The following is a 72,089-nucleotide window of genomic DNA, read 5'->3' as shown; positions in this document are numbered from 1 at the left end:
TGTGGCCCTCTGGGTCCTCAAGTTTGGCCCTTTGACTGAATCCAAACTTCACAGAACAAATCCTTTTATTAAGGGGTTAAATTAACCTTTCAATCACTTGAGAAAAAATATTGGAAAGAAAAGAATGGAATAGAGAGCTAGCCATGCCTCTAGGGATCATTCAGTGTTTGGTGAAGTTTAATAAACCAGAACATTGGGCAGAATCTAATAAGATGATTTAAAGTCTACAAGTCAGTAAGTATTTATTAAGCACTTACTGAGTGTCAGGCACTACAAATACAAGCAAAAAGAAAGACAGGTCCTATCCTCAAGGAGTTTATATTTTAATGGGAGAAGACAACACAAGGAAGCTGAAAATTGGGAGGGGTAAGGGCTGGAAAGAAGTCTGAGGAGTCAGGAATGGAGGCCAGAGAGAGATACAGGAGTAAACATGGCTGGCTTGGGTGCTTTGCTTAAAATGGAAGTTTAGATGACTAATCAAAGGAAGGGGCTGTGGACTGAGGGGAAAAGACTGATGGGTCCTGGTGGAGAAAGAAGTTCAGAGAGCCAGGAGCAGAGCCCAGAGAGGAACGAAGGAGTGAATGTAAAGTCTCGGGTTTAAAAAAACTCAGATTCACAAGTAACATATGGTTTGGTTTGAAGGATTGATTTGAAGAAGCCAAGGGATATACGGGGAACATGAAAACTGCCTTCAAGCATTTGAAGGGCTGTTCCATGGAATGAGAAATCAGACTTATTCCTCACCCCAGTATGCAGAACCAGAAGTAATGAAGTGGAAGTTACGAAGAGACCCATTTGGGCTTAATGGGAGGAGAACTATCCTAATGATGAAAGTTATCCAGAAGCTTATTGAAAGCAGTGGGACTTCACTTCAGATGAAGGCGGGGTGACCCTTTTGTTGAGGATTGTGTAGAAGACCTTCTTGTTCAGGTAGGGATTCAACCAGGGTCCATGAGGTCCCTTTCAACTCTGAAGTTCAGTGATCCCCGAAACTATAGGCAGCATGATGTGATTAATTCAGAGAGCTCTGAAATGGGATTCAGAGTGAATCCCAGCTTTGCCAGGCAAACAATTTATGGACTTGGGTAGGATAGATAACTTCTCTGGACCTCAATTTTCTCATCTGTAAAATGAGGGACATTTGCCTGGATAAGCCCCAGGGTCCCTTCCAGCACTACATCCTATATCCTCTGAATAAACATGAGATAATGAGAAGGGAAGGGGAAGGAAGGTGGAAGGAGGTGCAGAGGAAGATTTGGAGGCGTTCTGCCTCATTGGTGTGGAGAATGTATATTTGGGATAGTGGAAGATGAAGTGGCTGGAGGAGGGTGAAGGTGAAACATATTTTTTCCCTGAATTTTCCAAAGGATTGAATTATTTAACTGCATGTGCCTTTGAGTTTCCTCAAATTAATATTCAGATACTGAATAACTGTTGTGGTTGTGGAGGGAAAAAGAATGAATGATTAAAGCCTTTTAAATTAAAGCCTAGAAGCCTTTTAACTAGACCATTTACTACAGATTGTTTCCTTAGGAGGTCATTTACATTGATTTACTTTTTTGTGCTGGGCCAGTGACATCAACCGAGACCTAAAGATCTAAGAAAATGCCTGCCACCTCTACCCACCAAACCTTTTGGCACCAATTAATCACATAGTTGTTGAGTAAACAAGTTACTCAGAGTACACTAGCCAGCAGCGTTCTGCTAAATAAGTAAGATTTGTTCCCACATTGCATCAGTCTGCCTGCTCAATCCTTGGCTTCAGGATAGTCTCTACGTAGCAGACCTTTGTTTCAGTGCTTAGACACGACTGATGGACTGGATGGGTCAATAAAGGCCCACTTTGAAACAGTGGACTGAGTCTTCCTTGTCTCACATTCAATATGCTCTAGGTCAAGTCAAGTCTACTTACTCTGTACCAGGTGCTGTGTTAAGCCCAGGGACATAAAGAAAGGCAAAAAACCCCCCCAAAAAACAAAACCAAACCCAGTCTCCATTCTATAGGCACTTTCAATCTAGTGAGGGAGACAGCATGAAAACAACTATGTACAGGTAAGTTGTATAGACTAAACTGGGGCTTCGTTGGAGTACAATGCTCTCTGGGTGATGTCTGCTGAGGGCACATTTTAATCAGGGCACAACTTGGTTTCGACTCTAGCCCAGAAGCTCACATTCCACCTCTTTCATGAAGCTTCCTTTGAGTTCCCGTAATAAGGAGTGATTTTTTTTTCTCTCTTTTCTGAACTCCTATAAGTAATTTCAACCACTCATGTGGCACTTACCATGTTCTGCCTTTGCTTTTTCTTCTTGACTGGTTGCCACATTGGACTGTAACCTTTTGGAGGGCAGAGGCAATAGCTTTTTCTTCTTCTTCTATTCCTTACAGTGTCTAGGACATAGTATATATAAATGTTCGATGGATAAATAAGGGGAGGACATGAAGTATTCTCTCACTTTAGGAGCAGAAGACCATAACAAGTTAACCTAAACCTTTAAAATTCCAGTTTCATCAAAACTCTAATTTTTTTCCACAAAAATAGGAGCATGGATTTGTGTGTACCTGTCAGGAGGAACTGGACTTCACTGGGATTGAACATGGGGCAGAGAATCTAGGAGCCACTCTGTAAATGTCCCTTTTGATTTCCTGTTTTCTATTTCCCATAGATCTGTTTGGGTCTCCTATGTAAGTCTACTACTAGTGCACCAGATAGACTGGCCTCTCGCTTTCTGAGCCTATCCAAATCTTATCTATCTTTAAAGGCTGAATTTGAGTTCTGCCTTCTCTATGAAAAAATATTTCCTTTTAAAAATATCTCAATGGTTCTTTGTTCTTAATAGGGAAAAGTTTAACTGTTGCCCTTCTCGCTCTTTTGTAAATAATGCCAAAAGGCAGTGGGAATCACTGCTCAGGGAACCTTTGGGACAGGAGAGCAATGGTGGCTCAGACTGGCTTGATTTTGTTTCTCAGTATCTGGGGGGCAATTTAAATGATGTTTCTGGGCACTCAGGGTGATATATCAATCTCCCAAGGAAAGGTATTTCACTGATGTAGGAAAGCCTTCCACTGACACAGATCACAATCCTATAGTCTTAGGGTTGCCTGAGGCTTGGAGGGGTTAAGGGACTCTCCCAGAGTCATGCAGATAATAAGCATTAGAGAAAATAACATGGGAAGTAGGTTGTGTGCAGGGCCAAGTGTCAGAAGGCCCTGGTGTCACGTTAAATTACCTGTACGTAAGTTTTTTTTTTAAATTGTCAAAATATTGAACCAAATGTTCCAATGAGAACATGTAAGTCTCAGTTAAACTGCTTAAAACCCTCTAAAATCCTTCTGTGGGGGTGTCTTCATGGCTTTTTGACGTCCTGATGAGTTTTGTGGAAGTTTATTTCAGAATGTACGGATCATTCTATGTTGGCTCATTGTGGTCAGCTTTTAATTTTACCTTCAGCCAACTCCAGAGTCTGCTTTGCCACCAATTCCTAACAGAAGGGAAGGGAATACACATTTATATAGTGCTTACTATGTAGTAGGCACTGTGTGAGTAGCCTTGACTTGACCTAGAGTGTATCGAACATGAGACAAGAAAGACTCAGTCCACTGTTTCAAAGTGGGCCTTTATTGACCCACCCAGTCCATCAGTTGTATCTAAGCTCTGGAACAGAGGTCTGCTGTGCAGAGACTGTCTTGGGAGCCAGTTATTATAATTATTACTCATTTGATCCTAGCCTCAGCCTTTGAGGTAGCTGCTATTATTATCTCCTTTGTACAGATGAGGAGAAGTTAAGTGACTTACCCAGGGTCGCACAGCTAGCAAGATTTGAACTCAGGTCTTCCAGACTCCAGGCTCAGCACTCTGGATACTGTTCCACCCAGCAGTCCTCCAGGCCTTAATATTTGCCCTGCCTCTAGGCCTTGCAGGTCTCCAACACAGTCATTTGTCCAACTTATGTTAAGCTTGAGGCTTGTTATCAACCTCACCACTTTACTCATAGAATTTCTGGGCCTTTTATGAGCTAATTTTTACATGTTGTGCCTCCCCCAAGTGAGTTCCTTTAGAGCAGGGACTGTCTTGATTTTTGTACTTAATTATTGATAATTATTAAGTACTTAATTAACAATTAAGTGCTTAATAAGCATTTTTTCATTGACTCACTGATTCACTGATTGACAGATTCATTTATTCGTTCCCTCTTGTGAGTCCAGAGCTGCTTTTCTATGGTCCTCAGTTGCATTTAGAATCTAGACTTGTTTGAGTTCATATGCTTATTTTCTCTAGGTGATAGACGTCTACAGGTTAGAGCAGGCCCCTTCTCCTAGAGGTAGGAAGGAGAACATGCAAACAGGAACACCAGAATGAATGATGAAATCCATGTGTCCAGTCCCTGATCCCAAAGGAATGCTATCGACCCCCTCTATTTAACCTCAACTGGCCTACTCCTAAGACCCCTAGGATCTGCTTACCTTAACTTAGTGCATTTGTAAAATTCTCCAGCTCTCTTCATGTTTGTTGTGGTTGTTCAGTTGTTTCAGTCCTGTCTGACTCTTCATGACCCCATTTGGGGTTTTCTTGGCAAAGAGACTAGAGTGGTTTGCCATTCCCTTCTCTAGCTCATCTGACAGATGAGGAAATGGAGGCAAACAGGGTGAAGTGATTTACCCAGGATCACACAGCTAGGAAGTGTCTGAGGCTGAATTTGAGGACTTGGAGGTGTAAATGCTGGATTTGATGATCTGGCTCCTTGTCAGACCACATACAGAGCATTGTGTTCAGTTCTCGGCGCCAAGGTTTAGGAAGGACTTTTCATAGACTGCTTAGATGCTGGTTCCACCTGTTAGGGCTGTTATCCCTAGCTGCTGCCTTCCTGCCTTCTGCCCTTCCTGGGCACATGCGCTCTTGCTCTCACAGTTCCTGAAGACAGCTAGACTCCGTGATTCCATCAGAGGCAGCAGAATGCAGTGGAAAGAACATTGGAATGGGGGCTGGAGAAGCTGGGTTGGACTCCCAGTTATTTTATGTACTACCTGTGTGACCCTGAGCAAGATACCTAACCTTTTGGACCTCAGTTTCTCCCTCTGTAAAGTGAGGGGAGACTTAGACTGGATGATCTCTAAGGTTCCTTCTAACTCAAAATCTATGATCTTGTGCTTGCCCCTGCCTCATCCTGCCTTCCTGTAATCACCCCTTCGAAGGTGAAGCAGCTCATTGGGTGTAAGCCCTGGCTGTACATGGCCCCCTTGTCCTTTCCTGGCCTCCAGGATACCCTGTGTATTTTTGAGGATGATTTCTCCATTGGACCGTTGGATGCCAGCTGCCCTGTACCGTGTGGAGTGGTTTGTCTGCTTGATTTAGTTGTATCTGATGACTCCCTGGTTGTACATCAAACAATAGAAGTACAAACATGGCACGTTTAGGGTGATTTCTGTGCATTCCTTTTGGAATAAGCACCCACTTCGTTGTTCCAAGCCTTGCTTTAAAAACCAAACCAAACCAAATTGAAGCCGTATACTTTAAGCACCAGCCACTGGCAGGGAGATACATCTCATGTGAGCTGCGGTAGGTGGAGGACTGGGGCCATGATGGAAAGGTGAAGCTTCCACCCACAGGGTCTTTGAAGTGGAGGCTGAACATGAGGACTTACCAAGTGCCGTGTCCCAGGGCAAGTAGGAAGTAGCTGTACCGTTTTCACTTTCCTCTCTCCCCCTTTTACCATCTTTCTCCCTCTGTTCTATTCTCCTTTTCTCATCCTTTCCCCTTCTTCCTTCTCCTTCCTCCTTCCTTTTTCTCTCTATTGTTCCTTTCCTTCTCCCATTTTCTTTCCATTGCCCTCTTCCCTTTCTTTCCCCTTCTTCTAACCTTTCTTGTTTCTCTTTTCTTTTCTCTCTCTTCCTTCCATCTTTCCTTTTCTCCCTCCATCTCCATCTTTCCTTTCTTCCTTTCCCTCTGATCTCTCTCTAATCTCTCCTTTCTCTTCCTCTCCCCATCATCCCTTCTCTCCTCTTCCATATCTCTCATCCTCTTATCTTTCTTGTTCTTTCCCTTCCCTATTCACTTTTCTCCTTCCCCTACACTGGTATTTTTGAAATCTGATCCCTTTAGAGTTATGTAAATAAATATCCTCCATTGATAATTGAGATCAACAAAGATGTTTGAGTGAGACAATTTTTGCTCCCTGTACAGAAGATACAAAAACTAATTTCTTAATGGCATTTAACATATTTAACATTTCTCTTGGGAAATTGGGGTGGGAGTGGGGGGTGTGTGTGACAGAAACAACCCTGCAAGTAAAGTTATGGTTCAGAGAATGGCAAGCATCTCCAAGGAGGTTTTAATTAAAACTGATGAGTGAATAATTTACAGCGGGAGCCTTGGACAGCAGTAATATCAGCTAAATTTAACTCAAGGCACCAAATTCATCACCAAATTGAATTACCCAGGAACAAAATGTCCCACTCAACTTTGCTCCTGTGAAAGAGCTAGAACAAAGAAACTGACACAATTTCGGGTGAGCAATTTACAGTCCATGTCTCAGCCTCTCATCTAGACTGAGTTGCTGCATTATGCTGAGGCATAAATGAACAAGGCTTGTCACAAGCAGAGACGCATTACGATGCAAAGATTTTGTTCTCTGCAGCCAGGTAGCAACGAGTAGTTTTCTTCTACTTTTTCTTGGCAGGTGAAGCAATCTCCCCATTTTGCCTTTTTATAGAACTTCTTCAGGACTTCTTATATGCTCCAGAAGCAGCCCAGAGCTCACATTTCTGAAGGGGCTGTAGAATTTCTGAAGCTTTCTCCCCAACAGCCCTGAGGCATAGTCAGGCAAAGCAAGGATTTGTATTTCAGTTTTACAGATAAAGAAACTGAGGCTCAAGGATCAGCACCTAGTAAGTAGCAATGTTTTCTATTAAAGTCCAGCAGCTCTCTTTCAACCACACAATGGCTGCCTCTTAATATGGAGACATGAAGCCATATAGTGGAAAGGGCAGTGGGCTGTAAGACATGATAAGGGGGCTGTGGATTCAGTGAAATCTAGGAAGACTTGTATGAACAGATGCAGAGTGCAGTGAGAGGAGCCAGGAGGCTAACTTATACAATCAACAACATTGCAAAAACAAACAGCTATGAAAGACCTGGGAACTCTGATCAATGTAGGGACCCACTAAAATTTCAGAGAAGTCGTGATGAAACATACTACCCATCTCCATATGCAGAGGTGAAGAACTCAGTGCAGATTAAGCCACATTTTTTAATCTGGTTATGATCAACATGGGGATTTGTTTTGCTTGACTATTACATGCTTGTTTCTAAGTGGCTGCCAAGGAGAGAAGGTAGGTTTTAATTGATTGAAAAAAAACGTTTAAAAAAGAAGAGAGCAGAGGGCAGCTGGGTGGGTGCAGTGGATAGAGTGCTGGCCCTGGAGTCATGAGGACCTGAGTTCACATCCACTCTCAGACAAGACACTTGACACTTACTAGCTATGAGACTCTGGGCAAGTCACTTAACCCCAGTTGCCTCGCAAAGAAAAAACCAAACAAACAAAAAAAAGAAGAGAGCAGTGGATAAGCAACAGTCAAGGGACCTGTGCACTAACTCCACCTTTTTCACTGAGTCCTTTCTGTGTGACTTGAGGCACATCACAATGGCCTTTAAGGACCTTTCCAGATGTAGCTTGTTTGTGATTCTATGATAAAGTAGTAAGAAAAGTAATTGGTGTTCCTAGGTTGACTTGAGAAAGCACTATCTTAAGTTCTTCCACCTTCAACTAACCAAGTGCCTGCCTACCTGCTTAAAGCCCTGTCCTAGGTGCTGAGGGTGATAGCAAAGTTAAAGAACACAGCTCCTGCCTTCATGGAACTTAGTCTAGCAAGAAAATATGACACACATAGAAAAAAAAAGTTGGGGGGAGAAGGATCTGTGATTTCAAAAGTATAAGAAAACTGACAGAAATTCTGTCCTCTGATAGCAACTGTATGCAACTTATAATCTTAGACCAGGGGTTCTTAACTTTTTTGGGGGGGGCACAGACCCCTTGGGCAGTCTAGTAAAGCCTGTGAACCTCTTCTCAGCATGATGTTTTAAAATAATTTATGGAAATGCTAAATTTTAATTAGGGATTAGTAAAAGTAAAGATGTAATATTTTACCCCATCTGAGTTCCCAAATCCCCTGAAATCTACTGGGTTAAGAACACCTGTCTTAGAGAGTTACTGGGCCACTAAGAACTTAAATGATTTGTCCAAGTGATTTGCTCAGTATAAGCTATTGGCCTCTTACGTTAAGTGACCTGCCCATGACTAGCATGTCCCAGAGGCAAGACTTGGACCTGACCCCAAAGGTGGCTTTCTTTCCACTATGGTGCCTCTCATAGAAATCATTGCAACATGAAATAATACATGATAAGTTCACTAGAGAGGGAGTAAAGAAATTGTTATATAAATTTCAAGGAAGGAAAAGTAGTTGACTGGGGGATTAGGGAAGACTGCCTAGAGAGGGCCCTTATAATAATCCAGCACCTCACAAAGTACCCAGAACACAGGAGGCACTTGGTGACTAGCTAATTGACTGGTAATGAGGGCCTGTACTGAGGTGGTAGAATTTAATTAAATGAAGAGAAAGAACTGGATGAAAGAAATAGTGTGAAGGTAGAATCAGTAGGATTTATTACCTAGTAAGATGTGGCAAGTGAGGAAGAAGGAAGAATCAAAGGTGATTGAGATTGTGCATGTGGCTACCTAGGTGAATGGTGGTGTCACAAATAGAATAATCCAAATGGGAAGTAAGAAGAAGAAATGGATTTGTGGGAATGGAAACCCAGTTTGGGGCATGTTGGTTTTGAGGTACCAGCAAGAATACCCAGTGGAGAGTACCCGATTGTAGGTAATTGGATGCAGGGGTCTGGCACTTAGAAGAAGGGTAGAGGGATTGGGGCATGGAGACAGATCTGGAAGTCATCTGTATGGAAGAGATCACTGAAGCCATGGGAGTTAATGAGATTCCTCAGAGGAGTGTAGAGAGGGAAGACAAAAGAGCTGATGAAGTCCTGTTGGGGGACAATCACGCTATGGACTGGGAAGAGGGTGAAGGAGAAAGACAAGGAACAGTTAGAGAGAGCTGCGAGGAAAACCAGGGGCCAGTGGTGACTCAGAAGGCCAGGGAAGAGAGAAGGATTCATATGCCATTTTACTTGGCTAGTTTGACTTGATAAATGGTGTACCAAATTTCTAGAGAAGTGGACTCAATTGAATAAAGGCCACGTACATGCTATGATTCACATAAAGCCTTAAATAAAAGGTTTTCTTGTTTTTTTTAATATCTAAGTAATATTTTATTTCTCCTCCCATTACATGTAAAAACAATTTTTAACATTTGTTATTTAAGTTTTGAGTTCCAAATTCTATCCCTCCCTCTCTTTCCTACATCTCCAGGTTTTCTTCTTGAATATGGAAGCAATTTGCCCTTGTCTAGAATTTTTCTACAGTTGTCCTTAGCAATAGTACTTAACCCATAGGATATAAATTTATGCACAAGTACATACATATGCACAAATTGTGTATTTATGTGCCCACACACATCTCACTAACTGGGGATCACATGGCCTTGCATTGGCCAATTATAATGAAGAAAAGTATTTCACAGGAATGATGACAATGGAATAGCTTATAAAATTCTCTTGGGAAGTTACTATAATGAAAAAAAATAGACAATTTAATTAAGCTGTGTTTGGACGACTGAGTCTAGTTTTCTACTCAAAATTAGCAGAGAGCTTCAATTTGTTTTTATGCTAAGACATTAGGTGTATTGAAATTGAACTGAATTAAATTGAGATTTAATTAAGAGTTTTTGCTAGTATATACAGTGCAATTGGGGGTTTTATTGTTTTTAAGGGTTTCTAATAGCAAATATATTTTTAAAACTCAACTTTTTTGGAGAAGAACATTTAGGGAGGCAGTATAATGAGATGAAATAAGAATTGGGCTTGGAATTTAGAGAGCATAAGGCCTGGTACTGGCCTTGTCACTAAGTTGTGAAATCAGGCAAATAATTTTCCTTGTCTGGGCCTCAGTTTCCTCATTTGTAAAATGAAGGGGCTGGATCAGGGTATAAAGATTTGCTCACTAAACTTGGCAGGGAGGGTAATACAGGGGAAAGAGATGTGGTTACAGACCTAGAAGATCTGAGTTCAAATCCTGAGTGACCTGGGGGTGGGGCACAGAAATGGGGTTGAGCTCAGTTTCTTCCTCTTTAAAAGGATGGGGTTGTAGGAGATGACCTCTGAGGTTCCTTCCAGCTCTAGATATGGGATGACTATATAATTCTAGGATTCCGTAATCCCGGATGAAAAATGTGCTAACAATGAGAGCACTGAACTAGGAGTCCAAAGCTCTGGCTTTTATCTCTGGTTCTGCCCCTAACTTGCTGTGTGATGTTGGGTAAACCTCTCTGAACCTCAGTTTCCTTATCTGTCAACTGGGGAATGTAATATTTGCCTTGCCCATTTTGTAGGTTTGTTGCAAGTATCGGATAAGGTAATTAATATACATGAAAATGCTTTGAAAAGCATAAAATGTCTATACATGTAAACTGTTATGCTTATTATGAACAATGACACATAATAAAAATTAATGGAATTTTTCAAGGAACTGCTTGAGACTTCTCAACTAAACTCACAGCAGTCACAGACTTGAGCAGTATGACTCTTTATATGGTGATTATTTACATGTAGTGCAGTCATTAAAAGACTTCATGTGCTTTTATATTAGCCCTCGGTGCCTTTTGGCTATAACTCTCTAATGTGTACAGCTAGCTAGGAAGTAAATCTGGAAGGTCACCCCTTATGAGAAGCATATTGCCTTCTGCACCACGGGATAGCTGATTAACCATGGCTGTGACCGCCTCTCTATTTGTCTGTTGTTAGAGGCTGGAGGACTCCCTTTTGTTTAAGGGAGGGTGCAGAAGTGTTGATAGCTTCAGTGGGGCTGAGGGTGGGTGGGGATAGAGGTGAGTCGGGTAGATAACAGTGTAAAGCGAACCTTCCCTGAGCAACCAGGGAGGCTAGACCGTGGCATCCGGGAAAAGCACCAGTCAGAGGACCTGGATTCAAATCCCAAATGTGCTAATAGCTAGCTAAGTGGCCTTAGACAAGTCACTTCTTTGTTTGTAAAAGGGGAAGAGCTCTCAGGTCCTTTCAGGCTCTGGTTCCTATGAAGCAGCCTGGTTCAGAAGCAGAGAGCCAGAGACAGGGAGGACAATGCCTGCCTCTCAAAGTTTTTCCTGTAGAAGAGCTAATAGTGAGTAATAGTAATTCAGGATGGCTTGGCTGGATGGTATAGATAGAGACACTTATTCCTTAAGTGCCCTGAAGAAGCTGAGTGCCTGCTCAGTAACCTTAGGGAAGAATTCTGATTCCTTAAATAACTATAGTACATTAGCAGAGCATTGTTTCATAAAAGCTAAGAGCCATCAAGATCCTGGGCTGCCTAGGAGCAGCTAACAGGATGCCAAGAGCTACAGAAAGGGTCCCGGGCCTGGGAACCTTTGAAAGTTGAAATCACCAGCATCTGGTTTGTGAATTATCCCAGAGAGGTGGCTGAGGCCCTTGCGTTAGGATTGTGGTAAGCATGCTGGACCTAGAGTCAGGAAGACTCATCTTCCCGAGTTCAAATCTAGCCTCAGACACTAGCTGAGTGACCCTGGGCAAGTCCCTTAACCCTGTTTGCCTCAGTTTTCTCATCTATAAAATGAGCTAGAGAAGGAAATGGCAAACCACTCCAGTATCTTTGCTAAGAACGCCCCAAATAGGGTCACAGAGAGTCAGATGTGACTGAAACGACTGAATAACAAAGGGAAAGAGAGGCTTTAGAATAGGGGTTGGGCAATCTGCAGCCTTGAGGCCACATGTGGCCTTCTACATCCTTAAGGTGGCCTTTTGGCTGAATCCAAATTTTACAGAACAAATCCTGAGGCCACATGTGGCCTTCTACATCCTCAAGTGCAGCCTTTTGACTGAATCCAAATTTCACAATCCAGATTGTTCTGTAAAATTTGGATTCCATCAAAAGGCCACACTTAAGGATCTAAAAGGCCATATCTAGTAGGTTCCCCACCCCTGCTTTAGGAGGATGCTACCTATCTCACGATTGGATGTGGTAGAACCTCTAGAATTCTGGGTGAGAGTGTGAGCCAAAGGAATTGGGGAGTTACCTCACTCTTAGATTCCTACTGGGGTTATGGCTTATGAAGGAAGGTTAAGGAAGCATAGACTCCTGTGGGTCTCCTTTTCTAAGGACTAATGACACCCAGCCCTGTGGGAAGTCCGTGACTGGTTTGGGAATAATAATAATTCATATTTCTATAGCACTTTAAGGGCTACAAAGCATTTTCCCCAAAATAACCCTCTAAGGCAGGTAGCATAGTAGCATTATGCTCAGTTTATAGGTGAGCAAATGTAGACTCGGAAAGGTATGAGAGTCCTAGGAAGTCAAAGGAAAATAAAATGAGCACGATTTAATGCATCAAAGTGTGACCCATTTGTTACATGGAGCAGCGCAGCAGGGGCTCAGGATAGGTGACTAGAGTGAAACAAGTCCATCTTAGTAGGGGGGAGGGGTTTGAGAAGGTCACAGCTCAGAATTAAGCCTCTGGTATTGAGCTTTGGGTGGGCTCTGTGGAACCCTGGAGAGCTACAGCATGTAAACTTCAGCTAATTACAGTTTGCATATAACTGCTGTGAGCTGGGAGGGAAGAGATCTGATTCATCCTGGACCTCTCTGTAGCTCTCTGGATGACCATAGGCAGATCGCATCCCTTTCTGAGGCCCATTTTCACCTGTAAAATGAAAGTGGTTGGACTAGTTAATCTCCATGGCCTTTTCTACCCGGAACTCCCTGTGAATCCGGTTCCTCCCTTTACCCCTTCCATCCGTGAAGGTTTCCTTTCCCCGTCTTTCACAGTCAGAGGTATTTGATAGGCAAGGACGTTCCTTCTCAGAGCAGGTTGTCCGTTTCCTGCAGGACAGGCTCCTTGGGTGGATTGGAGTTTTGCATGCGGCTGAGCCGGGCCTGCAGCCTCTCCTGTTCCTTTTTCAGTTCTAGATAAGAATGAGAGAAAGTGTGAAAGATGGACGTTGCCGGGAACGCCATGATCAATATTCCACTCAGGATGCTGCTGAGGGCAACCACTTGTCCTGGGACGCTCCGGGGCACCATGTCCCCGTAGCCCACGGTGGTCATGGAGATGATAGCCCACCAGTAGGAAGCTGGGATGCTGGTAAACTCGAGGACCCTCCCCGATTCGTTCTCGGCCATGTAGACTAAGGGGGAAAAGAGGGTGACGGCGACGCAGAGGAAGAGCAGGAGAAGGCCAAATTCCCGGGTGCACCGGCGCACGGTGAGACCGAGGGTCTGCAGGCCCAGGGAGTGCCTGGCAAGGCGCATGACGTACAGGATCCGTAAGGCCCTCAGGATCCGTAACACCAGGCCCACCTTCTCCAAGTAGGTGTTGCCGCTGGGCTTCTCCCTCCTTCCTGGGGCATCGTCGGATACAAAGAGTGACACGTAGTAAGGGGAAATAGCCACGATGTCGATGATGTTCAGGGGGCCCTGGAAGAATCGGCACTTGTTCCTGGCCTGGAGAAACCTCAGGCAGAACTCCAGGGAGAACCAGGCAACGCAGATACTCTCTATGATGAAAATGTAATAGCACTTCTGAGAGCATTCACCCTGTGGGGGATGGGGAGGGGAGGAAAAGAACAGACACAGAGAAGAGAGCCGATCAGTGGGCTGGGCCAGAAAGGTCAGGGCCCGCCCCTGGGAGAGTGGGGCGCGAGTCCGCAGACCTGACGCGTGCTCCTGCTGGCCCTGGGAGGAAAGACCTGCGCCGCCCTTCGGCGTCTCGGTTTCCTTTTATGTAAAATGAGCATCTCTAAGGCCCCTCCCCGCTCTGACATTCGCGTTCTAAGGTCCTTTCTGGCTCTGACCTGTGTTCTAAGGTCTCTCTCAGCTCTGACCTTCTGCGTTCTAAGGTCCCTTCCAGCTCTGACCTTCTGCGTTCTAAGGTCCCTCTCAGCTCTGACCTTCTGTGTTCTAAGGTCCCTTCCAGCTCTGACCTTCTGTGTTCTAAGGTCCCTTCCAGTTCTGACCTTCTGTGTTCTAAGGTCCCTTCCAGTTCTGGGCATTCTGTGTTCTAAGGTCCCTCCCAGCTCTGACAGTCTGTGTTCTAAGGTCCCTCCCAGCTCTGATATTCTTCTAAAGCCCCTCCTCGCTCTGATATACTATGTGCTAAGGATCTTTCCAACGATAACATTGTATGAATCTTTAATTCAAAAGCAAAGAAAGTCAAAGGAAGGTCAAATGTCTTCCTTGGGCTGCCTATGGAAAGAGGAATCCTGATTAATTCAGTCAGATAAACCATCCGATATTTTTGTTACCTGAAAACACAGTTCATTGTGGTTGGAAGGCATTCCTGTTATAATAAATGTTTGTTTACTGACTGACAACTGCCTCCCCGAGCTTTTCCTCTTAAATGTCAGAAAGACTTGATGTTGTGGCCAAAGGAATAGGTGAAGACTTCTCCAAACTCACGGTGGTGGAGTTGTAGTTCTCACCATTCCTACCTTATCTGACCTCTCTGAGCCTCGGTTTCCTTACTTGCATACTCTATTTGCCTCGTAAGGGTATTATGAATTAAATACATTATCAAAATGTGAATTGTGACTATTTCTACCTTCAAGTGATGGCATGAGGGAATAAGATACTTCAGGATTAGAGGAGAGGCTAAAGACCGCCCCCTCCAAATATTCATTGATCTGACATTTATTAAACTCTGTGGGCAAAACTCCATGAGGATGGTCAATGAGAACTAGCCCCTGCACTCAGGAAGCTTACATGGGTAAGACACAGACATGGACACGGACATGGACACAGACGCAGACACAGACACAGACGCAGAGAGCTTGGAGCCAGCAGGCATAGATTCAAATTCTGCCTCTGATGTTGACTCTGGATAAACCCCTTCTCCTTTTCTGAGTTCAGTTTCCTTATTTGCGAAGTGAGAGGACTGGGCTAGATATATCCAAGGTCTTATCCCAGTCCTAAAAATCTGTGATGTGACTTATAAATAACAAAGCCAAGGCAGAGGGTAAGCGGCTTGGGACTGGGTTTAAAAAAAGGGTTGTCTTGCTAAGAGCATGAGGTCTTTCCCCTTATCTAGAATTTTTAAAATGTTGGCTGCTACCATGTGACATGCTAGGAAGGTATGCCTGGCCATCTGGGAATCCTGAAGAAGAATGGAATCAGTGGGAGTCATGTAACCCCACCTCAGCCAATGGTAGTAAACATAAGCTTTCTGTAGGAAGGGTGAGATTAAAATAGCTTATACAATTCTCTTGGGACTGAAGAAATATAGCATTACATTCACCAAAATGCATATTCACTTACCTCCCCCCACACCCCCCCACTGCATTATCACTTTTAATGCTTCCAAGGAGCCCACATCACCAATGCTAGGATGAGAGCCAGAGAACGTAGCAGACCCCTTTAGCCTGGTCAGGGCAGCCCAAGTTCCCTGGCTCTCTAGAGGACAAAATAAACTCAGGACTTTTTGAGGCCCTAAGAGAGTTTAGCGGGATGGATCCTGAGGTCTCCACAAAAGACTCACATAATATTTTCTGATCGTAGTAGTACAAAGAACTCATTTATCTAAGGTCACTAAGGGCTTCCCTCACAATGACTGTGAAGTCTGAGGCTTGAGGATTGTTATCTCTATTTTACAGATAAGGAAACTGAGTCTGAGAAAGAGACAGAAACAGAGAGAGAGAGAGCAGAGAGTGGAGCGAGGACCTTCGGGATCACCTCAAATTTCACCAATGAGGGAGGTGAGGCCCTTCGAGTATATATTACTTGATCAGACATCCACGTGTTATGTGGAGGAGCTGGGATTTGAACCCGAGGTGTCTGATTGGTCATTATTTCCGTTATTCTGTTGTTGTTTGTCCTTCATTCTCAAAGAGGACCATGACATCAGGGAGGTAATGCCATGACTTGCAAGGGAACCAGATTTAAGTGAGGCAGGGCTGTGCAGTCACCAGCCTCCCTTTCTCCTCCAGAGCCATCTGGGTCCAGTGGCCAGATATTGATTGGGGTGACTGGAGATGACCCCCTCTCCATTGTGCTACTGAAGTGATTAGACAAAGGCCACATGGTTAGTGAACCTGAGTCTCTTGTCACCAAGTTCAGCATTTGATGGACTGTGTTTCTGTAGGACTTGAAAGTTCACAAGGCACTTTCTTCATGCCGGCTTGCTGATGTAGGCATTGAAAATTGCCTCAGTTTTAGAGTTGGAAGATCTGCTACATTATAGAGGAGCATAGGTGGTAGTGTGATGGATAGAGTGGTGGACCTAGAGTCAGGAAGACCTGAGTTCAAATCCAGCCTTAGAGTCTTACTAGATGTATAAACCTTTCACGTTGTCTTCCTCAGTTTCCTCATCTGTGAAATGGGTATAATAATGGTATCTACCTTGCAGGTTTGTCGTGAGGATCAAGTAAGATGATAATTATAAAGCATGTAGCACAGTTCCTGGCACATAGTAAGCATCATGTAAGTATTAGCTGTTATCATCATCACCATTATTCTTAGAAGTAGATCTGGAAGGGACCTAAGAAGTCATCTAGTTCAGTCCTCTCATTTTGCAGATGAGAAAACTGAAGCAAAGGGAGGTTAGGTAACTTTGTTGGGGTTGGACAGATGAGATGGGATTTGAATTAAGGCCCAGAGAGCTGAGGCCCAGAGAAATAAAGACAGAGGTGGGATCTGAACCCAGGACCTCTCTGTTCTGGCAGAAACTAATGGTCAATTTGTCCTTGGACCCTCCTTATGCACTTGGCTCATGCACTCTCCAAGCCACAAGATCAGAGATTCATCAATAGATTGATAAGGTTTCTAGTATTAAACAAACCAACAATCACTCCAAACAAAGGACAATAACCTTTGAAACCCTCTTATTTTTGTAACATCCCTCCCCTCAAAATCCTGTCGTGGACAAATAAGTAACTATACTATGCTGGAAGTCTGGGGGTGATTTCAGACTGACAGTGAGGCCTGGGGAATCCTTCCCAAGAGAGAAAAGAATAGTGACTTCATACTCAGACTACTGGGCCCATTTCAGTGACCATGTATCAAAGTGACATAAACTGATCAATTTTTAACTGTGGAGGATGATGTGAACATTCCCAGCTACCTCTTGGAAATGCCAGATTCAGAGCTGTTGAGACTCTGGTTCCCATTTTTGGGGTGGTGGGTGCCACAGTATGAGGTTGGCCCATCATTCTGGGGTTCAAACAGATCTAACCATGTTTGGCCATCATTGCTATGCCTCAGACTTTCATCTCTCAACTTTTCCTAAATTGTATTTGCCAGCCAGGTACAGATGTGATTTGAAGTCATGCAGTATATTATGATTAAAAAAGAAAAAAAGAAAGACTCCACATTGCCACCCTGCCCCCGACTCCTGGTCCTCTGAGCCCAGGATCAATGTTCTTTCTCCTGTTACTTCCCTTAAATAGCATCTAGTTTAATTATTGAATTTTGTAGATGGCATCTAGTTTAATTATTGAATTTTGTAGATGGGGACTGAGGCCCAGAGAGAGAGATTAAGTGCTTTGCTGAAGGTCCTAGAGTGGATTAATACCTAGGCCTAGACATAAGCCTAGTACCACAATTTTCTAGTTCCTACGTCAAAGACTCTTCCCGCAAGGCCCTAGCAGCTGACTAAAACACCCTTTTCATATCTTGGCCTAATTAATTGGAATGCAACCCCATATCACCAATACTAGGATGAGAGCTAGAGAACTGAGCAGATTCCTTTAGCCTGGTTGGGACAGTACAAGTTCTGGAGGAAAAAAAACAAACTCAGATGGGACTTTTTGAGGCTTTAAGAGGGAAATTACTTTTTAAAAGTAAAGGATAGCTAGGTGGTGCAGTGGTTAGAGTGCCAGGCCTGGAGTCAGGAAGATTCCTCTTTGTGAGTTCAAATGTGGCCTCAGACATTTACTAGCTGTGTGGTCCTGGGAAAGTCACTTAACCCTGTTGGCCTCAGTTTCCTCATCTGCAAAATGAGCTGGAGAAGGAAATGGCAAACCGCTCCAGTATCTTTGCCAAGAAAATCCCAAAATGGGGTCATGAAGAGTCAGACATGACTGAAAATAACTGAACAGAAACATAGTAAAAGATAAGTACACTGGAAAGAGCACTGACTCTGGAGTCAGAAGATCTGGGTTCAAATACTACCTCTGACTCTTACTACATGAGTTTCCTCATATGTACAGTGAGGGGACTAGATTAGGTGGCCTCTGAGGGCCCTCCCATCCTTGTGGTCCTATGATCTTGTAATATATACCTTGCTCAGAAGAAAAGGAAGAAGGTCATTATGGGTGGCTAATCTGGTCAAAAGTTATAGAGAGGTCTAGAAGGATGAGGACTGAGAAAAGGCCATTAGATTTGGCCACAAGAGATCACTGGTTACTTTTGAGAGAGTAGGTTCAGTGGAGTAATGAGTGGGGAGGCCAGATGGTAGAGAATGAAGAAGAGTGGGAGAGGAAATAATGGTAGACTGCGTTCTCAAGGAGCTTAGCCACAAAGGGAGGAGAGATAAAGGAGAATAACTAGCAGGGGTGGACAGATGGAGTAAGAGATTTTTGTGGACGAGGAAACATGGCTGTGTTTGTTTGGAGGTAGTGAGGAAGAAGCCAGGAGGCAGTGAGAATAGAGGAGGTAATTTGCTGGAGAAATCAGGTTGGGTTGGGATCACTTGTGCATGTATAGGAGCTGGCTTTGGCAAGGAGATGGGCCAGGTCATTATGGGAGACTGGGATGAAGGAGGAGACAGTGAGGGAAGATGTCTGAGTGATGTGAGATGAGGAGGGAAGAAGAAGAAGAAGAAGAAGAAGAAGAAGGAGAAGAAGAAAGAAGAAGAAGAAGAAGAAGAAGGAAGAAGAAGAAGAAGAAGAAGAAGAAGAAGAAGAGAAGAAGAAGAAGAAGAAGAAGAAGAAGAAGAAGAAGAAGAGAAGAAGAAGAAGAAGAAGGAAGAAGAAGATCTTGACAAATGGTTTCATTTGCCTAGGCAAGGTGCTCAGCTGAGAGGGTAGGAGACGGGGAGTCTGGTCATAGAAGGGCTTGAGGAATGATTAGAAGGTTTGGAAAAGTTGCTGTGGTGAGTGGGTGTAGTGAGTTAATTGGGGGTGTGTCTAAAAAGATTGCCTTGCAGCAGTGAGGGCCCAGTTGAGATTATGTAACATAAATTTGTTATGGGTCTAGTCTGGATGGTTTCATTACTTTCTCTAGCTTGAATATGAACACATGAATGGGGCAAAGGAGATAGGTGGTGGGAATAATATAAGATTGGGGTTTGGCAAGGAAGCAAAGGACTTGAATGTAAAGAAAGTCTAGATTTGAACTGATTCACAGAATTTGGGAAGAAAAAAGAATGTAGCCAGTGTAGGGGTGATGGCCTGAGAAAAAAACTGAGAGATAGAGGGACTGGGGGTCATGGTAAGAATGGAGAATAACATTAAAGGCTGTAAGGCATAGAGAAAGGTGGAATGATAAAAGATTATAAAAGGTAAAGGAATTTTAAAATTAATGAATACGGAAGTGAAGTGACTTGTAAATGACAGTAAGATCAAGGGTATGACCATCTCTGTTTGTAGCTGAGGTAGAATGGAACAATGAATGTTGGGAACTGAGTAGATTGAGAAGTTAAGAGTGGTTGGGGGAGTATTAAAATGTGCATTGAAGTCCCCTACTATGAGGGCAGGAGTTGAGATGGAGAAAAATAACTGAACCAGGTATTGAACTCACTAAGAAAGGAAAGAGAATGTCCTGGGGGTCAGTAGTTAATAGCTACTAGAGTCTTGACTGGGTGATACATTTGGATTGAATGAATCTCAAAGGAGGAGAGGATACTGAGTGGTGATTGGGGGTGGGAGAGTCTGGAAGTGATGATGGGGAGTATGACCAGTGCTTTAAAGGGTGATCAGTGATGCAATGTCCTCAGGAGGGACCTAGGTATCAAGGAGAGGCAGAAGGTGGAGGGAGTGGAAAGGAAAAGCTTGAAGGTGAAAGCAAGCGTGTTAATTATGGAGCAGGCATCAAGAGAGCACTGTGGAAAGAGTGAATAGATCTGGAATGGGACATTATGAGGAGAGGTTTGAGGTGGACGGTTGAGGGAGCAAGGCATGGGGGATGAGAATGAGGTACAGTGATGACCAGAGGCTTATCACTGGGAATCATTCTAACTACAGAGGAAGAAGCTGGATCTTGGTAGATGAAAAGAGGTCTGTTGAATGAGAGGCAGGTGGTCAGATTGTTCAAAGTCCTCCCTCAAGGTCCAACCTAGGGGTAGGTGATGAGGCTGTGTCCTGTGAGACCCAGGAGACCCACCTCACATCAGGTAGGAGGAGGCAAAGGCACGGCCTTGAGGAGTGTGGACAGGAGGCAAGATCTGGTAGGTCAAGGTGAGGATGCTTCCTGGCAACTTCCAAAGCCTTGGAGAAGGGCAAAAACAAAGGCCTGGAATTGGGTGGCTGGGATCCAGGTCTGATTCACGGTTCCTTGGGAAGGTCCATAGAAGCTTCCTTTTCCTCTGTATTTCCTCTTTACTATAATCTACTCCAGAAGAAGCAGGGTTGGCTTGGGAATTGTTTGTATTGGCTAAAAGATGAGCATTTGGATCTCATTCTAGGTCCTAGTAGAGAAGGCTGGACTCAAAGCCAGGAAGAGCTGTGTTCAAGCAGGCCTCTGACATATGACGAATAAGGACAAATGAGGAGGAATGTTCTGAAGAACTTCCTGTTTCTGCCATCAAAGAGATTCGCTGCCCTGGCTTGCCTTCTTAACCAAGACTGCTCTGTACTATTTCTGGGAAGGGTTATTGTGTGGGCTGGGTGGAGGAAGGTGTAGGAGCTCTCCCCAAATGGTAGGGAAGGAGCAACATACTCTCTAAGGAAAGGAAACCAGGGATCACGGTCATGAGAGCTGGAAGAGTCCTCAGAGCATACAGTGTCAGACCTGGGAGCTCCCTTATTGTTGTTCAGCAGTTTCAGTCGTGCCTGACTCTTCGTGACCCCATTTGGGGTTTTCTTGGCAAAGATACTGGAGTGGTTTGCCATTTCCTTCTCCAGCTCATTTTACAGATGAAGAAACTGAGGCAGACAAGGTTAACTGACTTGCCCATAGTACACAGCTAGTTAAGTATCTGAGGTCAAATTTGAACTCAGATCTTCCTGACTCCAGGTCCAGTGCACTATCCGCTGTGCCACCTAGCTGCCTGGGAGGGCCCTGAGAACAAAATAATAAAGACTAGCAGTTCTAAAGCACTTTGAAGTTTGTGAAGCACTGTACAAATATTACCTTACTTGATCCTTGCCACAGCCTGGGATGGAATAATTTCCATTTTACAGATGAGACAACTGAGCAGATAGAGGTTGATTTGCTCAGGGTCACGCAACTAACTGAGGCTGGATTTGAACTCGGGTCTTTCCCACTTCAAGAGCACCACTCTATCCACTGTGCCATCCAGATATTTGTAGCACAGAACATAAAATTCACAGCTAGAAAGGACTTTGAACACAGAATCATAGATCTAGAGTCTGCAGGGACCTCAGAGGCTATCTGGGCCAGCTCACTCCTTTCACAGATGAGGAAACGGGGTGGGGAGGAGAACTGACTTGTGCAGACCACTGTACTTAGTGCTGGAGGACATATAAAGTTTAGCTAAGAATGACAAGTCGTCCCAGAGCAGCAAGGTAACAGCTATGGTGTAAGTGGAGGAATTATGTTTTAACTAAAGTGTTGGAGATAAGTGGCTATAAAATTGACTTTTTGCCACAGTATATTTTATGAGAAAAGCATGTCACATTTTAATTAAATTCTTATGTTCTTACTTAATTTTTTTGCATACATAGAAAAGGAGTTTGCAGAGTCACACAATTTTCAAGTTGAAAGGGGTCTCCATGGCTATCTAGCCCAACCTGTACATGAAAGGAATCCTCACTATAACAGTTCAGTAAGTGGTCACTAGCCTCTGCTTACTGACAGCTAAGAAAGGGAATCCAGCATTGGCACCTTGAGGCATCTGCTTTTGGACAGCTCCACCTGGTAGGACACCATGCTTACTATGGCTTTTGTAAATTCTGTTCTTTGCTCCCGATTCTGCTTTTTGAGGCCAGACAGAAGCAATCTAATTCCTCCTTCATGTGATGGCCTCTCAGATATTTGAAGACACCTATCACGTCACCCCTGAGCCTTCTCTTCTCCAGGCTAAAGATTCCTTCAACTATTCCTCAGATGACATCGGCTCATGACCTTCGGCAACCTGGTTGCCCTCCTCTGCACACTCTCCAACTTTTCAATGATCTTCTTGATCTGGGCTCAATGAGCCCAGTGACCATTGATCTTGGTCTGGGCTTAGACGCTGTTCTCTGGATGAAGTCTGATGAAGGCAGAATATAATGAGACTATCACCTCCCTATTCCTGGAAGCCATGGCCCTCTTGATGCGGCCCAAGGTCCCAACAGCTTTTATGGTTGCTTCATCGTTGTTGTGTCCAGTCATTTCAGTCATGTCTGACTTTTTGTGACCCCATTTAGGGTTTTCTTGGCAAAGATATGGGAGTAGTTTGTCATCTCCTTCTCATTTTACAGATGGGGAAACTAAGGCAAACAGGGTGAAGTGACTTGCCCAGGCTCACATAGCTAGTAACTGTCTGAGGCCAGATTTGAACTCAGGTCCTCCTGACTCCAGAGCCAGCTCTCTATCCACTGAGCCACCTAGCTGCCCATGGTTGTTATACCACACTGCTAACATATAAGGGTTAACTTATACTGAGCTTGAAGTTCACTAGCCCAAGATCAGAACAACTGCTCTCTAACCAGGTAGCTTTCATCCTATGTTTGTGAAGCTGACTTTTTTTTTGTTCAAGTGTAAGACTTTACATTTATCTAGGTAAATGAGCTGGTAAATATTTAGTAATTAGCTCTCAAAAATGTATGTACACCATGCTTTTAAGTTTAATGTGCAGTATTAATATTTTCTCCACCACTTTTGTTAAGTCTAGGCAATCAACAAAACAAAAAATTTAGCCCTGATTTGTGGCATTTATGGATTTCTGAGGTATAAGTGGTCACACTGAAAATTCAACAATTGGCTCTCACCAGCCAGTATCAGCTGGCTCCAGCATACCCCTGAATTTATCCCTATTCAGTTTCATCTTATTAGATTCAGACTCATGTTCTAGCCAGTCACCTTTTTGCATCCTGGCTCTATCACTCAGTACGTGATAACTATCCCAGCTCTGCATCATCTGCAGATATAACGAACCTGTGTGCTATCTCTGCCTTTATCAAGTCATTGGTAACAATTACGTTTGGCACAGGACCAACCACAAATCCCTGATGCACTTAGCTGGAAACCTTCTGCCTTGTAGACATGGAACTGTCAACAATTATTCTTCGAGTCTGGCCATCCAATCAGTTCGGAATTCAGCCAATTGTATTGTTGTCTAATCCATACCTCCTTATCTTCTCCAGAAGAACAGTATGGAGCTCTTTATAAAATTTTTTTTCTAAAGGTTAAGTAAACTATATTTACAGAATTCCTTTTATCTGCTAATTTAGTAATCCTGTCCAAAAAGGCAATGAGGTTAGTCCGGCATGACCTGCGCTTGGTTAAGTCAGGTAGGTCTTTGTCATCACGACTTCCCTTTCTAGCTGTTCACCAACCATTTCTCAAATGATATTTTCTGGAGTTCTCCCAGGAATCAAAGTCAGGGACACTGACCTATGGTTTTAGGGCTCTATCCTCTCCTCTTTCATGAAAATCAGGATGGTATTTGCCATTTTCCAATCTTGTACCTCTCTTGGTTACCATGATCTTTCAAGTGTCATGAACAGTGGCTTAGTAATCATATCTGCAGTTCTTTCAGAAGCCAAAGATAGAGTTCATCCAATTTAGATGACTTGAATTTATAGAGGGCAGTGAAGTATTCTCTTGCTATCTCCTTACTTATCTTGGGTAACCAGCTTTCTGGCAGTCGTTTCTAACATAAAGGTCATTTTCCTTTGCTTAGGACAGAGACATAGCATAAGGAGTGAGCGGCCCTGCTTGTCCCTTGTCATCATCACATCCACGCCAGTCCAAAGTCCTGTTCCTTCTTTGATCATCTTTTTTCCTCCCAATATAGCTTAAATAACCCCAAACTACCTTCTTCGGGTTGTCCTTAGCTTCCCTTGGCAGCCTCAGCTCATTCTCAGGTCTAATCTGCCTCTTTGCATAAAAAGAATCAGTTCCTTAAAATTAAGGGGTGAGAGAGGATTATACTGGGAGAAGGGAAAAGGGAGAGGTAGAATGGGGTAAATTATCTCACATAAAACAGACAAGAAAAGGCTTTTATAGTGGAGGGGAGTGGGGGAAGGTGAGAAAGAATGAGTGAACCTTATTCTCATAGGATTTGGCTTAAGGAGGGAATAGCATACACGATGGGGTATGGAAAGCTATCTTACCCTACAGGAAAATAGGGGGGAAGGAGATAAGAGAGAGGGGGAATGATAGAGGGGAGGGCAGATTGAGGGAGGGGGTAATCAGAAGCAAACACTTCTGAGGAGGGACAGGGTCAAAAGAGAAAATAGAATAAATGGGGGGTAGGAAAGGATGAAGGGAAATATACTTAGTTTTTCATAACATGACTACTATGGAAATGTTTTGCATGACTACAAGTGTAACCTATATCAAGTTGCTTGCCTTCTCAATGAGGGTGGGTGGGTAGGGAGGGAGGGAGAAGATTTGGAAGCCAAAGTTTTAAAAATAAGTGTTAAAAAAAATTGTTTTCACATGCAACTGGGAAATAAGATATACAGGCAGTGGGGTATAGAAATCTATCCTGCCCTACAGGAAAATAGAAGAGGAAGGGGATAAAAGGGGGGGAGGGGATAGAAGGGAGGGCAGATTAGGGGAAAGGATATTCAGAATGCACTGTCTTGGGGTCAGGTGAGGGACGAGATGGGGAGAAAATTTGGAACTCAAAATCTTGTGGAAATGAATGTTGAAAACTAAAAATAAATTAATTAATGGACAAAAAAAAATTCAACTCCTCTTTTTTGTTGCCTAAATTTGTGCATTTGCATAGAGACATTGGAGGCTATGGGTTTTGCTTTGGACCATTTTCTTGGATTTTGTCTCCTGTGAATTTCTGATATTTCAGCTGCTATTCTTTTTCGTTTGTCTATTTTTAAATTATTTTTCTTTTTTTAAAAAAAATTCTTTTCTCTTTTTTTTTCAGCTGCTATTCTTCAACTCCTTTCTTCTTTGCTGCTGTTCTCTAATTTGGGGGATATACTTAGGGAGTCTTCTCCTTCCCACATCCTTTTCAGTTTAAAGTCCCTTTGATTAGATTTGTGGGACACTTGACAAGTACATTTTTACCAATCTTTGTTGACATGCGCCATCTCTGGCCAGGAATCTGTCAACCCTATGGTAGAAGGTCATAAGCTATGGTCCAAAATGCATTTTCAGATACCACCTTCTTTTCCAGCTGTTCATTTCCCAGATTAATTTTTTTCTTTTGTATCCCTTTACTGCAGTGAGCAAACAGGGAGGAAAACATAGCCTGTGCCCAAGACTTTGTACATTTTAGCAATATTTTCAGGTTCCTTTTGGAAGTGATGTTTATGCCTACTTAAATCACAGAAATAGGTGGTGATCATCCATTTTGATAACTCTTGGGAGATTCTCTGTGATGTGCTTTTGGAAGGCAACAGAGCTCTAGAGAGCTCTGTCTCTCTTTTTGTTATCAGGTCAATAAACAGCTGCCTTTGCACCCCCACCCCCCAGGAGTGGGAAATGACCAACTACTACTTGGATTCTCTTCCTTCTCTGCCTTTTTATGGACAGTCTTTTCCCAATGGCTTCTGTGGGAGGATAGGCGGCATCCTTTTTTTTTTGAGCATCCAGCTCTCCTTTGAAACAAGAGCCTTAAATCTGGTTTTAAGATCTAATTGCAAAGCTGTCCCTTCCTTCTCTTCCTCCTCTGTGTTACATTTTTCCAATGTCCATCATCCTTACAAGGGTAGACGCTCCCCTCCTCCACCTCAGTTTCCTTTTCTGTCCACTGAAACTTTTGTTTCTGTTTCCCTTAAGAACACGTCATTGTCCCGTACAACCTGGAACATAAAGAGGCGTTCCTGGAGTCCTTTAACCACATGGCTTCTGGTTCTGACATTCTGTGTTCATTTCAGGCCACACCTGGAACATTGGCTAGGTGGCACAGTGGATAAAGTGAACAGACCTGAAGTTGGGAAGACCTGAGTTCAAATTTGGCCTGTGATATTTACTAGTTGTGTGACCCTGGGCAAATCACCTTGTCTGCCTCAGTTTTCTCATCTATAAAGTGAGGAAAATACCTAACTGCCAAGGTTGTTGTGAGGATCAAGTGAGATATTTTGCAAACCTTAAAGTGCTATATAAATGCTATCAATTCCTGGGCTGTGACACATTCCATGGAAGTTACCACCCAATTTCTTCTTTTATTCATAATAGTTGAGATTTTCAGCCTGTTTTCTTTGAACAACTGGTGGGTGTATATCCTGAGCACCTGGATAAGACTTTTATAACCAGTGATCACCTCTTAACTTGACAAGCCCAATCAAATTCCTTTTCTTTTTCTCAACAACTTCATAGGCACAGCCAGACCCACCTCCTTTTCAGCCTGGTGCCAACCTTCTGTTTCACCAATTTCCTTCTGTCTTTAGAGTAAAAGTAAGAAGAGACCAGAGTAGGAATAGTTCACTGTTCCCTAGGACAGAACTGACACTCAATGTTTCGATTCAATACAACCAACAGTCTATTCAACCACGTATCATGTGAAGGGGATTGGGAATGCAAAGAAATAGATGAAGCCACATTTGTCCTCAGGGAGCTATTTTTTTTTTTGGACAAAAAATCAAACATAGAATTAGAATGATCCTCCAACCCACCTTTGCACTCAGCCCCATACTCTGTAGTTATGGCCGCACTGTAGTATAGTAGAACCAACACTGACTTTGGATTCAGAAGCTGTGTTTTTCAGATGCTGTCTCTGACACCTGGTAGCAGTGTAACTTCAGGCCAAGCATGTGATCATGCCAACCTTTGTTTCCTCAGCTGTAAAAATGGAGGGGTTAGACTGACTTCTAAGATCTCTTCAGCTCTGTAGCCTATCCTTCTGTCTCTAGTCTGAAGACCCATGGAGCAGCATTATGGAATTATCGAGACCTTGGCATCTTTCCCTTTAAATGTAGGCTCCTTGCGGTCACGGACTTTTTCACTCTTACTTTTGAATTCCCTAAACCCTAGAAGTATGCTCGACACATGATAAAGACTTAATAAACTTTTGTTGATTGATTGATATCATAGAACAAATTGGATAATGAGTGATAACATGACTTTCAGTCAATCATCAAGCATTTACTGAATACCTAGTATATGCAATATTCTATGAAGGATATATAATATATATAATTGTCAGAGTCCTTAAAATTTTTAAAATCAAGTTGAAAAGACAAGATATACTTAGAAAAACAAAATAATAAACCTAATAATATATGATTCAAATTTTACTGTTGTTACTTTTTACCCATGTGATCTTGGGCAAGTAATTTCCCCTCTCTGGCTCTCAATGTCCTCATCTGAAAGACGGAATTAGATTGGATGACCCCTAAAGTCCCTTCTCCCTCTAAATATATACACTTGTAGAATAAAATGTTAAATAATAAGTGAGGGGTATAGAGAGTGCTACAGGAGATCAGAGGAGGAAAAATGAGGTCATTGTGGGCTGGAATGGTCATGGAAGGCTTCCTAGGGGAAGCTTTTTCTTCCTTCCTTCCTTCCTTCCTTCCTTCCTTCCTTCCTTCCTTCCTTCCTTCCTTCCTTCCTCCCTATCTTCCTTTCTTTCTTTTTCTTTTTCTTTTTTTTTTTTTAGGGATAAGTAGGATCCAGATAACCGGAGAGGAAAAGACTTAATGGAGGTAGGGGTGAGGGAGATTGTGTTAGCAGTGCTACAGAGATGAAAATTCACAAGGTTTGTTCAGGGGTGGGAGAACAGTCCAGTTTAGCTCTATCAGAGGGCATGGGTAGCAAAGTAGTGGGAGATAAAGATAGAAAATCAGTTTGGAACTAAATTGTCGAGAGTCAAATACTAGGCTGAGAAATTGTGACTATTCTGTAGGCAATAAACAGCGATTAAAAGTTATTGAATAGAAGTGTAACATGATAAAAAGTGGGGTATTAGGAAAATTAATCTGACAAATCTTGTACTTGTGACTATGCGTGATCATCGACTGAATAAATGTCAGAGTTAAAATATCTTGTCCTGGGGAAAATGAATATATGAGGAATAAGGAATAGGGCACTAGTTAAGAGAGCTGAATAGAAACAACTGATGAATTCCCCTGGGAAGAATAAATTTAATAATTGAAGCTTTGCAAGTAAATAAGACTTTTTTCTGAACAAAAACAGAGGAATAATGGATTTATTTTGTCTGAGACTTGCTTGCCAGTATGGAATCCTCTAAACATTTTCCCCTTGGATCTACATTTGATCTAGAGCTACTCTTGGAAACTGTGTATATGAAGGCATCAAGGCTTTGCACTAGATATGAGAGAGCACAAAGGTCAAGAGTTTTGTTGCTAGAAGATATACACGGCAAAGGACTGGGTGAGGAGGGTGGGAAGCAATAGACGCCTCATTTGCTTACTTTTGTTCAATTCAACTTGCTTGTTAATTGGAGAGGATCTTAGGCTTGAAGTGGACTTAACAGCCTTGGCCTCCACATAGCTCCGATGGGTGTTTTTGGTCAGAGCTCCCAATTTAAGTTTTATAGGCACATTACAGCCATGAGGATTAAATGGTAGTTGCAAAGAGTTTGTTACTCTAAGTCAGAAGGGTGTTTGGAACCTTGGACTTTTCATAAGAACCAAACACAGACAATAAAAAGAACAGATAGTCTATCTAAGGCGCCCTCCTTTAGCAGCCCTTCATTAAATGTGGTGGCTCACATCCTTAGTTTCAGACTAAAAAGTTGTTATCTTGCCTTTGCCAGGGAGAGGCTTTCTAGTCACTGCACCTTTACAAAGGGGAGCCAAGAGCCTAGCAGATGACCTTAAAGAGCTGGGGCATAGAAGATGCTGATAGAGGGAAATTCGATGACCGTGGCACCAGTGAGAACACCTAGCTAAGACATGCATCCAGCAGAGATAGGGCTTAGCAGAGACAAAATACCCATCAGAAGCAATACACCCATTAAAAATCTACACAGTAGCATGATGATATTATTACAGAACATCGGTAGCCTAGCATTGGTGTTTTGAGTCGTTTTGGCCACATTTGTCCCCTATGCATGTGTCCTAATCATACGTCAGATTGTAAGCTCCTGGAGGGCAGGGACTGTATTTTGCTTGATTTTGTATCCCTAGAGCTTAGCACAGTGCTTGACTTAGAATAGGTACTTAATAAATGCGTATTGATTGACTGCCTAACACAGGTTCCTATGTTTCATATATGTTCCCTGGTCATATGTATTCCTTATGAATTTGTCCTCTATGAGTATTCCTTGGTCATGAGTATTTTATGTATGTTTTACATTGATAATGTGGCACTCTATGGGAGGATTTTTTATTGTCACTTTATTGGCTATTCTGTTTGAGTAAATGTCTGTTGCTCCGAAGATGTCCTCTAACTAGCTGGTAAAAATAAACACATTGGTGTGGGCTCATAAGCTAAGGTTTTAAGTGGGTACTGGTCCACAATGTGCTTTCAATCTGGGGTAATTCTTCAGGAGGTCTGCACGTCAGAGGGGATTTCTTAGATGCTACAAATACACTGGATTGAGTTAAGTGACCTGGGTTCAAGAGCGATAGTGTGGAGATCATAAACTCTGTTAGGGTAGGGAGTTCATAAAATCATAGCTTTAGAGTTAGAAGAGATCTTGGAAGTCATATAGTCCACACACCTCATTTTACAGATGAGGAAAGTGAGGCCCAGAGAGCTTAAAAGATGTGTGACTTTCCCAAGGTCAAACAGGGCTTAAATAGCAGAGGCAGAATTCGAAAACAAGTCCTCTGACTTGAAATCCTGCTGTCATCTCTGTTTATCCTGCAGCGCCTAGGATAGAGCTTTGCATGTGGGAGGTGTTACCAAATGCTCGATGAACTTATTTTAGAAACAACACTAGACTTTGAGTCAGGAGGCCTCGGTTCCAGCTTTGGCTTTATTATTAACTTGCTATGACCTTGGTCCAGTCACTTCCCCTCACTGGGCTTCAGTCTCTTTAGTCCCACTCAGCTTGAATATTCTCCAACTTTATTCCTGGCTTACAATCCACGGATAACTTTCCTGAAGTTCTGGTGTAATAAGAAGTCAAGATGGTGTCTCCTGTGAGGTGCACTAATGCTAGGTCTGGAGCCTTTCCATTTGAATATTCCAGGCATGCAGCAGCCCTCCCCTTTCTGGGCCCCTCCCTGTCCAGGGCCTCCTAATCACACTGCACTGCAGCGAGAGCATGCTGACTCATTCTGACTGCATTGCTGCTCTTATTGGAATCATTAAGTCACCCTCTCCAGCCCAGCTCGACGCACAGAGAATGGAGAGCTGAGTGATGACACATCACCGAGGCTGCTGCCACAATTTATGGGTCGTGAGATGAGAAAGGGAGAGGGAGAGGGACAGGGAGAGGAAGAGAGAAAGAGAAGAAGGAAGGAAAGAAGAGAGGGAGGAAAGAGAGGGGGGAGAAAAAGAGGGGTAGAGAAAGAGAGAAAGAGAAGAAGAAAGGAAAGAAGAGAGGGAGGAAAAGAGGGAGGAGAAAAGAGGGGTGGGGAAAGAGAAAGAAGGGAGAGAAAAGAGGGGAGAGGAAGTGGGGGAGAAAGAGAGAGAAGAGAAAGAGAGAATAGGAGAGAGAGGGGATAAAGACAGACAGAGGAGGGAAGGAGGAGAGAGGGGGGAGAAAAACAGGGGTAAAGAGAGAAAAAGGGGAGAGAGAGAAGGGGAGAGGAAGTGGGGGAGAAAGAAAAGGGGAGAGAGGGAAAGAGAGAGAGGAGAGAGGGAGGGAGAGACAGAGGGGAGAGAGAGAGGGGGAGACAAACAGAGAGACAAACAGAAGGGGGAGAGAGGAGAGAAAGGTCAGAGAGAGAGAGACAGAGAGACAGAGACACAGAGAGAGAGACAGACAGACACAAGAGACACAGAGAGAGACACACAGAGAGACACGGGGGGAAGAGAGAGAGAGAGGAGAATAGATGAGATGGGGGAGAAAGAGGAGGAGACAGAGAGACAGGCGGAGGGGGGAGGGAGAAGGAGAGAAAGAGAGAGACAGAGAGAGGAGAGAGAGAGAGAGACAGGGAGAACCAAGTTTTGCCAAATTCTTAAATGATTTTCTCTGCCAGAGGAAGCTCCAAATGTGATTGTCTCCCAAGCTCATAGAATTTTAAGCTGGAAGGGGTGTTTGAGGTCATCTTGTCCAACACCCTCAGTTTATGGATGAAGAAACTGCAATGCATAGCCCAAATCCACAGGACTAAAAAGCATCATGGCTGAGATTCGAACCCAGAACCTCAGATTCCAAAGCTAGAGCTTTTCCTTCCACTATACTAGACTTTTTCTCCTTTTAGCTAGTAAGAATGGTATATTTTGGACTGCTTTGTTCATATATACATTAACCAAATTGAATTTTGGAAACTTGTTAACATTTTGAACTAGAATTAAAATAAAATTTTGCTTTAGTCCTGGCAATTGTATAATGAGTACCTGGGTTTGAATCCCAGTATTGCTATTTAATACATGTATGAACTTAAGCAAATCCCTTTGCTCCTTTGGGCTTCAGTCTTTCCATCTGCAAAATGGGTAAATTGGACTAACTGCTTCTTAAGGGCCCATCTGGCTCTAAATTCTGTGCTCCTGTGATTTATTACCTGACATAGGAAGCAGTTTGGTAAAGAAAAAGGTCTGGTTGGGAAGTCAGGACAACCAGGTTCTAGTCCTTTATGTGAAGGGTCCTCCTCAAGTTAGTTTTTCTCCTGGTTTGACTCGTTTGATAGACTTCTCCCTTTTCTTAGCCTTCCTATCATCTCATGAGCAGCCCCACCCTTGCTCATTTACCCTACTCTCTCTCAGGACTTTTCCATGTCCTTGATATGAGTTTTCACCCTACACAGGTACCCTCTCCTCCATCTCTCCTTCCACTCTCCAGTGCCCCCTTTATGTGTTGTCTTCCTCCATTGGAATGCAGTCTCCTTGAGGGCAGGAACTTATATTTGCAAGCCACGAACTTATTTAGCACAGTGCTTAGCACACAGTAAATCCTTAATAAATACTCTCTCTGACTTTCTCTGGTCTCTCTGTGGTCTCTCTCTCTCTCTCTCTCTCTCTCTCTCTCTCTCTCTCACACACACACACACACACACACACACACACACACACACATCTAGCTCTCCTAGCTCTCCCACTTCCCTGTGTGACCTTGGGCAAATGACTTGACTTTTCTGAGCCTTGGTTTCCCCATCTGTAAAATGTCGGGGCTGGACTTGATTCCTCAGACCCTGTTACACTGAAATTCCTTTTATGATTTCCTGTGACAGTGAACGCTGCCTCTTTCACAATAGTCCCTTGGGGGAGACAATTGTCACACATTCTAGCGGTGTTTCCTGGTCACCAAACATTTGGAATTCTCTTTTGGGAGTAGATTACAATGCTGATTCACAAACCACACATGAAAACCAGGCTTGTTAGATAGGTTGATAACACTTTGCAGAAATGGTATTCTTGTGTCTCATTTAAAAGTTTTGTAGAGGCCATGAAATGCATATTGCAATGACAGGGACCCAGGGATCTCTGCTTTGCTCTGTACTGTTGAACATCTCCATTAATTACCTGGATGAAAGCTTAGATGCCATTTTTTTGTCACATTAGCAATGGAGGTGAAGCTGGAAAGGATGGCTTTCATTAAGGATGGAAGAATTGAGATCCGGAAAGATCTCAACAAGCTAGAATAATGGGCCAAAGTGAATTACATGGGATGAGTGCAAAGTCCTACACTTGGATTTTAAAAATGAACTATCCAAGGATAGGATGGGGATGCTAAGGTTAGATTGCAATTCATTTGAAGAAAACATAGGGTTTTAATGGACCACAAACTCAACATAAGATAATAGTGTAACCTGGCAGCCCCAAAAGGCAATACTATCCAACCAGCCTTAAGAGAGGCATAGTGTCTCCATAAAAAGGTTCTTAAGCAAGGTCCATGAACTTGATTTTTAAAAAATATATATTTGGATAACTATTATTTCAATATAATAAGTTTGCTTTGTAATTCTGCATGGGTTTTATTTTATGCATTTAAGAACATTAGTCTGAGAAGAGGTCCATAGGCACAAACTAGATTAAGGACCTCTGGCTAATGAGGAAGGTGAGAGACCTGCCCTGGAGAGATCACTCATGGAGAATGGTGCTCAGTTCTGGGCACCCCATTTTAGGAAAGACATTGCCAAGCTGGAGCATGTTCAGAGGCGGAGACCCAGGGAGGTGAAGGATGTTAAGAGAGACCATGCCATAAGAGGATTGGCTGAAGCAACTGGGGGCTTTATGGCCAAAAGAAAAGATTTAGGGATGGACATGCACAAAGGTAGCTAGATGGAGCAGTGGATAGGGTGCTGGACCTAAAATCAGGAAGACCTGAGTTAAAATCTGGCCTCAGACACTGAGCAGCTGTGGGCAAGTCACTTCACCCTGTTTGCCTCAGTTTCCTCATCTGTAAAATGAGCTGGAGAAGGAAATGGCAAGCCACTCCAGTATCTTTGCCAAGAAAAGCCCAAATGGGATCAGGAAGAATCAGACACAACTGAAATGACCGAACAACAGCAAAAATGCCCAAGAGTTGTCTTCAAGGACTCTGTGGACGATTTGTCCACCTTGGTCCCAGAGAGCTGAACTGGGACAAATAGATGGAAGTTTCAGAGAGGCCGACTTCAGCTTAACAAGAGGAAAAGCTTATTATTTTATTTATTATTATTCAATAATAATTTAATTTAATAATAATAATAATTATTATTATTATTCTTTATTACTAGAACTAACCAAAAGTGGAATGGACTGTCTCAGAGGCAAGTCATAGGCTTCCCTTCCTTCTCCAGTCAATGGTTGGATGATACACGTGTAGAATGCTACACAGGGGCCTCACTGCTCTGCAGGCACATACTAGTCTAGAGGAGCCCTAATGAGGGTTCCTATCAGCTCTAAGGTTCTAAGATTTTGGATTTAGTGCAGATAATGGAGAATTGGGAATCAGGTGCCCTGGGTTCCTTAGGAGGTCCTGATGAGGCTTGAATTTTCTTTCTTTCTCCTTCTTCCCTCCTCTACCCTGTTTCCCTCCCCTACGCCTTTCTGTAATAAAGCAGAAAATGCTTATGTGGGCAAAAGTGAGAATCTGTGGTCCTGGGAACTCCTACCTGGGATCATTTTGCTAACTCATATCCTGGAATCCTGCTGATGTCATAGAAAGGATTGTGAGCCTCACCACCCAAATTCTCTGGCAGATGGTAGATGGTAGATGGGGCTGAATTAATGAGGAGTTCACCTAATGCGGTACTATGTCTTTGCTTACCATCTGCAATCGGGGGAAAAGACCAGCTGCCGGGGAAACCTGATGGTGTACTTTTGAGTCTGCCTTGGGCATTGTGTGTGACCGTGGTCCTGGGCCTTTGAAAAATGACCACAGCAGGGGTTCTGAACCCTTCTGGTATCACCGGCCCCTTTGGCAGTCTGGTAAAGCCTTCTCAGAATCATGCTTTTAAATGCATAAAACAAATTACTTAAGATTACAAGGGAAACCAATTATATTGAAAAATAGTTATCAAAATGAAAAAAAAGTTCACAGACTCCAGATTAAGAACCTGGCTTCTAAGCTCCTTCCCAGCTTTTAAATCCTTTGATCCTGCAAACCACTGACATTCTGAACTTCCCTAGAATCTCTGGCTCTGTCTTTTGTCCTCCTATCAGCCGATCTGCTGGGTTCACCAGTTTTACTGATTCCCAAGTGGATTTGTCTTGACTAGCTTGCAGGGGAATGTGGGGCCTGAAATAGGGTTTGCCTTTTTCAAGTACTCAGCTTGAAAGAGAAAAGTCGTTCTTAGAAAAGCCAAGCACAGACAGCCCTCTGATTGATTGATCACTGACATTTTCAGATGACAATCACTGACATCTAAGGGCGATTTCAGGATGCCACAGCACTTGACTTTTTGTGAGTACTGTTTGGCTGTCCTCTGAAATGGTCTGATTATAATGTGAAGCAGGAACTGTGTTCACAGGTTCACAGATTTAGAACTGAAAGAGAACTTTCAATTGAAATTGGATTGCCTAAGCCAGGGCTTCTTAATCTGGAGGTCTATGAACTTGTTTTTTTTTTTTTAAATGTATTTGTTTCCTTTGAAATCTTAATTATTTTATTTTATGTATTTAAAAACATCATTCAAAAGCATTACAAGATTGCCAAATGAGTCCAAGATACAATCCAGAAGGGGTTAAGAGCCCTTGCCTGCTCTAGTCCAACCCCATTATTCCACAGAGGTAACTGAGGACTAGTGGTGGAGGAAGTGACTTGCTCAAGGTCATGTAGCCCCAAAGCAGTTGAGATAGGATTTGACGCTCCCCCACCTCCACCCCTGCCATCCATTTCTTTCTAGGGTACTATCCTTGTGTCCCATTTTGCAGACTTGGCTCATGTGAAACTTCCTTTAGGAAGCTTCCCCTGATTCTCCTCTAGTTGGAAGTCAAATGACTACCGCCATCTTTCCTGTTACCCAGAGCTATAGGATCGGAGAGCTGGAAAAGACCTTCAAGGTCACTTAGATGAGAAAATGTAATGATTTGCCCAAAGTCACAAAACTTAGGAAGTGGTAGAGGCAAGATTCAAACCCAGGCCCTCTATAAATCCAGGGCTGTTTCTGTTATATTTTGCTGCTTCTCTCCATGCTCAGATCACTTAGACCACTCTATTCACACCTCTCTTATGTACTTCTCATTTTCTATTTTATACAATAGTTACTTTCCATTAGATTGTAAGCTCCTTGAGGGCAGGCCTTGGATCTTACTCATCTTTAGAACATAATACTTGTATATAAGAGTTGTTTAATAATTGAATAGTAGAAAATCCACATGATATAGTGGCAAGAGAATTGTATTTGGAGTTAAAATACCTGGGTTCATTCTTACTTACTGGGTACTTACTACCTATGTGACCTTGAGTAAGTCCCCTCACTTCTCTGGGCCTTAGTTTGCTCATCTGTAAAATGAGAGGTTTGGACAAGATGAGCTTTAAAATTCCTTAAAGCTCTAAAATCTGATGATCCTAAATGTTTACTGAATGAATGAACCTTTTCCCATAAAAAGGTTAACCACTTATTGACCAAAATAAAAAAAATGGTGGTGGTAGGGAGGAGGGGAGTAAGGAGGCAACAGAGGGGAGTCAACTTAGTGGAAAGAGTATTTGTCTAGCTAACTGGACTCTCCTCCCGGCTGCCTGATCTTGGCCAAATCATTTCCCCCTCTCTTTTCCTCAATTTCCTTATCTGTGAAATTGGGGGATTGGAATTGATGATCCCGAAGGCTCCCTCCAGATTTAATGGGCTATGACGCTCTAAAATGCTGAGATGATGATCTACTCCAGCAGATCCTTCTGATGTTCCAGGTCAGTGGCTGTCTTCTTTTTTCCTATTGACCTCTATAAAGGGTCAACAAGGCTGGAAGCCCCTGTGGGCACCCCTGAAGGGCAGCCTGCCAAAGCCATTTTTGTCTCCATTTCCACACTGTCTCTGGAAGGAGAGAGCAATGCACCATGGGCCATCCTACTGCTCCTTGTCATCTCCTTATCTCTTCACTCCTGCATGGCATGAAGGTATGTTATGCCAACTCACCCTCTACCAGGGTCCTCTACTAGGAATTCCCAGCTCTTTTAGAGATTGAGAAGAATCATTTTTTCTCTGAAGTCATTTTTTTCCAGCTCTAATATTATTTCTTCTAAGGCCTCTTCCAATTCAGACATTGTGTATTCTAAGGGTGCTTCCAGCCCTTTTCAATATTTTAGACTCTAAGGTCTCATCCAAAACTAACATTCTACTTTGTTCTTTGTTCCAAGATCCCTTCCAGCTGCAACATTCTATGTTTCAAAGTTACTTTCAGGTCTAATATTCTAACGTTCTCTGTTCTAATGTTCTTTCTATTCTAAAATTTTGTGTTCCAACATCCTATGTTCTGTAGTCTCATCTGGCTCCAACATACTGTGTTCTAAAGTTACTTCCATGTCTAATATTCCATATTCTAACATATTATGTTCAAATGTCTCTTATGAGTCTAAAATTTTATGTTCTGTGTTCTATGATTCCAAACAGATTTAACATTCTGTGTTCTAAAGCCCCAGCTCTAAGTTTCTTTGTGTTGAGGATAATATGATTCTAGGAAGAAACCGATGTGAGAGGTAGAGTGAAAACCCGAGATACTGAAAGGCAAAGAAAGAGAAATAAGTAAGTTAAGTCCTGAAGGACTGAGAAGGCCAGCTTAGAAACTTCTCAAGAAGTTAGACTTTGTCATTTCCCCAGGTTCTTGGCCAGAGTAGGCACCCCTAAATATTGGTTGAATTCAATTGAATTGAAGAATGCTGAGTCAAAACCCTTGGTAAATTTCATATTGGTAAAGTAAATGGCATAAGGCTCTAGGAAGACAGAAATAGGGTTTGTAGGATTGTACAAGAAGCAGGAAGAACTGGGTATAATCAAGGGGCAGGAAACCCAAAGGCTGTGTCTAGTTCTAAAAGGTGTATCTGTGAACAGAATTGAAACTAGGGAAGTTGCCTGGAGCTTTGGCTCAGGGTGTTGAATTTTGAGATCCATGACCCCTTCTATATCACCAGCTTGGTAAGCAAGAATAATTCACTAAAATGGGAAGCCATGTGATGGTGGGTTGGAGTGGGCTATTCTTCCATTCCACCTAGTTCCTTATGTACTGGATGGTGACCTGAGATTCTCTGTCTTCTGCATTCTTCCCAGTCCCTTCAGCTGAAGGTGTCTGTCCTTCCTACTGCTTGTCTTGGGGGATGGTTGTGTTACTTTCCTCAGGCCCCCGAGTTCCTAGTTTTGTCTCAGTAAAATTCTTACTGGTCTGTAAGATAGGCCATAGTCGGGGCTTTCCATGGTCATAGCTAGAGGCTTTGTATGAGTCTTAAGAGTGATTGCCTGAATCACTGCTGACATCCAGCTGTCCTTTAAATATGTCCATCAGCTATAAACAATTAATTCCTCATGGAACATAATGGAATTTGGCTTCCAAACTAGCTAACTTCAGCAAATATGATCCCAAAGACAGATCAAATGAAAGAAATATTTCATGGAATTTTAGAAGAGACTTTAGGGGTCCTCTAATCCAATTCCCTGCCTCGTGTTGGTCATCTAACCTTGTTTGAACATCTCCAGTGACAAGGAGCTCACTACCTGCCTCAAGAGATATTCCTTTCCATATTTGGACGGTTTGGTTAATTTTTTTTTACTGAGCCTCTCAATAATTTCCACCCATTGGTCCTAGGCTTGTTTTCTGAGGACAAGATATCTGTCCTTCTTCAGATGAATAATACTAACACGTTTCCATCTCACTTTAAGGTCTACAAAATGCTTCCATCACAACAATCCTGTAAGGTAGGGACAATAGTTATTATTAACCTTACAGTTGGTTAGGCCACAATTTCCTCATCTGTAAAGTGAGGAGGCTGGGCTAGATGGTCTCCTAGAGCCAGGTGAATCGGAGGCACTGAGCAGGTAAACAGCCTGCCTGCCCCTCCTCTGCTGGAGACCAGACATCCCCAGATCCTCCCAGTGTCTTTCTTATGCTGCCCTTCCTCACCATCCTTCCTTTTCTTGTTCCAGCCTGTTAAAATGAAGCTCAGGGTACAGTCAGAGGATGGCTACTTCCTGTGAGGTTGACACTAGACTCTTAAGAATGTAGCTTATGCTTATGGAAGTGATTGTTGATAAATTAAAATAAAATAAAATAAGGAGACTGGAAAAAAAAATAAATGCTTGTTAACCCCCCCCCCCAATGTAGCTTGTGACATTTCTTTTTACTGACTGAAGGTGGTTTGGATTTTTCCTGCAAATCTTTTAAAAGAAGATTATCAGGATTATGTAGAGGTAAGAAGCTTCCCACCTAGTGTTGGTTGCAGCGTAAAACTTTCTTTGCTGCTCTCCTGCCTGCCCAGGATTTTGTGTGGCAAGTGGAGGTGGGGGTGGGGTGGGGAAAGCAGCATTTGATAAGCGCCGAGTGTGTGCCAGGCACTGCGCTGAGAGCTTTTACAAATGTTATCTCCTCTGATCCCTGCAGTAACCCAGGGAGGGAGGCGTAAAGACTGCCAGCAGAACCACGGACACTCTTGTCCCACCTCCTCATTTTATTGATGAGGAAACTGAGGCCCAGGAGACTAAGGTGACTTGTCCAAGGTCACACAGACAGTAAGAGTCAGAGAGGGGAGGAGAGGAGGAAGAGGGGTGAAGGGAACAAGAATTTATTAAGTGCCTGCTGTGTGCCTGGCACTGCGCTAAGCGCCGTACAAACATTATCTCCTTCGCTTTGAACGCCGCTCCTCCTCTGAATGCAAAGCCAGAGCCTTTTCTACCTTACCAGAGGCAGACCATCCTTGGAGGCTTTCCATTTGGGGGGACCCTGGTGAAACTTGTGTTTTGTTGGCTTAACCTTGGAGAAAATCAGGTCATGGGTGAGTGAATGAATGAATAAAAAGGAATTCATTAAGTGCTTACTATGTGCCAGGCACTGGGGGATACAAATACAAGTAAGCAAGATAATCCTTGCCCTCAAGGAGCTTCCATTCTGATGAAGGAAGATCGGAGTAGGGAAGACAAAAAAGAGGGGGTGGGGGGAGGTGGTTCCAAATAAAGTAAAAACTCATCAATCAGAGTTTTGTCGTTGCTTCTCGGTCCTTTCAGTGTCCTGGAGGTTTTCTTGGCAAAGATACTAGAGTGCTTTGCCATTTCCTTCTCTAGCTTATTTTACAGATGAGGAAACTGAGGCAAACAGGGCTCAGTGACTTACTCAGGGTCACACAACTGGTAAGAGTCCAAAGCTGGATTGAAACTCAGGTCGTCCTGACTCCAGGCCTGGTGCTTTACCCACTGTGCCACCTAGCTGCCCAGTCAGAGTTTAGATGCACGGAATAGAATTTTAGTGGATTATGTGTCTGTCGAGGGAGATATAGATATACCCCTGCCCTCTGCTCTAGAGACACACGTTGAGAGAGAACGTTGACCTCAGTTGAGGAACCTCTGGGTCTAAGACCCGCCACAGTATAAATAGAGACAGCTGATGGTGAAGTGGAGAGAGTACCGGGCCTAGAGTTAGGAAGACCAGAGTTCAAATCCTGCGACAGGAATTTACAAATCGCGTGATTCTGGCCAAGTCATTTAATGTCTATGTGGTTCAGTTTCTTCAACCATAAAATGGGGATAATAACGGCACATATCTCCTAAGGTTGTTCAGGTACTTGCTGGCTGTATGATTCTGAGCAAGGCACTTAACTGCCATCTGACTCAGTTTCCTCTACTGTAAAATGGGGGCAATAATAGCACCCACCTCTTAGAGTAGTTGTGAGAATAAAATGAGATATTTGTAAAGTGCTTTATAAATGCTAGATGTTACGATCAGATAAGACTTTCAATAAATACACATATCTGAATGCCAGAGAATTCTGCTGTGAATGGCACAGAGGCCTTTGGTATTTACTTCATGAGTGACGTTACCCGTGTTACAGGGAAGGCTCTATCTGGCAGAGAGCACTTGTCCAAGGAGCACCAATGCCTTGTTTTCGTTTCTTTCATTTTGAACTCATCAAGCGTCAGCGCTTCCATGTGCAAAGGACGGAAACCAAGCACTGTCAGTGAACCCATGGCTCCGTCCCAAATGCCTTCGTTCAGCTCTGTTTTGTCTCCAACGCACAAAGGGTATGAGCAAGCAGTTCACAAGAGAGCAAACAGGAAGGGTAAATAAAGGATTTCAGTCGTGATAATGATGATAATGATGATCATTGTAACCAGCGTTTGTATAGTGCTTACAATATGCCAGGCACAGGGCTAAGTCACGATGGTGATGATGTGGAGATGACTGCCCCCAACTTGTTTTCTTGAGTTGCCCTATTTCCCAAGATGAGCCCCACTGAGCTAACATGATTTGCTACTTTCAACCTTAACTGAACTCTCAGTGTGCCCTGGAGAGTTCAACTACAAGACAGGCACCAGGAAGCCTAGCTAGCATTTATATAGCACCTACTGTGTGCCTGGCACTGCGCTAAGCATTTTACAAATATTATTTCATGTGAATCTCACAATAACCCTGGGAAGTCGATGCTATTATTACTTCCATTTTATGATGAAGAAACTGAAGCAGACAGAGGCTACATGACTTGCTCCAGGTCACACAACTAGTATACGTCTGAGATCAAATTCGAACTCAGGTTTTCCTGACTTCAAGCCTAGAACTCTATCTACTGTCCTATTTGGCTGCTTTTAAAATGCCTAACCTCACTAATAATTAAAGGTATTAATTTAAAACAATTTGTGTATAAGGTTTTATTGAATAGCAATGAAATGTACAAAAAAAGTTCTTGTTCCCACCTAGATCAATGATTTCATTGGTGGGGAAACTCTATCCATTGATGCAGATTGGTAATTCCTCTACAACTGGCAGTCGTAAAGATTTGTCTGCAGCCTTTCTTTGTATCTATAGTGTCCAGTACACAGCAAGCACTTAATAAATGCTTATTGACTGACTTAAAGTCTAAATGGTATCTTTTGTACTTCAAGGGTGGCCCTCTTTCTACTACACACAGTACTTCTTTCACAAGTAAGTATAAATGATCAAACAGTATGGGTGGGGCTGTGGGGAAACTACTCATACACTATGGGTAGTATTGCAAATTGTACAATCTTTTCTTTAAAGTAATCTGGCAATACTGTACAAGAGTCATAAAACTGGCTATAAGCTTTGACTTAATCATGCTGCTGAGAACTTATCCCTAGGAAATAGTTTAAAAGTTTGAAAGATGTTTTTATTAAAAGTCTTCACAATGGTGCTATATTTAATACTGGAAAAACTAGAAACAACATATATTCCCAATAATGAAGAGTGGCTGAATAGATTGGGGTCCATTGATACAATGGAGCCAAAGACTATGGAAAGATCTGTGTGAAACAGTGCCAAGTGAGAAGAGCAGAATTTCAGACTTCTTACACACTGACAACAACTATCTCTTTCCTAAGAAAAAAGAAAGGAAGAAAGGAAAAGAAAAAGAAAACAAAGTCTTAGAATTTCAGAGCAAAATCTTTAATCCAACTCCCTCATTATACAAATGGGGAAACTGAGCTCTGTAGAAGAAAATGACATATCCAAGGCACATAGGTAGTTAGAGGCAAAGCCAAGACTAGAACCCAGGCCTCGTTGCCCTCACTCAAGTGTTCTTTCCACTTTCCATTTTTATACATATGTGAATGTCAAATATAGGGTAGGAATGGTTTGCAGTGTAAATTATTAAATTGCTGTGGCCCAAAAATTAATGGAGGCCATCCATCTACTGAGGTAGAATATAGGTATTCACACTGGTCACAGGATTAGAACCAGGGATCTTCTGAAGTATTGTAACATGTTAAGTTCCCATTAATTCATGTCTTTACAACATTACTTTTCTTTTTTGGGGCAAGACAGTTAAGTGACTTGCCCAGGGTTGCACAGCTAGTAAGTGTCTGAGGCTGCATTTGAACCCAGGTCCTTCTGACTCCAGGGCCAGTGCTCTATCCACTGTGCCACGTGGCTGCCCCTTACAACATTACTTTTCATTGTGAAGTTGACTTAAAATAATTTTTATAATTATTACTGAATTCCTCTTCAGAACCTCCATTTAAAAAGTACCCAGCTTGCCATGCTTATTTCTAACCGAGCTCAGCTCCTGACACCCCTGACCACCTCTTCACTTTGCTTCTATAAGGGGACCTTCCCTTTTCTCCCCTCCTGCTTTTCATCTCCTTTTTATGTGTGGCTTTCCTTTATTAGAATGTAAGCTTTTTGAGGACAGAGACTATCTTTGTTTTTGCATGTGTTTTGCATCCCTAACACTTAGCACAGGCCTAGAACATAGTAAGTGCTTTTAATAAATGCTTGCTCCATCTATCATCTATCTATCTGTCTATCTATCTATCTATCTATCTATCTATCTATCTATCTATCCATCCATCTATCCTTCCATCTATCTTCTGTCTGTCTGTCTATTTATTCATCTAGCCATCCATTCTTCTACCCATCTATCAATCTATTCATATGTCTATTCTTCTATATATACATCCACCCTTCTATCCATCCATCCATCCATCCATCCATCCATCCATCTAATATCTGTTTATCCACCCATTTATCCTTCTACCTATCCATCATCCATCTATCTTTCTATCCATCCATCCATCCATCCTTCTATCCATCCATCTATCTATTATCTATCTCTATCATTTAAAGGAGGCAGGTGGTGTAATGGGAAATTCACTCGACTTGGAGTCTGAAAGAGCTGGTTTCAGATTCTACCACAGACACTTACTGGTTGAATGATCTTGAGCAATTCCCTTAACCTCTCTGTGCCTCAGTTCCCTCATCTGTAAAATGAGGCAGCTGGATTTAATGTCTCTAAGGTCCTTTCCAGCTCAAAATCTATGATCCTATGATAAAGAAATTCCAAAGGAAAGGAGGCTTCTAAGAGCAGAATATCTATTCTTAGCTAACGGCAAACATCAGTAGGAAGAAAGAATGGAAACAAAATTAGTGAAAAAAGGTCTCGATTGGTGGGTCAAGAGAACTGGATCTAAGTCTCAGCTCTGCTCTCCTGAGCTGTGTAACCTTGTACAAGTTACTTCTCTTGGAAATTGCATTTCCTTACGGGGATTTGTTTGACTAAGTGATTGCTAAGGTCCTTTCCAGATTTTACACCCTGGGTTCCTGGTGATTCTCCAAGAATGGATGAGGGAGATCTGTGGAGACAGATTAGGGTCGAGGTGATGAGGGAAGGAGGCTTGAGTAAAGGCACCCACAAAAAACATCTTAGCAAGTGCAAAGAAAGGAGGGGCAGGTTTAAAGGGGATAAAAACAGGGAAAATGAGAGGGTTCTTCTGGAAAAATCGTCAAAACACACAGAGCCAAAGGCAAAGCTGCAAATAATCAGAGAGCTCATTGTGGGATTGTTTCAGAAGCCAAGGAAAAGTGAGGAAAGAGGGAGATTCCAAATGTCTTGTGTTGCTGTTATTCAGTTGTTTGAGTCATATCTGACTCTTGGTGACCCCATTTGGGCCTTTCTTGTTAAAGATCCTGGAGTGGTTTGCCATTTCCTTCTCCAGCTCATTTTACAGATGAAGAAACTGACGCAAACAGGGTGAAGTGACTTGCCCAGGGTCAAACAGCTAGTAAGTATCTGAGGGAGGATTTGAACTCAGGTCTTCCTGTCTTCAAGCTTAGCACTCAATCCACTGTGCCAAGTAGCTATCCACAAAGGTGGGGAGGGAGGAAAGATATGGATATAAGTATGAAACCACAAATCCTTGCAATTGCTGAATTATGAATTACTTTGTCTCTGGAGGAAGGGTGACTGGATAAGAGATACATGCAGATCTATAACTAGTCATAAATGTGCCTAGGGTAAATCCAGTTGAGTAGCTGTGGAAGGTACCTTCAAAGGACAGTTGAATCATGAATGCTTCTATGTCCCAGAGAGTCTCATTTTTGCCCATCTGGAGGTGGTGGGGCAAGGTGCCAGAGATCCTATCCATCCATCCATCCTTCTATCCGTCCATCTATCACCTATCTACCTCTATCATTTAAAGGAGGCAGGTAGTTTTATGGGAAATTCACTTGACTTGGATTCTGAAAGACCTGGTTTCAGATTCCCCCATAGATACTTACTGGTTGTGTGATTGTGAGCAAGTTCCAGAAGAGGGCTATCATAATGATGTAGCCCTGGGAGTAGCAGCCCAGGGACACTCGAGCTGCCACTGGAGGACTTTGAGGTGAGGCGAGGGGATGGCAGGTATCTTGGAGAGGAAGTCTGCCACCATGGGGAAAAAAGATACCCATTTCCTGCTGATGTTGGCACCCTGGGCAAAAGCTCCATCTGTCCTGCACCAGTAACGGTTTTCCACACACCACCAGGTTATTTTGTAATTCAACTTTTTAATGGTTCAGTGGTAATAAAGATACAAGAATTGGGGAATGAGCTTAAAATTCCATCTGTGATGGGTAAATTCCATCTGGTCTACTGTGAAAGGAGCCCGCCAATGAGATGAAGAGATAGCAGAAAATAAAAAGAGTGCAAAGTGTGTTTTTGAAGAGAAAGGCAGAGTTAAAACAAAGGTGAAGGTCCCTGGGGTAAAGGCACATAGTGCCAGTTAATGACAAAACTGAGACTTGAACCTTAGGCTAGATTGCCACCCTGTCTCCCATTATGCCCTAATAATCTTCTTCTCCCCCCAGGCTGCTCCTAAGAATAAATGCTTTCATTTTTAAACGATCCCAGCAATGTCATAGTTGGTTCAATGAATATTTATTGAGTTTCCGCCACGGGCAAAGAGCCCTGTGTTCAGTGTTGGGGGACATAGAAAAAGGAATTTAAAATGGTTCCTATCTTATTTTAATTTTAATTAATTCATTCATTTATGCTGAAGATGGAGTTTCCCTCTCTTACCCAGTCTAGATGTGCAGGGTCAGCCTAGAGCCTTTGACCTGCTCATTTCCTACTTGGGTTGGTTTGCCCCTTCTTAATCTACCTGGCAGAACCCTGCTTCTGGGCACTTGCCATCTTAATGCCACACTTAGTTGGGATACCCAATTGGCATTGACCACTGCAGCTCAAAACTCCTGAGCTCAAGAGATTCTCGAGCTTCAGTCATTCTAGTTGCTGGAATTACAGGTGTGCTCCTTATCTTCAAAGAGCTTGAGGCCTGATCATGGAGATCACACAGACCTTAAGGGGAAAAGATAGCTAATGGCATCTCTGTGGGCCTTAATTTTTCCCATCAGTGAAATAAGGAGATTGGATTGAATGGTTTAAAGTTATCTATGAGTCCAGGAGTTTGAATGGTGCAGATATTTAGTTTTTGGAGTTCAGAAGGAGAGATCATTATGGACTGAGAAGGACTGGGAAGGCTTCCTATAGGATGAGCGAAGGAAGAGGAAGGGAAGGAAGGAGGCAAAGAGGGAAGGAAGGACAGAAGGAGGGAAAGAAGGAAGAAAGGAGGGAAGGAAGAAAAGAAGGAAAGAAGGATAAAAGGAGGGAAGGAGGGAAGAGGAAAGGAGAGAGGGAAAGAGAGAAGGGAGGAAGTGAAGGAAGGTTAGAAGGAAAAAAAGGAAAGAAGGAAGGAGGAAGAGAGGAAACATAATAAGACTTTACCTACTGTGTGTCAGGCACCATGCTGAATGCTCTATAAATATTGTCTCATTTAATTCACCTGGGAGGTAGTGGTTATTACTATCCTCATTTTACAGATGAGGAAGCTGATGCAAAGAAAGGTTAAGTGACTTTCTCAGGGTCACATAGCTTGTATATATCTGAGGCAGGTTTTCCTGACTCCAGGCCCAGTGTAGTATCCACTGTAGCTCCTAGCTGGCCTTTAGCTTGAAAGATGAGTATGATTTGAATTTGGATGAAGAGAACAGAGAGGAGGGGACTTTGAGTCAGGGGGAAGAACTTTATTAAAGGAAAGAGCTAGGAGTCTTCTGTCAGTGAGTCACTGTTAAGGAAGAAGATACAGGAAAAGAGTGGAATTAAAAAATGCAAACATGTATGAAAATATATATGTATGACATACATGTGTATGTACCTACACATGGCTGGAAAGGTAAGTTGGGACCAGATTGAGGGTAGCCTTGAACATCACACTAAGGAATTTTATCCCTTAGCCATGCGGAGCCACTGAAGACTTTTGAATTGCAGAGTGACATGCTTTTTATTAGAAAGCTTAATTCATTCCCCATTTTGACTCTTTTGTATTTTTCACCACAGGACCTTAGATGTAGAGCCAGAAGGGACTTCAGAGGCCCCCCATTTGTCAGATGAAAAACTGAGGCCCAGGGAGATGAGAGGACCCAGGGTCATCTGGGTACTAGGTGTCAGAGGTAGGATACCTATAGGGAAGCTGTTTTGTCTATACCTCATGCTCAAATCGGGGAATGCTCTCTGATCCTCAGGAAAAATCACTGGCCTCCTACAAGAAAAGGAGCTCCCTGCGCCGTATGGGCATGAATGTCAATCTGTTGGTTTCAGGTTCCAAAGGCAAGATCTGCAAAAGAATTCGTTTTTGAGACAAGTCATCCGGCTGCCTTGAAAATGGTCCGTGCAGCAGGGCCTCTTCCCCCGGGAGGTTCCTTTGAATATTGCAGGAGATGGAGGAGTGGCTGAGCAGAGGCTGAGCTCAGAATCCATGAGCCAGTGCTTGACTTTGCTCTGCGACCTCGTGAGAATCATCTGATTGCTCGATGCTGCAGTTTCTTCATTTGTAAAAAAGAGGAGCTGGGGCATCAAGAATTTTAGCTCAGTAAGGGACCTTAATTTGAGATTTTATAATCTGGATTTGGAGCAGCAAGAGGCCCGCCATGTACAGTGGATAGTGTTGGCCTTGGAGTAAGGAAGACCAGAGGTTCACATCTTCCCTCAGGCACTTACCAGCTAGGGGACCCTGGACAATTTTCAGTCTCAACCTCTCAGACTCAGTTTCCTCCCCCGTAAATTGGGGATAACAACAGCACTTGCCTCCCAAGGTTATTGGGAGAATCAAGTGAGATAACATGTGTAAAGTACTCTGCAAAACTTCGAGTGCTGAATAAATGCCAGTTATCATTATTGAACCCCATCATTTGGTAGGCCTAAGAAGGATAAGTGACTTACCCAAGGTCACATGGATAGTAAGTGGCAGAGTTGGGTCTCAAACTCTGGTCTTCTGAATCCTAATCTTCCCAAGAATACCACACTAATAATAAGTCACCTAAAAATTAATGAATTTAAAAGCTAGAAAGGTATGAATATAGTGGTTAAAGTATTGGATTTGGAGTCAGAGAAGTAATCACTTTCTCTGCCTGAGCCTCAGTTTCTTTCTCCATAAGATAAAGAAGTTGAACAAGATTATTCCTAAGGTCTTTTCCAGCTCTTAAAGTCCATGGATTTACAATCTATATTTGAACCCTGGTTCTGTCACTTACTACTTTTGGTGTTCAGTTGTATCTGATTCTTTGTGACCCCTTTTGGGGTTTTCTGGGAAAAGATACTTGAGTGGTTTGCCATTTCCTTCTCTAGTTCATTTTACAGATGAGGAAACTGAGGTCAACAGGGTTAAGTGGCTTGCTCGAGGCTGGATTTGAACTTGGGTCTTCCTGACTCCAGGTCCAGTGCTCTATCCACTGCACCAGCAGCTGCCCCTTGCTGGGACAAGTTCCTTCTCCTTCCTGAGCCTGTTTTCTTCTCTGTTAAGCGAGGGGTTTGAATCACACGATCTCTATAGACTACGATCCCAATGGCCAAGTGCCATACACAAATACATGAAGGAAATGCCATTTCAGCGGCATGGTGTGAGTGCTAAGGGACTTACCAATGGTCACATGGCTAGGAAGTGTCAGAGGTGAGAGCCTTCCTTGCCCCAAGCCCGGTGCTTTATCTATCACACTCATTTGCTGTTATGCTATAGAAATGTCAAATATTATAGGAACTGTAAGTAATCATAATGATCAATATTGAATGAATCTAAGTGTAACTAGCACCTAGAGCTGATTTTCAGTGGATGCAGCAAGTCATCTTGGGAGATTTTCTTTAAAATTGACATCATTGGAAAGAGAACATGGAGTGCAAAGGGAATGTCTGATTTTTCTATGTGCATTTATAGATGTTCATGAAGGATCTGAAGTTGTCTTCAACTCTCAGACTGTTGCACCATGTAAATTTTAAGTCATAAATTACATTCCCTGGCTCTGAATTTCTACCTGAACAATAATGTAGACATACTTCTGGGCAGTATACCTCTCCCTCTCTGTCTCTGTCTCTGTCTCTCTCTTCTCTCTGTCTCTGTCTCTCTCCCACCTGTTTCTCTCCTTTTCTTCTCCCTCTCTCTGTCTCTGTCTCTCTCCTCTCTCTCTCTTTCTCTCTCTGTCTCTCTTCTCTCTGTCTCTGTCTTTCTTTCTTCCCCCTCTGTTTCTCTCCTTTTCTTCTCCCTCTCTCTGTCTCTCTCCTTTCCTTCATTCTCTCTCTGTGTCTCTGTCTGTCTCTGCCTCCCTCTCTATCAGTCCGTCTCTGTACCTCTCCCTCCCCCTTCTGTCTCCCTGCCTCTCCCCTCTCCCTGTCTCTCTCTGACTCCCCATCTCCGTCTGTCTATCTCTGCAGTACATATGAAAATATGTTTCATTAGATGGGATGTACAGTGATGCTGCCATTCAGAAACTGCCTCTGGAGTCAGAGGAGATGGATTCAAACACCACCTCTCAAACTTAACTGTGGCACCTTGGGTGAGTCACTTAACTTCCTTTGGTCTCAGTTTCCTCATCTGTAAAATGAGGGGCTGGGACTGGCTGGCCTTTGAGGACCTTTCCAGCTCTGGTTTTAGGATCCCATGGTCTTATGGGCTTGATGGACACAAGTGTTAAAAGATGCCCAGACAGAAGCAGGGACTGGCCCAAGGTCTCACAGCACTTAAGAATTCAAATTTGAGTTTGCCCAATTCCATTGATCTTTTATACATGATGTTTAGTTTCTATCACTGGAGACTCTGAACTGCAGAACTTAACCTGTTTTGGTTATATATTTTGCAATAGTCACAAGGATTTGTTTTTTAAAAAGGAATGCTCTATTTTGGTGGCCTAGGCTGAGGCAGCTAACCGGGACTGGGTGCCAGGAGACCTGAGCCCTAATCCTTGCTTTGCTGCTAATGAGCTGGGTGACCTTACACAAATCATTGACTACATCAGAGCCTGCTTTTCCAAAATCCATTCATCTTCTTTTCCTTTACTGCGTTTCTCCTCCACACCAGTCTTTAAAGAAGGTAGCCTTTTAAAAACTGGGAAGCAATATGTCATTCTGCACCAAATAAACTGTATCAGGGACACAGTTACTTCTAAAGTAACTCTTTGCTTAGAGGAATAGTATGATAAATTGCGTGGGTTTTCTATTGTTGTTTATGAATATCCTTTTTATGAATTCAAATTAGAATGTCTCAGTATTTCAAGTCACATGATATTGAGTGGAGCGCAAACTTGTTTATAGATAGAAGCTAATCAATCAATTGGCAGGTAGTGACTAAGTGCTTACTGTGTGCCGGGCATTGTGTTAGGTGTTCCTGGGGAGAAAAACATAAACAATGAAACAGTATCTACTAGAAGAGAACTTACATTCTAAGGAAATGGCCCTAGGCTAAAAGAGGACCTGGCCTCTAGTTCCAACATAGCCACTCACTAGATAGGTGACCTTGGGGTAAAATCACTTCCTTTCTTTAGGACTCAATTTCTTCTTATGCAAAATGAGGAGGGCTAGAATAGCCCTAGTTCTCTCCCAGCCCTGATATTTTGTGTTCTAATCTCCCTTCCAACTCTGACATCCTATGTTCTAATGTCCCTCCCAGCCCTGACATCCCATGTTCTAATGTCCCTCCCAGCTCTGACATTCCAGCATTTTATGATTCTCTGTATACCTCTCACTAACCTATATATAATATGCCCTGGGAAACTGTTGTTTGTGATTCTTGGTTGGAATGTTTGAGATTGTCGGTTTGTCTAAATTCTAAGCAGCTATTCTCTGACCACCCACACACATGTGACAAACAAGCCCGTTTCATAATATCAACTGTAATATGTAAACTGATGACTGACAGGTGAAAGGGACTTACCCTGTCTTCTTCAGCCCTTAGGTCCGGCATCGTACTGACACAGAGGCTTATGGCCGTCGTGGCCACAAAGAGGACAGAGAGGCAGGCAAACACCTTCCCCGGAAGCCCCGATTGCGGGTTTTCCACCATGTCCCTAAGGTGGCTCATAAAGAGCCCCCATCGAGTGTCGTCCGTGGAGATGCCGGTGGCCTCCTTCTGCCGGTGCAGCTCCTCTTCCTTCTGTACCTCGGCCAGCTCTTCCAGCTTCTGCCGGAGCTTTCTCAAGCAGCATTTCTCGAGGTTGGACTCCTCGACCCCCCAGTACCTCAGCTCCTCCTTAAAAGACAAAGCACACATCTCCCGTAAAAGCACGAGTTTCCCGGCTGCCAGAAAGCTGACGATCATCCCGAAAGCACTGGGGCTCCTGTCGAAGAAAAACTCCTGGCTGTCTTCATCATAGTCGTCGCAGAGCTCGGCGATCTCCTCGTGGTTCCTGCAGAATTTCAGCCTGCTCAGGCGAGTCAGGGGGAACTCGTCTAGTGTGCTCCAGGGGAGAAGGTACTTGTTTCCACCAACGTTGACGATGATCTCCCTCTTAAGATCAACAGTCAGGAACTGGTCTGGATGGACGACTTTCCGGGCCCTTTGGTAATAGAGTCCTTTGACCGAAGAACCCCGGACTGGACACTGGGAGACCTGATCCAGAGAGCTCCAGGACGCATAGCAGCGGTCACCTTCGCTGCCCCCAGCTCTGGAAAGAATCGGCATCTCTGAGGGAGTCTTTGGAGAGCCACCACAGCTGGATTATAGTGGGTTTGTCTGTCGTCCAAAGGAAGAAAGAAAGTGGGAGACAGAGTGAAAGAGAACAGAGGGGGCAGGGTGGTGGTGGTGGTATAGAAAGAGTGAGGGTGAAAGAGAAAAGGAGCAAGAGGAATGAAAGAAAAAGTAGAGTGAAAGGCAAAGAGGGGAGGAGAGAGTGAAAGAGACAGAGTGAAAGAGAAAGAAAGGAGAGAGTGAAAGAGCAAGAGGGAAGGGGAAGGAGAGGGGAGAGAGAGAAAGAGAGAGGGAGGGAGAAGGGGAGAAAAAGAAAGAGAAGAGAAAGAGGAGAGGGGGAGAGAGTGAAACAGAGGAGAAAGCGAAAGAGGAGAGGGAGGAAGAGAAACAGAGAGAGAGAGAAAGACAGAGAGAGGAGAGAGAGAGAGAGAGAGAGAGAGAGAGAGAGAGAGAGAGAGAGAGAGAGAATTGTGTTCGGACAGCATTTCATAAGACTATTGACTTGGAGTTGGAAGAGACCTTAAGAGGCTAACTAGTCCACCCCCTCCCCATTTTGACAAGAGGAAGCTGAGGCCCAGAGAAGCTGACTTCACAGAATCATAGATCTAGAACTGGAAAGGACCTCAGAGGCCGTCTAGCCCAATCCCCTTCATTTTATAAATGAGGTAACTGAGGCATAGAGATGTCTAAATGACTTAACTAAGGCCTCACAGACATTAGGCACAGAGTTAGGATTTGAACCCAGGTCCTCTGACAAACTCAGCATCCTTTTTGTGGTATTATGTGCTACCCTCTCAAATTTGTGGCCTCCCCAAATCCTGATTCTGCTACTTTTTAGCTGTGTGACCTTGGACAAATCATTCAATCTCTCTGGGCATCAGTTTCCTCTTCCATAAAAGGAATGAGACTTTATGTCTTCTAGGAGATGTCCCTTCTAGCTTCCATGATCCTCTGACTCCTAGACAGCAGTAAAAGTGAGCCTTGCGGTTTTATACAAAAGCCACGATTACCCTGCCTTTAATGGCCCTGAACAAAATATACTTTGAATCTATCCTTGCTTTCCATCCATCTCCATGTGCTCTCTAGTCCTCAGTTTCCTCTTCTGTAACATTGAGGGGAGAAGCAATGTTGGGTTCCATGTTCTTTAAGGCCTCTTTGGAAAGAGCCCTGCATTTGGAGTCTTTGGAGTCACCTCCAATCCTGTGTAACCTTGAGTAAGTCTCTTAACCTTTATGAACCTCAATTTCTTCCTTTGTAGCTTGGGGACTTCGTTATTTTATATTCTCAAGTCCCTTCCGGTGCTGACATTCTATGCTTCAAGGCCCTTTCCATCCTGAACACTCTATGATTCTATGCTAAAGAATTCTATAGAGAAGCCTGGGACCCCTGTGGGCTGGGGGCCATTAAGGAGGATTTTTTTTTTTTGGTAAGAATTAGGACTTGAGCTGGGGGCCCTCAAGGGATAGGAAGGATCCAGAGCAGCAAAGAGAATGGGGGAGGATATTCTAGGTGGTGGAATACAGAGTGGGAGAAAGCACTGGGTTTGGAATCAAAGACCTGAACTTGAAACCCAGTCTGCTGGTTTCTGCCTCCTGTATGAGCTTGGGCAAATCACTGAACTCATCTGGGCTTCAGTTTCCTCATCTGTCAATGAAAGGATTGGACTCGATCTCCAAGGTTCCTTCTAACTCTTGGTTCCCTGCTCCTATGGCTCTGACCAATTCAACACCACTACTAGCTGTTAAGCCCAGTTAGAAAACTCAAATGCCTTGTTAGCTTTGCCAGTGGGGTGGACACATCCTTAATGCTTCCATTGTGATTACTTTCATTTAGTCTTCTTTAAATGCTGCCCACATCTGCTGACCCCTAGCTATGTGACCTTGGACAGGTCACCTTAGTTCTCTGGGCCTCAGTTTCTTCTTTTATAAGAAGAAAGGGTAATGTTTAGCACAATGCCCGGCACATGACATGCATTTGAATAAATGCTTTTTGGCTATTTGATGGACTGGGTTGCACGGTCTGTCCGGTCCCTTCCAGCTCTGACAAGCTATGATTTTACCTTGTTGACTCAGTATGAGTACATTACATTATTATTCAGCATGCAGCTTTGTTTCCAGTTTTATACACAATCTCAGGAGCCCTGTGACCACGTTATGGGATAGTCCTTCCAAGCCAGCATCATTTGTAAAACTGCCCACAGCCTCAGAATCCAAAATGCACCTCAATAGAGAAGGAAACTCTGTAGCCTAAGGGAGATAAAAGTTCCTCTCTTTTCCGGCATCAGCTGGATTTCTGGTTGACATGGAGCAGCTTGATTCTGGCCCTTGTATTTCATGCTTACACGTTATACGTTTTCTCCCAATACCCTGCTTTTATCGCCACATCCGTATTTTATGGCCAATAACTAAATGCAGGTGAACCACACTCATGAGAAGTGTGTTCTTATGCAGAGTATGAAAGAACCTCAGAGCCCTGGAGTTAATCTATCCCCTTCACTGTACAAAGGAGGGAATCAAAGTCCAAAGAGGCCTGAGGCCATGCAGTAAATTAGCAGCAGAGCCCCCGTGGAACCCTGGCCCCTGACTCATCAGCTAAGGATCCTGCCATCATGCATTCACTGCAGAAACCCTCCTTGGAAATTCAGTCTCTATTTATTGACACCCTTCTTTGTTCCTCCCCGCCCCCCCCCAAATCCGGCAAGCAAAGCCAGCTGTTGTTACCTTTTGAACATCTGGAAAAGGTGCTGATTGGGAATAATATTCCCATGCCATTGATTTTTAAATATTTGTTTGGCTAAGTCAGCCCCATCACGCCTACATGCCATCCTTAAAGGCAAACAGGAACTTCCCCCAAAGTTCGACTCACCATCCTGAGGTAGGGGGATTGTTTCCAGGTGTTCAGCCGCCTCCCTGAGAAGACAGTACATTCCTCATTTCCCAGGGAATAGACATGTAGGGATGTAGTGAAGAGGGAAGGAGGAGGGGGGGAAGAAAAGCTGTTTTTGGGCAGTTAAGTTTCAGTCTCTCTGCTTTGCCTTTGCTCTTCCAGGGAGGAGAAGTCCATTCATTCTTCTCCTCAGAAAGCCCTGGTTTGCAAAGGTACCTGTAAGTGCCCCCTTTCTGGGAGGACACTGGCTGCCTGAGCTTCCTAGCTCAGTGAGCTAGCAGAACCTGTCCTGCTTCCTCACTCGGCTCTGACTCCCGGAGGGAGAGGCAGTGTGGTCCTGGCAGGCGAGGGGGGAGAGAATGGGAAGAGCTTAGGAATAATCTCTCCATCAGCCATCCAACCATCCAGCAAGCAGCAGCACCAGCAGCAGCAGCAATGCCAACTGCCAGGCAGGAGAGCAGAAAAAATGCCCTCCCCTCCTTGGCCGAAAAGAGCAACTTAGAAGTAACAATAATAATTTGCAAAGCATTGGGCACAGCAGGTGCTGGAGGAAGAGGGTTGGATCAGGACTCAGGAGCTTTGAGTTCTGGTTCCAGCTCTGCCATTAACTCACTCTATGACCTTGGGGAAGTCACTTCTGCCCTCTTAGCCTTGCTTTCCTCCTTCTTGCAAGTGACCATGCCATGTGTGGCTCATTCGAAAATGCCGGGACTCTTTAATCAATCAGCATTTATTAAATATTTACTCCTATGAGCCAGGCACTGTGCTAAGTGCTGGAGATATAAAGAAAAGGCAAAAACAAAATGTCCCCTGAAGGAGCTCACATTCTGGTAGGGGAGACAATGTGCAAGTAACTATGTCTATATACAATATACAGAGTAGATGGAAGGTAAGGGGAAGGTATTAGCAGCTGGTGGAACTGGGAAATGTCTCCTGCACAAGATGAAATTGGAACTGAATCTTGAAGGAATCCAGGAGGTGGAGCAGTCCAGGCATGGTGGGGGAGAATTGTTTAGTCTAGGAAAAGAAAAGAATCTGGTAGTGTGTGTGTGTGTGTGTGTGTGTGTGTGTGTATGAGAAAGAGAGAGACAGAGAGAAATAGACAGGCAGACAGACAGACAGACAGACAGACAGAGAATGGCTGTCTTTAAGTATTTGAAAGGTGCTCATGTGAAAAAGGAATCAGCTTATTTTGCTTGGTCCCAGAGAGCAGAACCAGGGAGTCCTGGGTGGAAATTGCAAAGGCAGATTCAGGTTTGATGCCAGGAAAGTTCCCTAATAATGAGATGCTGTTGCTAGTGGATTCCCCCTCAGGGAGGTCTTCAAACAGAGTCTGACTGACCTCTCATCAGAGACGTTGTACGAAGACTGATGTTCAGGTGAGGAGGGATGCGCCAGCCAATGTCCGAGATATCGTCTACCTCTCAAAGTTGGTGTTGCTGAGATGGAGAGCGGGGGTCAGAGGAGGCAAGGGGAAAGCTGGGACTAGGTGACCTCGCAAATCCCTTCCGGCTTTCACATTCTGTGATACAGTGATGCTAGCAGACAGCCAGCTGTCACTTTTCATACCCAGAGTCCTTTCTGGTAACTTTGACTAATTGTAGCATGACTGTGCTGTTGAGAAGCTACAGAAATAACTTTCCTTCTCTTTCGGCTTTGGCTGACTTATGGCCAACTCGGGTGAAACGCACAGATCTGAGCTCTGGAAGGGCCCTGGAGAGATGATCTGGTGCAGTCCCCAGTTGTCAGACCCTAGATTCATGATCATTGGCTCTGTTTTACAGATGAGGTTTGTTCAAGGTAACAGAATCAGTTAGGTGGTGACAGGACTAACGAGCTGTGACTAGAACCCAGGACTCCTGGATGCCATGTGTCAAATCATAGACTTGTAGACTATAGGATTTAGAGTTGAAAGAAACCTTAGAGACCCATTTGTACTTTACAGATAGGGAAACTGAGGCCCAGAGAGGTCAGGTCATTCAGCCATGGTTATACAGGTACTAAGAGACACAGCCATGTTCTGAATTCAGGTTTTATGATTCCGATTTCCAATGCCCTTTCTATTATATCTTACGTTCTCCTTGAATCTGTTGTTCTGAATTCCCAACACTATGTCCTAGTGAGAGAGGCAGGATTCTGCAATGAGTACCTGGAAGTATTTGGTTTTTTCTTTCTGCCCCTGTCCCATCCCACCCTTATGCTGAGAGGCTGACCTTTTTTTCTCCTTCTCTTCAGATTGCCACGAAGATGTAGGCAGGAGTGGGGAACCTGCAGCTTTGAGGCCCCATGTGGCCCTCTAGGTCCTCAAATGCAGCCCTTTGACCCAATTAAGGACCACAGTTGAGAACCTACAGGGCCACATGTGGCCTTGAGGTCGAAGGTTTCCCACCTCAGTATAGAGTTTTCCTGTTGTGTCTCACAGTGCCTTCAGCTAGGATCACGGGACCATTGACTTAGATGTGGAAGGGACCTTACAGAGCATCTTGTCCATCTTCCTTACTTTACAGATCAGGAAACTGAGTCCCAGGGAGATTTAAGGTGTTGTCTTCCCGATTAGAACCTGAGGTCCTTGAGAACAGGGATGGTGTTTTTCTTTATATCCCCAGAGCTTAGCGCCATGCCTGGCACATAGGAAGTGCCAGGAATGTGCTGGAACCCATTCTCATGAGCTCGGTTGTTAAATGTTCAGTGTGATCACTTATATCTCAAAAATCACCAAATGCTAAAAGTCAGGACTTGACTTTTTGTTTAATTGATTGTCTAGATTTAAGAAACGGATGGAGAAAATGTAAAAAATGCAGATTAAACTTAAAAGTGTTTCCTGCTTACATTTTTTTCTCAGAATGTTGTAAATATCTGCCAGTACACCCCTGGTAGGTGCCTAATAGATGCTTGTTGACTTACTAAGTTTACAGATGACAAAACTGAGGCAGTGAGAAGTTGAGTGACGTGCCTATGGTCACACAGCAGCAGGGCAGCAGGGAACGGCACCCAGGTCCCCAGTTCTAGATTTAGGGCTCTTTCCCTAGCAGCAGGATAGCATGCATTGGCAGTGATGAGGAAATCCAGGGTGAAGAGCCTGGGCCAGCTGTGGTCTCTGGGGGCAGGTGTGGAGCTAGAAGGTGGCAGGGGCAGCATAGCTCCCATCAGGGGCCTGGCATCGGGATGGGGTGACTGGCTGCGGGTCTCTCCATTCTGACCCACTCTGACCGCCATCTTGGCAGCTCTGTCCTCCAAGCAGTGGCCTGCCTGCAGTCTTATAGACAGCATGGTGCTCTGTGCTTAGTATGTGCTTGGACAACTGTAGTTGGATTGAATTTATTGCCAGGCCATGTGGAATTGTGGAAAGAGAGCTGGCCTCAGGCTCAGGATGACCTGGGTTTAATTCCCATCTTTGACATGTACTGGCTGTGTGACCCTGGGCAAATTAATTAGCCTCTCAGTGTACTGGGCATAGCTTCGCTGGTCTTGAAGATTAATTTTCAGTACAGTTGCTCATTGGCCTGGGTAGAGGGAGCTCTTTCATCAGGGAGTTCACAATATCAATGAAATCACAGATTTGTTGTTGTTTAATCATTTTTCAGTTATGCCCAACTCTTTGTGACCCCATTTGAGATTTTCTTGGCAAAGATATTGGAGTGGTTTGCTGTTTCCTTCTCCAGGTTATTTTATAGATGAGGAAAGTGAGGCAAACAGAGTTAAGTGACATGCCCTGGGTCACACAGCTAGTAAGTATTTGAAGTCAGATTTGAACTCAGGTCTTCCTTATTCTAGACCCTGACTCCAGGGCAGCTAGGTGATGCAGTGGATAGAGCACTGGGCTTGGAATTAGGAAGACTCACCTTCATGAGTTCAAATCACACCTCAGACACTTACTAACTGTGTGTCCCTGGGCAAGTCACTTAACCATGTTTGCCTCAGTTTCCTCATCTGTAAAATGAGCTGGAGAAGGAAATGGCAAATTACTACAATACATTTGCCAAGAAAACCCAAAAAAGGGGTCATGAAGAGCTGGACATGACTGAAATGACTAAACAATCACAGGTCTAGACCAAGGAAAAAATGGAATTGATTTCCAGCCTCCAGGCATAGAGTCCTATTTGAGGTACGATCTCTTTTGCTGCTACCCTCATCTACTGATTCTTCCTATGCACTTCCATTTTACCTGTCCCCACCTTCCTGTCTCATTGCCTTGTTCTTACTGATAATTGCAACACGTCTGGCTTTGGACCCTTAATAGTTGTGTGACCTTGGACAAGTCATTTAACCTTTCTCATCCTCAGTTTCTTCATCTATAAAACCAGTAAGCCAGTCAACAAGCATTAATTGAGCACCTACTATGTGCCAGTCACTCTACTAAGCACTGGGGTATTAAAAAATATAAAAACAACAGTCTTTGCCCTCAAGGGGCTCACAATGTAATAGGAGGAATGACATGTGCATCCAAGAGATATACAGAGTAGACAGAAAGTAATCTGAGAGGGAGGGGATTGGGGAGGAGGAGAAGATGAGGGAGGCTGGGAAGGGCCTTTTGCAGAAGGTGGTATTGAGCCGGATCTTGAAGAAGCCAAGGTAGCTCAGAGGCAGAACTGAGGAGAGAAAGCATTCCAGGCACTGGAAACAGCCAATGGAAAGGCAGGGCACTGGGAGCTGGAGCGTGGTGTTGGAACACCAGCCAGCAAGCCAATGCCCGGCTTTCATGGAGTACGTGGAAGGGAGCAAAGTGGGGCACTGGAAAGCTAGGAAGGGGTCAAGTTGGGAAGGACTTTGAAAACCAGACAGAGGGCTTTGCGTTTGATCCTGGAGGTAATAGGGAGCCACTGAAGTTTACTGAGTGGAAGGGAGGGTGGCGTGGTCAGAGATACACTTGAAGAGAATCCTGTTGGCAGCTGAGTGGAGGATAGGCTGGCGTACAGAGAGACTTAAGCCAGGGAAAACACCCAGCAGGTTGTAAAGATAATAATGCCTGCCTCACAGGGCATTTGGGAGAGTGTTCTGCACACTTTCAAGTGCCGAATGAATGTTAACTGTTAGAGTCAGGCTATAACACTTTTGGGGATCTTGGCTTTTGATGGTTCTGCCTGCTTTAAGAGGTAGAAGCGAAGAGAGCTAACACAAGCAAATCTCCCACAGGAAGAAGCTTTTGTATACCATGCACTGATGGGACAGAGAAGGAAAGTGACCAGCCCAAGGGCACTCAGGGTTATTACCAGCAGAGCAGGCATTCACATCCAAATCTCTTGACTTCTGATCCAGACCTCAGTCTATTGCTGCCATGCTCTCTTTAGCTCTCTGCTTATGATCTTGGCTTTGTAAGATGGTCCCCACTTCGGCAACTGTGCACCTAGGCAGCTAGGTGGGATCTGGTGTCAGGAAGGCCCGTGTTCAAATCTAGCCTCCCACTTACTAGTTGTGTGACTCTGGACAAATCATTTAACCTCTGCCTGACTCAGTTTCCTCATCAGCGAATGGGGATAATAATAGCACCTAACTCCCAGGGTTGCTGTGAGGTTAAAATGTAATATTTTGTAAAGCACTTTGTAAACCTTAAAGTGCTATATAAATGCTAATTATTATTATTATTATTATTATTATTGCTATTATTATTACCATCCAATTCTCTTCTCCCAAGCAATATATTTCCTGGATTTTTTCCAGGAGACAAGGGAAAGATGGAGGGTAATGGGTTGATACCAGTGATTAATTTGAGGGATGATAAGCATAGACAGTTCCCACTTTTAAACTCGATGTATTTTTGAAATCATATTTTAAAGTGGAGTCCTGTGACATCTAGGCAGTTGGAATTAGGCAGTTTAGGTTATGGGCCAAATCCTGACTTGAAAGAAAGGGAATTGGAGGGGAGGGAGGTCTAAGTGAGAGACAAGACATTGCCTTTCTCTTGGTCTCAGTTTCTTCATCTCATAAATAAAAAGACCAGACTAGCTGGCTTCCAAGGCCCCTTCCACATTTGATAGTCTGTTTTCTAAGGCCTTTCCCAGCTTTGACATACGGCATTCTAAAGTCCCTCTGCGCTCTCAACAATTGATGATAACTCCATGATAAATTAATTCCAGAGAAGAGAGAGGCTTCAGTAAGTAAAGCAGAAAAACCAGTCTCTAGGGTAAGGATTTCTCCCCAGGGGCCAGAGAAAAATATATTCCCTCCTTGAGCAAACAGAGCCCCTGGTATGACATTACCCTAAGTCAGAGTTCTCAGAATAATAACCTGGCATTTTCTATAATGCTTTGAGGATACAAAACTTTTCACACACATTGTTTCAATGGAGCTTTACAAGAGCCTTCTGCTGCAGACACCTCAATGATTATTACCCCTTTCTTCCCCTTGATCTTGTTACTGAGACAAGCATATCCCCACCCCCACCCCCAGCTCTTTATATCAAATAGTACTTGGTGCCACAATCATTGGGGAGGGAGGAAGTAGTCTTCTCAGCAATGTCCTGTTCACCCCATCTTACAGTATGACCAGTGATGATAGTCCAGTCTCACTCCTAGAAGGATGGCACCAGAGATTTCAAGATCAGAGGCTTTTCCTAGGGATGCATGTAATCCCACCGTGGAATCCTAGTCAGAAAGTACAAATGCCCAAAGGCACTCACTGCTCCAGGTCCCTTCTCTAGCTTGTCTTGGGCAGTTTTCCTTTGAAGCATGAGGACACTCTTTTCTTTCCTTTCTTTTTTTCTTCTTCTTCTTCTTCTTCTTCTTCTTCTTCTTCTTCTTCTTCTTCTTCTTCTTCTTCTTCTTCTTCTTCTTCTTCTTCTTCTTCTTCTTCTTCTTCTTCTTCTTCTTCGCTAGGCAATGGTGTTAAGTGACTTGCCCAGGATCACACAGTTGTAGGTGTTAAGTGTCTGAGGCCAGATTTGAACTCAGGTCCTCCTGACTCTAGATCTGGTACCCTATCCACTGCACCACTTAGCTGCCCCGAGGACACTCTTTTCAAAGGTCCCTTTCATAGGGTAACATTAACCAGAGGAAACTTGATTCATGTTAACCACCTGAGGCAACTTAGCTTTACACTGCCCATCTCTTTGATGCTTTCAAGATGTGGACAGTGATAAATGGTTGAAGGATATGAACAGGCAATTTTCTGATGAAGAAATTAAAGCTAGCTATAGTCATATGAAAAAATGCTCTAAATTGCTATTGATTAGGGAAATGCAAATCAAAACAACTCTGGGGTACCACCACACACCTACCAGATTGGCTAATATGACAGAAAAGGAAAATGATAAATGTTGGAAAAGATGTGGGAAAATCGGAATACTGATGCATTGTTGGTGGAGTTGTGAACTGATCCAACCATTCTGGAGCGCAATATAGAACTATGCCCAAAGGGCTATAAGACTGTGCATAGCCTTTGATCTAGCAATAGCACTACTAGATCTGTATTCCAAAGAGATCATAAAAAAGGGGAAAGGACCCACATGTACAAAAATATTTATAGCAGCTCTTTTTGTGGTGGCCAAGAATTGGAAACAGAAGGGATTTCTGTCAATTGGGGAATGGTTGAACAAGTTGTGGTATATGAATGTAATGGAGTACTATTGTGCTGTAAGAAATGATGAGCAGTGGATTTCAGAAAAACCTGGAAAGACTTACATGAACTGATGCAGAGTGAAGTGAGCAGAACCAAGAGAACATTGTACACAGTAACAGCCACATTGTGGGATGACCAACTTTGATAGACTCAGCTCTTCTCATCAATACAATGATCAAAGATAATTCCAAAAGACTCATGAGAGAAAATGTTATCCACCCCCAGATAAAGAACTACGGAGTCTGAATGCAGATCGAAGCATACTATTTTCACTTTTTTTTCCTTTCTCATAGTTTTTCTCTTTTGTCCTGATTCTTCTTTCATAACATGACCAATGTGGAAATATGTTTAACATGATTGTACATATATAACCTATATTGGATTGTTTGCTGTCTTGGGAGGGAAAAAAGAAGGGAGGGAGGGAGAAAAATGTGTAACTCAAAATCTTAGAAAAATGAATGTTGAAAACTATCTTTACATGTAATTGGAAAAAGTAAAATACTATTAAGTGGGGAAAAAAGATGTGCCTTGCAGTGGAAACATCTGCAGGGCAGGAAGCTATCCCAGGAAGTGTTCCAAACATAATTAGCATTTATTAAGCACCCAGACAATTCAAAATACTACATTAAGCAACTTCTATCACATTTCCTGTCGTGACTATTCTAAACCTGTCTCCACTAGCCCTACTCCACCCTCCAGTTTACAAGCAGATGACCCAGCTTCCTATTCCATTAAGAAAACTGAAGTTGGCAAAATTCCTTTTAACATCATCCCTTTAACTGCTAAATGTCTTGCAAAAGGTGCCTGTACCCAATGCTACCACTTCCTTATTGCCTCTCATTAATTAGACTTCAAGCCCACCTCCCTCCACTGTACTGAAACTGGTCTTTCAGACCCATGACCTCCTAACCATTAAATTCAATAGCATTTTTTCAGCCCTAGTCCTGTTCAATTAGTTAGTCAATAGACATTTGTTAAGTGTCTACTGTGCTAAGTTCTGGGGAGATAAGAAAGGCAAAAGATGCTTCCTGCCCTCAAGGAGCTCACAAAACTTCGCTTTATATCAGTTCATACAAATCTTTCTGTGCTTCTCTATTAATTTTGCTCATCATTCCTTACCGCACAGTAATATTACATTTCATCCATATGCAACAATTTGTTTATCCCCGAATCATAGCTGTGCATCTTTATCTCTGGTTCCTTGCCACGACAAAAAGTGCTGCTGTAAGTATTGTGGGACCTTCCTTTTTTGTTGCTGACCTCCTAAAGATATATGCCTAGTAATAGAGTCAAAGGTCCGGAGATTTTTAAAAAATGCCCTACTCTCCTGGATCATCTTCTACTTCTCTGTCTCCTTCAATGACTCCTTTTGATCTTCTTAATCTCTTATAGTGGACATGTCTCTAACATCCCTTCACATCCCTTCTTTTCTCTCTTTTTCATGGTAAACACAGTCACTCCCATCTGTACCTCACATCCTATATCACTCTTCTGAGCTCGTAGGCTACATCTCTAATGGACATCTCAGTCTGGATTCTCCTCTATATCTAAAACTCAACTTATCCCAAACCTGGCATATTATCTTTCTCATTGAATAAACTTGGTCCTACTTCTGATTTCACTGTTTCTGACTTCAGTACCACCATTGTTCCAGGGGCCCAAGTTAGCAGTTTTAGAATTATTTTTGACTCTAATCTCTCCTTTCCAATAAATGTCTAATTCTTGTCACTTCCTCCTCTAAGACATTTCTGGAATCTGCTCCCTCCCCTCTATTTCTATTGCTACTGCCCTAGGACTGGACCCCATTATTATTGCAATAATCTCCTGCTTCCATGCCCCCTCTTCTGCAATCTGCCCTTTTTACCATTTCCAGAAAAATTTTCTTTATGCAGAGATCTGGTCATCTTATTCCTCTGATAAAAAATCTTTGATTTTTGCCTACTTAAAGTACAAACTCATTTGCTTGGCGTTCAAGGCCATTTGCAATCTATATCACCATACTTTCCAGTCTTGTCTCAATACAATACCAACACAACATAACACAATACAATAAACATTTATTAAGCAGCTACTGTGTGCCAGGCCTGCAATCAGGAAGACCTGAGTTCAAATCTGGCCTCAAACACTTACCAGCTGTGTGAACCTGGGTAAGTCACTTAACCTCTGTTTGCCTTAATCCATTAGAGAAGAAAATGGCAAACTGCTCCAATATCTTTGCCAAGAAAACCCCACAGACAGCATTGATTTGCTATGGTCCCATAGGGTCAAGAAGAGTCAGAGAAGGCTGAATACAAATAAGAAAAAGAAAGATACTCCTTGTCCTCAAGGAGCTTACAATCTAACAGGAATAGACAACCCACAAAAGAAAGCTGGAAAGTGGGGAGAGGGCCACAAGGGGATATTTTAATCTGTGGAGTTGAAACCAAGCAGAGCTATGGATGGAAATTGTTTCCTACTAATCTCCTCGCTCTACTTCCTGCTAAAACATTTGAAGCACTCTAGAGGCAGCTAAGTGGTCCAGTGGATTGAGTGCTGGGCCTAGAGTCAGAAGATGTGAGTTCAAATGCAGCCTCAGATACTCACTAGCTGTAAGATCCTGGGCAAGTCATTATCCTCTGTCTGCCTCTTTTCTTCAACTGAAGCATGGCGTTAATAATAGCACTTATTTCCCAGGGTTGTTGTGAAAATCGAGTGATATAATATTTGTAAAACATTTTGGACAGTGCCTGGCACATAGTAAGTGCTTAATAAATGCTAGTGACTAAGGTAGAATTCGAACTCAAGTCTTCCTAACCCCAATTCTAGTTAGTTCTCTCTCTACTTTGCCACCTAGGAATGGACCTAGATTTCGTTGGTATAATATATTTCATGATGACAGTACTATCCATGCAGGTTGGCATTTTCCATGAAATATGTATTTTATAGAGTTGCCTATAAAAGGAAAATTGGGGTCTGGGACAGGAGGTTCATGGGAGGTCTCAACAGCTCTTGAAGCCTTCTATGTTTCTATTTCTCAGTAATGCCCTTCCCTTTCATACTTCTTCTTTTTTTTTAAATTTTATTAATTTATTTTGATATATCAACAATCACTTCCATATGCTTTTGAGTTGAAAATTTTTCTCCCCCTTCCTCTCCCCACCCTCCCCAAGACGGCGCATACTCTGATATAGGCTTTACGTTTACATACCCATTAAACATATACTTTCATACTTCAATTTAATAAATAATTTGATCAACAAACATTTGTTAAGTGCCTACTATGTGCTGGGTATGCAAAAAGAGGCAAAAGACAGTCTTCAGATGACACTTTCTTCCATATCTCTATAATGCATTTTCATGTAATATATGTCAAAAATATGCAACAGGGATTATAAATCTTTTTCTACCAAGCACGAAGGCAGTGTGTGTTTCTCCCGGACATTATAGGCAACAACTCTTAGTAATTTGAATAACTTTCCAGCCACCCGGGAGGAAATATAATAAACTGAGAAGCTAGTGGAATAAAAAAAATGAGTTGATTCCCCCAAATCCCTAGAGCTAGGGTGACTACTGACATAAACAGAAGACACAGCAGCCAGACACTAGAAGGGGGAGTATATGAAATATAATGATCCGTTCTGAGCCCACATGAACTGAGGAGAGAATGACATATTTATAAGGCACAAGGACATACAATTCCTGGCCCTGGGAGGTTTCTTACATGTGAGACTTGGAACTGACATTCAAAAGAGGACTTGAAAAAATTAAATCACTCTGGCCTAGATTTTTATTTTAAATTGTAAACGTGAGTCATGGAGAGGGGAACCAATGTGAAGGAGTGAATATACTCCACCAACACCCAGGGTCCCTTGCTGAATCCTTCCCCAGGCTAGTACTGTAATAGGTTCATTCTGTATTCATTCTCTTGTGAGAGAGACCACTTACCAGGGGGTACTGCTACTTCATATGGCAGGGATTCTTAACCTGGGGTCCATGGACAAAAAAAAAAATAGATACTTGTATTTCAGTATAGTTGATTTGCTAAACCTATGTATTTTAATTAATGCATTTAAAACATTATCCTGAGAAGGGGCCCAAAGGCTTCACTAGACTGCCAAAGGAGTCTATAGTACAACAAAAGGTTAAGAACCCATGTTTTATGGGCTCTTATAGGAGTTCAGCTACTTTCCATTAACCTCACAGGAAATCTTGTGATACTTACATTCCCAAGGAAAAGGGTATCTAAATTCAAATTTCTGAGATGAACCAGAGACGTAAGAAGTCCCCAAATGGTATCCAGACTGTCCAAGTCAGGAGGGAGCCTCTTCTACAAGGGTCATAAAGATCTATGCTTGTGCCTTATTCTCCTACTAGATTTTAGCCTTCATGAGTCATGAGCCAGATGTTGTGGGCACCAAGAAAGGAGGAATACCCGCCATCTTGACAAAGGCCTGGGGAATTCCAGATAGCTGCATGGCCCCACTGCTTCAGGTGCCCAGCTGTTTCTCCCAACTTCTGGCCACATTCTCTGCCCTCATGAAAGCTTCAGGTTGGTGCTAGTCCTCTTGAAGGTATGAAATTGGCCTGAGATCGGTGAAGGAAGGAGAGCAAATGAAGAATGAGTATTCCAACAAGAATCACCAAATTGGTACATGGGGAGAGAGCCCAATAGTGAGTCAGATTCAGTTTGACATGAGGATTCAGCTCCCACATGACGAGGTGAGTGAGTGAGACTCATGAGTTCAGGAGATGGTAGGTGCTAAAACAAGTGTGGAACTGGTGAGACCTAGGCCACATCCCTGATCTAAGAGGGACTTAGGTAGGGTCCAGAGGTCTTAAGTCCCCCTCCCTACATAGCATAAGTATTAGCCAGAAAGAGCAGGGATGAGTAACTGTTGATAAGATTTGGTGTTGTATCACTTATGTGGAGCACATATTTTCTGAGCTCTTCCTAGGTTATTTTGGGAGGAGAGTGTCCAGAGAGACTCAGGGCAATGTAGAGCACAGGACATGCCTGGTTGTGAGTGACAAATAGGGTGCACTAAGTTTCTACTAAAATTTTACCTCCCTCAGTACCTAGCATTGTGTTCTGCAAACAGTAGATGCTTAATAAATGTTGGGTAACTGAATGAACAAATGAATGAATTAGGTGACAGGGCTTCTAAGGTTCTTTTTAATCCAAATATTCTAAAAATATGATTCCATGATTCAGTGTAATGTAGTGGAAAGAACACCAGCTTTAGAGTCAAAAAATCCGGGTAAAAATCTTGGATTCGCTGGTAAGCTGTATGATCTTAGACAATTCTTTTCCCCTCCCTGGGGCTCAGTTCCCTTATATGCAGAATGGGGTGGGGGGTGGAGTGGGATTGTACTGGAATCTATCCCAATTTTAAGCCTATGATTCTACAACTTAATATGTGTTAGGCTAAACACCAGTTCTCAACCTGGCTTCTGTGAGCTTGTTTTTGTTTCTCTTTTTAAATATGATGAATCACTAATATGTTTAATAGGAATGTATATGTATAGCCTATATCAGACTGTGTGCTGTCTTGGGAGGGTGGTGGGGAGGAAAAGGGAGAAAAATTTTGAACTCAAAAGCATATGGAAGTGATTGTTGATAAATCAAAATAAATTAATAAAAAATAAGAAAAACAAAACAAAACAAAAAAAGAGAATAATTTAAATGACCATGGTAATGTAAAAAAATCACATTGAATAGCTGAAGAATTCTGATCAGGCTGCTGCCGGGTTGTGGCCTAAGAGAACTTGATAGTGAAGTCTTTGGCACCTCAGCAGAGAGGTAGGAATTGCAGATCTAGAACAAGAAAGTACGTTGTAGGGCATCTAGTCCACACCCATCTTAGAAGTGAGAAGGCTGCAACCAAAGGTAGCTAAACAATTTGGCCAAAATCACATAGCTCGTATCAGGGGCAGGATTTGAACTCAAGTCCCCCCACTCATGTCAGTGTTTTCTCTACTGGTGGTGAGCTATAGGTGCATAGATTTTTCAGATATATCCAGTACTGATTTGTTTTGTTTAATTGTACTTGTTTGTTACAAAAGAGGATCCTGTGAGGATGTAGGGAGTCACCGGCAAGTAAAAAAAATCAATAAAATATTATAAAGAAAAAAATAAAATAAAAATATGTTGCTAATTATATTTCAATATGATTAATTTCCTTTGTAATTCTGTGTATCTTGTTTTATGCGCTTAAAAACTTTATTCTAACAAAGTGGTCTGTAAGCTTTCCCATACTGTCCAAGAGGTCTGTGACACATAAAAAAATTAAGAACCCCTGGCCTAGAGTATTTTCTCCTCTCAGCTACCAACCCTGCAAACTCGTTATTAAACATTCTGAATAGCCTTGATGAGTGTTAGGGCTTGGGGCCAAATGTCCACAAAATAAGCTCCTGGCCAAAGACATGACCTAAGTTTATTCAAAGCCCAAACAATTGCCGGACCTTACTTCTGGAGGAAAGAAACATTTCTTTCTCTTGGCAATACTTTTCTGCTGAGATATATTATAAGATAATAGGATTTTGAGCTAGAAGGGACTTCAGAGATTGTTTAGTCATGGAACTACAGATTGGCAGCTGGAAAGGACCTCAGAGGTCATCTGGCCCACCTCCCTCCTTTTACAGATGAAGAAACTGAGTTCTATAGAGTTCTCTAGCAATCTATCAACATACATTTATAAAGTACCTGCTATGTGCCAAGCACTGTACTAAGCACTTGGGATACAAAGAGGCAAAGGACAGTTTCTGCTCTCAAGGAGCTTACAATCTAATGAGGGAGACAACATGCAAGCACATATACAAAGCCCACTATATACAGAAAAAATAGGAAGTAATTAACAGAAGGAAGGCATTAAAATTAAGAGGGGTGGAAGAAGGCTTCTATTATAAGAAGGGATAGGTAGTTTGTCCAGTGTTAGGATGAATAATGATAAACAGTAGAGCCAGAGCTTGAACCCAAATCTTGGAACTCAATGGTTCTTAATACAGGGTTCAGGGGTCCATGGATAGATCTCAGAGGATCCATGAATTTTGGGGGAAATTTTATCTTTATTTTCACTAATCTCTAACTGAAATTTTGCATTTCCTTCAATTATTTAAAAATATGATTCTGAGCTAATAGAGGTGGAGCCAAGATGGCAGATTAGAAGGAGCAACCCAGCCAAACTCTCCCAACAGTTCCCTCCAGACGACTTCAAGATAACACCTCAAGTAACATCTTGGCAGAGCTAACAAAAGATCAGGGATGCATTTTTCCAGACTAAGACAACTTAGGAGGTTGGGAGGAGAGGTCTGTGACACTGGCTGGAATCCAGCTGCAATCTCTCACAGCGGCAACACCTGTGATGGGCCTTAGAGGTGGTTGTGACAAGGGCAGCAGCAGCAGCAGCAGCAGCTTTGGAAGCTCTCAGCCCAGAGATGGTGAGGGTGTCTGACAGAAAGAAATTACAAGGGACACTTTGATGACACTGGGTGTAATTGGTGCTTACCGGCAGCTTTCTTGCCCAAATGTAGTTCTGTATTGTAGATCGAGGGTGGAGAGGAGCACTTGTGCTGGTCACAAGGGAGAGGGACCCTAGTCACAGTTCTAAGGCAGAGGGAGCACTGGCACTTATGGCTTCAGGGAAGCAGGCCCCTTCCTGGGTAAAGACTAAAGCACAGATCAGGAGAGCAGTGATCGACCTCTCCCTGCATCACACCACCTTGGGAGCACCAAAAAACTTACAGACACCCAGAACTACTATGAAAACAGCAGTACAAAAATGTCTCAAATTTAGTACAATACCTCCCCACTCCTGGGTGAGCAAAGCCTAACTTTAACATAAAGTTCAAATTCAAGAAATAGGCTGGAAAAAAAAATGATCAAACAACCGAAAAAGAACTTGAGCATAAAAATCTACTACAATGGAGGGGAAGACCAAGATATAATCTCAGAAGAAGACAACAATGTGAAAACACCTACAACCAAAGCCTTAAAGAAAAATGCTAATTGGGCAAAAAGCCCAACAAGAATTCCTAGAAGAATTAAAGAAAGATAAGAGTGGTAGAGGAAAAATTGGGAAAAGAAATGAGAGTGATGCAAGAAAATTATGAAAAGAGAAGTAACAGCTTGGTAAAAGAGGCACAAAAAATACCAAAGAAAATAAAAGCTTAAAAAACAGAATTGGATGAATGGTGAGTGAGATACAAAAACTCACTAAAGAAAAGAACTCCTTAAAAAGCAGAATTGGCCAAATAGAAAAAGAGATACACAAGCTCACTCAAGAAAATAATTCCTTAAAAATTAGAGTTGGGCACGTGGAAGCTAATGACTCCACGAGACATCAAGAAACAATAAAACAAAGTTAAAAGAATGAAAAAGTAGAAGAAAATGTGAACTACCTCATCAGAAAAACCACTGACCTGGAAAATAGATTAAAGAGAGAATTTAAGAATTTTTGGACTACCTGAAAGCCACAACAACAAAAAGAGCCTAGACATCACATTTCAAGAAATTATCAAAGAAACCTGCCCCCCCCAGATATATCCAATCATTTGCTAAGTCTTGCTGATTCTGCCTCCACAACGTCTTGGAATCTCCACTGACTTCTTTCCACTCACATGACTACCATCCAAATTCAAGCCCTCATTGCTTGTCTTCTGGGCTATTGCAACAGCCTCCTAATTGGCCTCCTCACTTCATCTGCCGCTCTACCCAGCCGCCAAAGTGATCTTCCTAAAATGTCCCTCACCAATGAACTTAAACTCCAGTGCCTCCTGGTACCACTGGGAGCAAAGACAGACTCCTCTCTTCGACATGTAAAGTCCTTTACAACACCTTCAGCTGACCTTTTCAGCGTTATCATACCTTTCTTTACATTCCAGCCACACTGGCCTTCTTACGATTCCTCATGCATGACATTCTGTCTCCTGTGCCTTTACACAGGCGTGGGCACTCCTCTTCATTTCTACCTCTTAGGATCTTTAGTTTTCTTTAAAGATCAGCTCAAACACTACCTCCTCACAAGGCCTTTGCTGATCCCTTAAACCGCTAGAGCCACTCCCCCCAACTACCTTGTGTTTATTCTATATAGTTATACAAATAGAGTTTGTATAGTTGGATAATTGTGCAAATCCCACCTTCCACAGGAAGCCTTCTCCAACCCTTCTTAATTCTAGTGGCTCCCCTCTGTGAATTATTTCCTATCTAGACTGTATATAGCTTGCTTCATATGCATGTGTTTGCATATTGCCTCCCCCATCTGATTGTAAGCTCACTGAGGTCAGGCATTGTCTTTTATTTTTTTGTATCCCCAGCACTTGGCACAATACCTGGCACGTAGTATGTGCTTAATAAATAGTTATTGATTGATATAGGGTGTCCCAAAAGTCTTATTGCAGTGTTAAGCCATGAGAGCTTAAGCGTACACTACGTGCTTTTCTGAGAGAGTAAAAAGTTTAGATAAGACAGGATCCTTACTTTTGTGGAACTTACAATCTATGCCTCATCTCCACAACTAAATTCTAAGCTTCTATAAGGTAGAGAATGTTTTATAGTGCTGTCCATCATCTATAGAACCTTGCTTGGGTATCACATATAGAACCTAGTCCAAGGTGTCTGGTAAGTACTAAGTAAATACTTTGTTATGATCTTTTTTCATTTCCTTTTATTAATTTTTAATGCTATTCCTCTTGGAACCTGTTGGCTAACTGGAGCCTGTTTTCTGTTAATATTGACTTCACCTAGCCAAAACTTGACTTTGTGGAATGTTAATATTAAGGGATGACTTTTTGACATTTCTCAGATAAGAAGCCAAAGGACAGTTTCAACCTTCTCAAGGTGATTTAGTTGACTATTTGTGAAGGGATTCAACTGGTTCTGACTCTGTAGTTATTTTTGAGGAATGTAAATCTCTC

At 43.0% G+C, this 72,089-nt stretch overlaps 1 protein-coding gene across 1 annotated transcript; it reads right to left on the bottom strand.

The window, feature by feature from the left end:
* Positions 1 to 12,981: 12,981 nt before the first annotated feature.
* On the bottom strand, positions 12,982 to 51,752 carry KCNG4 (potassium voltage-gated channel modifier subfamily G member 4). Its single transcript, XM_020989474.2, has 2 exons — positions 51,006 to 51,752; positions 12,982 to 13,716 (listed from the first exon to the last, which is right to left on the bottom strand). Exons 1-2 carry the CDS (start codon positions 51,750 to 51,752, stop codon positions 12,982 to 12,984), a joined length of 1,482 nt encoding a protein of 493 aa, XP_020845133.2.
* Between the last annotated feature and the right edge of the window lie 20,337 nt (positions 51,753 to 72,089).

Source organism: Phascolarctos cinereus, unplaced genomic scaffold (assembly GCF_003287225.1).
Source record: "Phascolarctos cinereus isolate Bilbo 61053 unplaced genomic scaffold, phaCin_HiC Scaffold_2;HRSCAF=192, whole genome shotgun sequence".
NCBI classification, from domain to species: Eukaryota; Metazoa; Chordata; class Mammalia; order Diprotodontia; family Phascolarctidae; genus Phascolarctos; species Phascolarctos cinereus.
Note: the sequence above shows the minus strand (reverse complement) of the source record. Positions and strands in the feature narration are given on the sequence as shown.

Coding starts and splice junctions, on each gene's coding strand:
- KCNG4 (XM_020989474.2), bottom strand. CDS start 51,752: ATGCCGATTCTTTCCAGAGCTGGGGGCAGCGAAGGTGACCGCTGCTAT. Junction 13,717..51,005: donor TAAGGGCTGAAGAAGACAGG/GTAAGTCCCTTT, acceptor CATCCCCCACAG/GGTGAATGCTCTCAGAAGTG.